Consider the following 68945-nt stretch of genomic DNA (forward strand, 5'->3'; position numbering starts at 1 on the left):
AAGTATGAATTTGCAGAGCTGCTAGGAAAAACATGTAATAATTAAGAACAGCTACTATTGGAGGATAGCAAATATTGCTTGTATATATTTTGTAAAAAAAAGGCTGTGGGGGTGATCTGGGGCATTACAGCCGTGTGAACCTTACGTCTGTGCCAGGCAAATTGGTTGAGATTATAATTAACAATAGAATAATAAAACACCTGCAAACTCATGATCTGATAGGGGCTAACCAGCATGGATTCTGCAAAGGGAAATCATGTCTCCCTGGTCTCTTAGAATTCTTTGAACATGTCAGTAAAACAGTGGCTACAGAAGAGCCAACTGACATCATGTATTTAGACTTTCCAAAGGCCTTGACAAGGTCCTGCACAAGAAGCTCCTGAAGAAGCTAAGTCACCTTGAGGGGTGAGAGGTGAAGTGTTGTCATGGAGTAAAAACTGATTACAGGACGGAAAGCAAAGAGTTGGAATAAGTGGTCAGTTTTCATCCTGTCTAACGATTAACCGCAGGGGTCTCAAGGGTCTGTATGAGGTCCTGTGATATTTAATATACTTATTAATGATCTAGAAAGGGCCCTGGGTGAACAGGGAGGAAGCAAAATCTGCAGATGACACAATGTTGTTTGGGATAGTTGGGACTGGGAGGAACCTCAGAGAGACCTAAACACGCCATGCGAAGGAGCAACATGATGGCAAATGAAATTCAGTGTCAAAGAGTGCAAAGTAACACACTTCGGGGGAGAAATTTAACTGCTTGTCCATCATGCTGGGTTCTGAATTAACTGTATCGGCTCAGGAAAGGGACCTGGGTGCCACTCTGGACAACTCAGTGATGACCTCTGCTCAATGTGCACCAGTGGTCAAAAAAGCAAACAAGATGCTAGAATGCATACGGAATGGGATGGAGAATGATACGAGGAATGTTATAATGCCTTGATATAAAGTAGTGGTGCTGCTTCATCTGGATACTGTGTGCAGCATTGGTGACCCCATCGCCAGAGGATACTGTAGAATTAGAGGTGGCTCCGAGAAGAATGACAAGAATGATCAAGGGCCTGGAAAATCTCTCGCAGGAGAGATTGAAAAGATTGGGATCATTGGGATTGTCACTTAGAAAGGAGGGAACTAAGAGAAGACATAAAAGTCTATTCTCCCTAACCCTTAACACAAAAACAAAGGGAGAGTCAGGGACACTGAAAGGTGGAAATCTGAGACCAATACAAGGAAATACTTTCAGATAATCAGACTATGGGAACTCTTTGCTACAGGAGCTTGTTGAGGCCAAGAACGTATCAAGATTCATGGAGGGTTCATACATATTTATGGATCACAAGAACACCCAGAGCTATAGCTAATGCTAAAAAAGCTTATTGGAAGGGATATGAAACCATATGCCTCAGGGTGTATGCAAAGCTCTAACTACTGGGGACTAGGATGAGACCTTCATTGGGTCAGATTATCCCACAAGTTCCTACTGTGGCATGGCCTGCCCCTTCCACTGAAGTATCTGGTGCTGACCAGTGTCAGAGACAGTGTCAGATGAACCACTGAGCAAAGCCAGTCTGGTCATTCCAATGTTTCTATAACAGTCTCACATAAAATCCTAGCACTAAGAGGAACTCTGCTTCCTCACATCACTTTTGCATTTCCTCAAGTCCAACCTAAAAAAAATCAGTGTCTGTTTGAAAGCGACTTGCAAAACTGTGTAGGGCACTTTACCTGGACATCTCAGCCGGGTACCTTTAACAAATCTCTGCAAACTGGAATACCGCTCGGTGGAGAAACAATCACATTTTTGGTAAAGCTGATGGTTGAACAGTAAAATGACTGATTTGCCCATATTTATGTTGCATTGTGCTGGCTATGGTCTTTGGGATGTGTTATTTGGGGGCAACTGCTATGACTCATCAAAACCCTAATATCTCTTGTCTCTCTGGTCTTCAATTTGAGGGTTTCAAAGTGTTTTACGTGTATGAAGCTTCCAAATTCCTTGGGAGGGAGGGAAGGAATACGCAGGGAGGGATGTCTTCCCTTGCTCACTGAAATAATAAAATAATTGGCTGAGCAAAGCAAGTCCATACACTCAACTTGATGGTATTTCTCGGTCTGTCTGTAACACAATAACTTCAGTAATTGTCTATATACTAAAGAACCACTTGTCAGCAGCCATTAACACCTTCCAGCATAACAGCACCCCCGGCTCAGCTCTGCCTAGCTTCCCAGTGCAGTTTCATATGTTGACACTCTGAATGATTTGTCTCCCGAACAGAAAGAAAAGAAAGAGGAATTATCGAATCATAGGACTGGAAGGGACCTCGAGAAGTCATCAAGTTCAGCCCTCTGCACTGAGCCAAGGACCGAGTAAACCTAGAGCGTCCCTGACTGGTGCCTGTCCAGTCTACTCTTAAAAACCTCCATCGATGCGGATTCTACAGCTTCCTTTGGATGCCTATTCCAGAGCTTACCTATCCATATACTTAGAGAAATGTTCCTAATATCTAACCTACATCTCCCTTGTAGCAGATTAAGCCCATTGCTTCTTATCCTATATTCAGTGGACATGAAGAACGATTGATCACTGTCCTCTTTATAACAGTCCTTAACATATTTGAAGACTGTTCTCAGGTCCCCACCCAGTCTTCTCCTCTCAAGACTAAACATGCCCATTTGTTTTAACCTTTCCACACAGGTCAGGTTTGCTAAACCTTTTTTTTTTTTTTTGCTCTCCTCTGGATTCTCTGCAATTGGTCCACATTTTTCCTAAAGCGTGGTGACCAGAATTGGACACAGCACTCCATCTGAGACCTCACCAGTGCTGAGTAGAGCATGTAGAGTAGATCATGCTGAATTCTAATCCTGCCCTCCAAAGTGCTTGCAACCCCTCCCCGCTTGGCATCAGCCACAGATTTTAAAAGCCTACTCTCCACTCCATTGTCTAAGTCATTAATGAAAATATCAAATAGTGCTGGCCTGAGGACTGAGTTTTGCAGGACCCCTCTAGATGCACCCTTCCAGTTCGACAGCGAACCATTGACAACTACTCATTGAGTATGTTCCTTCAACCAGGTGTGTGCCTACCTCATAGTAATTCCATCTAGACCACATTTCCCTAGTTTGCTTATGACACCATCATGTGGGACTGTGTCAAAAGCCTTCCTTTTGTGTAATAGGCAAAGGAGGGGATAATGGAGGGGCACAGAAAGCTCCTGGCATGGTAGGGAGAATGGGGCAATGGTAAGGCGGGAAGAGGGATATAGGGGACACACAGAGGCCTAGGCAAGGGAGAAAATGGGGGACCCTAGAATGGAGGCAGGGAGGCAAACAGAACTCCTGGCATGAAGCAGGGAGGAAGTGTTACAGTGCGTTCCTGAAACGGGGGGGATGGGATGGGGGAAATGACAGGGGTGTTTAATGACCACAAGTGGTCAGGGTCTCTTGAGTTGATGTCTCATGAGAGGGAGAAAGAGAGAGAGAGAGAGAATAGAAGTAAAAAGAGAGAGAGAGAGAGGCAGAAAAAAGAGAGAGAGAAAAACTGAAACAGAGACAAAAGGATGGACAGAGTGTGTAACTTTTCCTTCTCTGCTGCCATTTCATTTCCCCTCCTGAAAGGCCAGAAACTAACAATCTACACAGGAAAGCAAAAAATAAAAATGAAATCCACAGAAGGGGGTAGATTTCTAAGAAGCTGCTTCACACAGATAACCAGATGCAAACAATGTGCTCGACAGGCCCATTTCACCCCAAATGCACACAGAAGCCAAAGGGTTTCAAGTGGGGGTTTTTATTGCAGGATATTTTCTTCTAATCCTAATATCCTAGAATCCTAATAAAACATAACAAACTCAAATATGCAATATCGCTGGCTGCAGGATCCACTGTGCCAGCGACTGAATGCAAGAGCAGGGTGTAGATGGGACGCAGAGAGGAAAATGGGCAGCGGGGAGTTAAATGCCTGGTGGGCAAAGGGGAGCCAGGTCTCTGCCAATCTCTCCACCTGCTAAAAGCCATGCATACCCCACAAAGGAAGGAGAAAAGCTGAGAGAGAGACAGAGAGCCGAGGTGTGAGAGAAAAAGAACAAGGCAGTGAGAGAGAAATAAGTGAAAGTAAAGCAGGTTATAAACACTGGATTGCTTCATCTCCAAAAGGGAAACTCGGAAACCTCTGCACCCACCTCCCACTTCCCTGCACCCAGGTGATTCCCATCTCCTCTTTGTCATATGGCTTCCACCCTGTCAGCAGTGGCATAGTCCCCATGTTGTGTCCCTGTGACCTCCATGTCCTCTGAACAAGTTGCATAGTTCCCATCCCCCTGCTAGTAGCGCAGTCTTGTTTTCCCATTGAAGTGCTTGTCATTCCGATTGGCCCTTGTGTCTTCTCTTCCGTTAGCATTCTGTCTGCAGGCTTTTCCCTTCCTGGCCTTCATCCTTCCCCTCATTGCCTGGTGTGGGGGCGGTGACCACCCGCTCCAGTGCTGGGAAGGCCGGGGAGAATATCTGAAAGGGAAAAAGAAGAGATGTCTTGGAAATGGAACTAGCATGGGTTCCATCCTGCCCCAACATGATGCTTACATCTGGCCCCTGGGTATAACCAGCTGTAGAGAAGAAGCCAGGAATCATGCTCCATAGTCCTTTCTGGTGGAAAACGTTGGCTGGATATTATGCTGTATGGCGTTGAGTTATGCCTTTAATGTGGCTCCTTTCATAGATGTTAAGGCCAGAAAGAACCATTATGATGATATGGTCTAACCTCCTGTGTAACCCGCCTCTCAGAGAACCCAGCCAGGAGTTTCTGCATCAAGCCCATAACTGCTGGTTGAGTTAGAGCATATGTTTTAGAAAGCAAACTAGCCTTGACTCCAAGTGACAAAGCGTCCACCACAACCCTTGGTAAATTGTTCCAATGGTTAATTGCCCTGGCTGCTAAAAGGTTGCACCTTTTTTCTAATCTGTATTTGTCTAGATTCAGCTTCTGGACACTGGATCTCGCTCTGCCTTTTTCTGCTAGATTAAAGAGCTGTCAACTATCAGAAATCTCTTCCCTGTGTAAATACTTGTCACCTGTGATTAATTCACCTCTTAATCATCTCTTGAATAAACTGAATGGACTGTGCTTCTTGAGCCTCTCATGGTGAGACAGTCTTTCCAGGCCTCTAATCATTCAAAATACACTGAGGAGCCCTATCCAGTGGATACGTAGCACTAATAGTACTGGCCGGTTGACTGCTTAGTGTCACCTCAGTTGAAGTACTCTGGGGTGCTGTTCTTCAAGGGTACCACGGGTTCTCACCCATGAGGTTTGTGACCCCAAGATGGGTAATGAACAGGAGAGAGGGGCTTGCCTTGCCTATATTGCTAAATGGGCAGGATGTCCCAGCTACATCCCAGCTAGACAGGAGTGGTCCCCATTTAGAAAAAGAGGTCCTGGTATTGAAGAGGTTGAGAACCAGTAATGTAGATGAAAAACAGAAACCTCTGAGAGAATAAATGGGTCCTTTAGACCACCAGGGAGAGAAGGGATCAATTAAAGGAGGAATTTGCCATTTAAGTAGCTTGCCGAGAAGCAGTGTGATATCTTTGCATGAGTCTTTGCCGCTGAGGCTGTTAAGGAGATACCTTACAGAGACCTGCTCTTTAATGGTAATAAAACTGAGACACTGCCAGAGGCCGAGGTCTCAAAAGAGAAGACCCTGGAATAAACTGATAAATGAAAGAGCAACAAATCACCAGGAGTGGATGGGACCTGGGTCTGAGGCTGCTAACAAGAATATGCAACCTCATTAAAATCAGCAACTGTACCAGAGGATGGCAAATGTTGTACACTGATCCTGATAATTACAGACCAGGGAGTCTTACCTCATCCCCAGAAAAACTGTAGCAAGAAAATTACCTTAGACCAGAAAAATTGGTTGAAACAAAATTAGAGCACTATAAAACCCTTAGAAGAACACGATCGGATAGCTACAAACTACAGCCTGCAGAGGAAAATCATGCTATCTAATCTATTAGAATTCTCTGAATGTGTCAGCAAAATTGTGAATAAAGAATGAACCAGTTGCCAGGATTTTTTTTTGGGGGGGGGACGGGGGGACAGAGGTTCAGAAGACTTTGACAAAGTCCCTCCTGAGAGGCTGTTAAGGAATTAAGTGGCATGGAGCGAAAGGTTCATTTTTATCATGGATCAGAAGCAGGCTAACAGAGAGAGAAAGTAGAAATAAATGGTACATTTTCATCATGGCCAAAGGTTAATAGTGGGGTGCCTCCAGGGTCTGTACAGGTGTTTCATATGTTTACATGAATACAATTTTTAAAGTGCCTAGGCGAGTTAGGCAAAGAGCTGGTCAGAAAACGAAGGCATCCCCCACAGGAAATTTTGACTTTTTGGTGGAAAATGAACGCCTCAGTATTTTTGGTCAAACACCAAAACTTTCCACTGCTACTGCACTGACTCATGGGACTTGTAATTTGGATGCCTCATGCCTACATTCTCCTCTATGGGCCAGGCACCCTGGTCAGACTACACCTCCACTCTTCTTGAGCCATTATGGTGGATGATGGGAGTTCCACAGCCATGGTGCATCATGGAAGATGTAGTCTGGTTGCAGAACTTGGCTCATAGAGAGGAAGGGGGGGCATGAGGCACCCAAACTATAACTCCCATGAGGTACCATTTTGGCATTTCCAAATCCAAGTTTTGGGATTTGGATTTCTCAATGACAAGTTAAAATTTCTGAAAAAGAACTTTATGCAAAAAACTTAATTTAGTCAAAAACCCAGTTTTCAATTAACCCTGCTTCAGAGCCTGGAAGTCTCATTGTGAGAAGCGAATTGGCAATTTTTATGCGCTTAAGGCCCATTGACATGCAATAAGCCTCAGGTCAATAAGTAGCTACGTCACTTTCGAAAATAGGACTTAGGCTCCTAGGTCCCTCAGTGATTTTGAAAATGTACCTAGTCTGGAAAAGAGGATGAGCAGTGAAGTAGCAAAATATGCATTTAACACAAAATTATTGACATTAAACAAGCAAGGAGCTGTGATGGATTCTCCACCACTGGCAATTTTTAAATCAAGATTGGATGTTTCTTCTAAAAGATCTGCTCTAGTCCAAACAGGAATTAGATTGAGGAAGTCCTCTGGCCTGTGTCATACACAAGGTCAGAGGAGATGTCACGATGGAACGGTCAGGCTTTACAATCTATGAATCAAAGCTCGGTGAATGGAGATTGCACTAGCAGATGAAGCTCAATGTAGACAAATACAAGGTAATGCACACTGAGAGGAATCATCTGAACTCCGCAGACAAATTACTGAGTTCTAAATGAACCATCACCACTTAGGGAAAAAGACCGAGACATTATTGTATAATTGACAATCTCTTTTCAGCATGTAGCAGTAGTTAAAAAGCCAACAAAATGTGAGGATGCACAGGAACGGGAGGGAGAATAATACTGGAGCTATTCCTATGTCGCTATGTAAATCAGTGGGATGACCTCATCTGGAATATTGTGTTCTTCTCTGGTCACCATCTCTATAAAAAGTCACAGTAAAACAGAGGGGATTCAGATATGAGTGATGACAATGAGAAGAGGCCTTGAAAGACTTCCATATGAAAAGAGACTGAGTTTGTTTTGTTTAAAAGTGAGAGAAATAGGAAGGAATATGCTAAAGGTGAACAAAACCATGACTGGGTGAGACAGTCTGGAGGAATAGGTGAGCATTTATCATAACTCCGAACAAGGAGATGATCAGTGAAACTGAAAGGCTGCAAATTCAAATCCAATAAAAGGAAACACTTTTGACACATTGCATAATGGGACTCTGGAACTCACTGCCTCAGGATAATGTGGAGGCCAAAAGCATAGCAGGATTCAAAATGGTATCGGACATTTCTATACACCGGGACAATTTACCACGGGTCATGGTGGATTCTCCATCACTGACGGTTTTTAAATCAAGATGGGATGTTTTTCTAAAAGATCTGCTCTAGGACTTATTTGGGGGAAGTTCTCTGGCCTGTCTTACTCAGGAAGTCAGACTAGATGATCGCAATGGTCCCTTCTGGCCTTGCAATCTTTGAATCTATATGGAAACGGAGAACGACCGCAATTACATTAGATCAGATTATGAAAAGGAAAAAGTATGCCCACAACATTTGGAAGGGATATAAACCCGTATCCTTCAAGGCATAAGAGGACCGCCAACTGACAGGAGTTAAGAGGAAACTTCCCCAGTGGGCAAATTATTCTATAATTGTCACTAGAGGGTTTTTTGATCCTTCCTCTGAGACATCTGGCACTTGCCCACTGTCAGAGACAGGAGGACACAGGGCTAGAAGGACCACTAGCGGGGCTGATCTAGCCGGCAATGCCTATAGTCCCAGTACACACTGCACAGGACCAGCACAGAGCTGGCCGGCTACCCAACATAGCCTCTTTGCCCTGCACACACAGCCCCAACCCCAAGCAGGGCTGGCAAGCTGAGGTGGGCTCAGTCTCAGCCCTTTCCTCTGGTTCTTCCCGCTCAGCTCTCCCATTCATTCTCCTGTTGTCACGCTGCTCAGCCAGTCTGGATCCTGGGAGATGCCCAAAGGAGGAATGTACAATGGCCTGGGAGAGATAAGACAGATGGGCAGAGACGGGGCCAGGGACTGACTCACCCTTCGGTTCCGCAGGACCAAAGCCAGGATGGAGGCCAGGAGCAGGAGTAAGAGGACGAGGATAAGTCCGAAGGAGATCTTCCCATCCAGGATGGGACGCGGGCCAGAGAGCTGGGCACCTGTGAGGGAAAGTCCCGTTAGAGAGGAGGCTGAAAGGGGGGTGATTGGAATGGGAAAGGGGTGGGATTGCACTGAGGGGGCTGATACGGGAAAGGGAATGGGCGATTGGTCTGGGAGGGTGGGGGAGAAGAAGGGGGGTGCGACTAGGTCGGGACGTGGATGGGGAAAGTGTCGGATGGTCAAGCAGAGCAGACGTCGTGGGGCACAGGAAGTGGGGCGGAGTGGAGGGAATGAGGCGCAGGGGAGACGGTACCTGTAATATACAGCTCATACTCCACAGCTCCCAGCCTCCCTTCTGAGCCATGGACGCTGCACTCCCAGGTGCCCGTATCCTCCTGCGACACGCGGCTCAGCTCCAGGGTGGAGCCCTGGTTGTGGCTCGGGACCCCTGGGCTCCTGCCAGTGGCCTCAGAGGAGCTCCCATTGCCGTGGCCTGAGCTCAGCTGCCTCCACTGAAAGCGCTCGTGGCCCCTGGGGTGGGAGAGACTGCAGATGAGCAGCAGACGTGAGCCTTCGGCCACCGGCCCGTTGATACTTGGGGTGACTGTGAAGGAGGGAAACAGAAATGCCTTGAACAAAGAAAGCAGAGCCTCTTCCTGCCTCACCCCTTCACCGCCTTCCTCCGTCATGTCCCTCCCTTTCATTCTTCCTCTTACGCACTCCTTCTCTCATTGACTCCCTTCCTGCTCCCCTCTCTCTCTCTTTCATTGTCCTACTTTAAGGCAGATTTCTTAATGAAAAATAATGGAACCACCATGAGAAACCCCCCTTTGGCAGAGCGCCCTGTGGAAAGAGAGACTCCACACCTGTGCGGCTGAATGCCTGAGCTGAGACACAGCGTCTCTCCCCGTGGGCAGACTGGACAGGCTGAGAGCAGCCCACACTCACTACACGAGCGTGCAAAGAGATTTTCTCCGAGCCAGTTAAAGCCACTGGAGTGGGAGAGTCTCCTTGGAACCCTCTGTGCTTCCCTTGCTCACCTGTCATCACTGCCAAGGTCACATCCCTAGTGATGGTTGTGCCATGGACAGAGACAGCACAGCGGTATTGCCCTGCATCACTTGGCCCCACCTCAGGGAGATGCAGGGTGAATCTTCCAGCGCTCCCATTCCTGGAGACGCCCCGTTTTTCCAGATCTCCTCCTGCAAGACGGCTCCAGTGGGCTGACACCCCCAGAATGCCAGAGGCACTGGGGTCTCGGTTCAGGATGCAGGGAAGCGTGGCAGCAGATCCTGCCACAGCATAGACAAATGGAGAAGCTGGGCCAGCAAAACCTGGAGAAAACAAAGCGTGTAGGGCAACGTTGGGGTATGAAGCCACAGAACTGCAGAAGCAGAGGAGGTTACCACCCCCCGGGGGACAGCGGGGAGCCGGGAGGGAAGGGAAGCAGAGAGATACAAGGAGGCTATTCATGACAGGGTAAGAGTGGGAGAGGAGGGGGCTATTGGCATAGGCCAGAGGTCTCTGGGAGCTGAGAAGGGTGAGAGAGAGGCCAGACGTACCTAGAATTTGAAGGTTGGCTGTGGCAGAAACTTTCTCATCATCCGAGTATGTGAGTTCACAGCGCCAGGGCCCCGAATCGCTCACCGTTGGCCTGGAGATAGAAAGAGCCCCGTGGTGGGAACGGAACCTGCCAGCGATGGGGACGAGGCTGTCGTTGTGAAACCAGCGCGTCCCCACAAGCGTAGCCGGATGACTGGAGTTGCAGTTTAGCCAGAAAGGCTCAGTTTCCACCGGGAGGCCAGGGGGATTGAGGGTCACTGTGGAGAAGAAGGGAAGAGAGAAGTTAACATCACAGGGGAGCCCTAAAACCATTCCCAGCCCCTCTCTGCAGGGCCAGTCCATCTGTCCCAGGACTCCCAGTTCCCCCTGTGCTTATCCCCTAGAGATTTCCCCCCCTGGAGCTCTCAGCCCGTGAGATAAAGACGGGGGAGCTGCCTAATCTCAGAAGGTTGCTTCTCATTTTCTAACCCGCTGTTCCAGTCCTGGGCTCCCCACCCAAGACGTTCAGTCCGAACCGACAGTACCCGGCTGTTCCAGGAGTCCCTGTGGGACTCCAACTTCTCGTACCTGTCACCACGCCCAGCTCCAACTGGCAGCGCCAGGTCTCCTCGCCATATCGCACCAGTGCCTCGTAATGCCCTGCGTCGGCACTCAGCAGCGGCTCAATCCAGAGGGAGAAGTCCCCACGGCGGAAGCCACTCTCCCTGACTGAGGCTCGGGGCATCATAGATCGGGCCCTCTTCAGGAGACCACTATACTCCATCTCCAGCACCGTGTGGGTCTCTTTGTGGGAGCTGGGGATACAGGCAGAGGGAATGAGTTAGTGCTAGGCGGGGGAAGAATGGGGAGAGGAGCGGAGGAGGAGAGGGGGAGGAAAGGCAGCTAGAGGGAGAAAGCGTCCGGCAGGGCAGAGGGTATGGGGATCAAAGATTGGGGAAGAAAGAGAGAAGGAATCAGAAAGGGTCCCCCACTCCAGAGGGCTCAGCACCCCCCTTCAAAGCCTGCATTACCTTTCTTTGCGCCGCTCCCAGCGGACGGCTGTCTTCTCATACAGCTGCTTCCTGCTGCTCTGCATCTCCTGAGGACTCAGGTGACAGGGGAGCACAGCCAGGTCCCCCACTTTGGCCCACACCCTCTGCTGCCCCGCTGCTCCAGGGGGAATACTGCTGGCTGCAACAAGACAGAGAACTGAGCAGTGGGGGTAGGGAAATTCTCTTCCTGTCCGGAGAGGCCAAAGAGAGTGGAGGAGGGCGGAGGAGGAATATGGGCGTGAGGGAAACGCTGAAAGGTCAGGGAGGAACATAGCAAGATCTGCCAGGCTTTGAATTGCTAAACTCCTGTGGACCAAGCAAACCCCAAATGCCCCCAGTGCCCCCTTCACCACCAAATACACTCAGCCCCCCTTACCATTGGTTGCCAGCAGTGCGAGGGCGAGAGACAGTGGCATGAATGCCAATGTCATGGTGGCATCAAGAAGACAAAAGGGGATGGGTCTCCACGCTCGGTTCACCGCCAGAATGGGTCCAAAGCTTCCAGGGCTGAGTGAAAATAAGGCATGGACTGGGCAGAGGAGGGGTAGGTGAGCGGGTCGGGGTCAGGCAGGCTCTCTCGTTCACTTGCTCGCTCGCTCGCTCTCTTGCTGCCTCTGATGAGTCTTTCCCCAGCTGCCCTTATAATGAAGGTGGGCAGCTAATTTCCTCGCAGCTCTGAGAAGATGCGTCACAGCCAAGAAACCAACATCAGAGTGAGGCATGTGCAGAAAGCGATGGAGATAGAGGCAGAAGTCAGAGACTGTGTTCTAAGCATCTTTTAGTGGAAATTCTCTCTCTGGGTCTCTGTTGTTTTCTTCACAGTTTCACTTCTACCCAGACAACGGAAAATTGATAGAAGACACTTCCCAGCAAGTGCCCTTCATGTTTTTCTTTCATCTCTTACCTTTTTTGGTTTGATCTTTCCGCCTCTCACTCTTTATCTCAATTAATGGTTTTAGTCTTTTCAAAATGTCTTATTCCTTTTTCCATTTTTTCTTTTACTTTCTCAAATGTATGCTTTCTTTTTCTGTTTTTCCAGTTCACAGGGGACACTAAATAAGGAGGTGCTGCAAACAACAGGAAGGAAAGGCAAATAACCCAAAGGGACTAAGAGAGATTGGAGATGGAGCCTGGAAACAAAGTGGCTTCAGCCAGGACAAATGTGACTAGTAGATGCAAAACCTAGGAACACACTGGAAGAGAGATGGTCAGGAGGAACTGAGGGAGGAGGCTGCATGTTGGCTGCAGAAAAAGTTACTGTGCTTTAAGTTCTGCATGGCAAGAATTACACCCCTGAGCCAGGATGGAATGATCCCTCTCTAGTTCAGCGTGGGGGAGACCCCACTTCAGATCTTGTGATGGTGGGAGCTTCTCCCAGCTCCCATTCAGGCACTGGGAAGTTGAGGGAGAACAGAACTGAATTTTGCATAGTGCGATTCATAGGTTCCCATCCCTGTGTCACACACGGGGTCCCCCTGTCACTTCAAAGCAGCTCACACTTTCCAGCGCCCACTGGTTTTGGCTCTTTCGGACTTAATCACTCATTTGCCTTCTTGGTGACTTCTGTGTCCCCTTCTGTGCACGTGTCCCGCTAGCGAGAGTGGGTGGGGCCTCTCCCCGGGGTGGGGGAGCACAGGCTGACTCCGGGGCAGAATTTCTCCTCTGTTAGAGAATCTCTTTCTCTCTCTCTGGTTTTCCTCATCTGCGTGATAAAGAGGGAGGGGCAGGGAAACCCAGAGAAGGGGGGAACAGAGAGAGAGAAGGAGAGGAGAGGTTGGAGAATAAATTACAGTTAACGCAGAGGGCGTTTTTCCTCCTGTTCAGCAAAAACAGCCCCTGGTGTCCGGTCTAAGCAGAGGGTATAGACTTTCCATTCCACTGAGTCAGCATCAAAGGGATGGCATGAGTGCGTGGGTGAAGGAGAAACGGAGCGAGAGAATGAAAGACAGGGGGGTCTGCGGTCTAGCGAGGAGACACTGGGGGCTTCACTCTCAGGCCCCATCTGTCCCACCCCTCTCCCTGGCCCCGCTCCAGAGATACACAGTTGGCTCTGCTCTTCATCTCCCTCCATTCGCCCCCCACTCTCCCAATCTCCTAATCTCACTCCCCCTGCACCATCTCCACTCAATCCTTAATATTGGCCCAGGTGCTAACTCTACCCTCACAGCTTTGGAAGTGTTGTCTTCAAATGAGAAAGGTCATCTCCTGCCTCTTAGAAAGGGATACAGCTAAATTCTGGCCTATCTGCAACTCCCTGGGAAAGTAACCAAGGCTCAGGGTTGGCAAGCCGAGAGGCTGGGCTGAGGACAATGGCAGGGCCTCTCACGCACAAGGGGATGGTGATGGTCGAGGGGTTATTGTGGTGTGAATGTGTTCTGAAATGATGGCTTTGAAGGCACTATTTTACTCAGCGCGAAGTTCTATCTTTAGACGTGACAGCTCTGACGTTGCTCTGTAACAACCCATTTTAAATGCTGACTCCATTGAACGGTATCTTCATCATTTCCCAGCACACAACCGCACAGACACCAATAACAATGCATGGCGTGAGGTCAGCACTGAGGTGTGGTGGTGGAGATGGATGTATGGCTAGGCGTGGACAGCAGGGTGCTGAAAGTGAAGACTGAGGGTCATTGGCTGAGCTGGGGAAGGCGCTGGGAGCTAGGATTAGAATACAAGAGGGTCTGAAGTTTAGAAGCTCAGCTCATTAGGTATTGATACATTTGGCTTGGGCATTAACTACCTTTGATCAGCTTTTACCAACTGTTCCAGTGTGTTCCCTTTATTGCCTTTTGGGTTTGGTTTTGTTTCTTTTTAATTACAGAGCGCATGTGCTCAAGTTCAGTTCCTAGCATGCTGCTCTCATTATATAACAGCACCACAATCAAGTCTAGCCCTTTGCAAAATGGCTTTTGGAAGGGTTGCCCCTTTCTTTCTACCTTGCTGTGGGAGGCGATGCCCTGTATTGTAAAATCTTCAGCCCTTTTCCTGAGGAGTTGTCAGCAACCTTCTTCCTTAGGCTTTAAAGGGGATTTCTGACCCAAACTAGACAGGTCTAATTCAAATCAAACAAAAGAACTTTGATTAATGCAGTCTTACAGTTTACAGTTAAAAATCAGGAAAAATGTGTCTTTAAATCCTTTTTAAAAAAAATATAAACTGGAAAATTAAATGCAGAAAACATTGGAAAATTTAAAAAACCCAAAAACTATGCTATCCTTTCTAGATTCTTAAGGCCAGAAAGCACCATTAGATCATCTAGTTTGACCTCCTGTGTATCACAGGGTATAGAATTTAACCCAGCTTCTCCTGTATTGAGCTCAACAACATCCCTCTGAGATATTGCAGGAAGATGATTCTTAACGGAAACTCATGCAGGGTTTGGAGGAGTATGCACAAGGCCACGCAGTGAGTCTATCGCAGAGCTGGCAATACAAATGAGGAGTTCCTGATTTCCCATCTTCTCTCCTCCAGATCATGACTCTTTTAGGAATCAAAGCCCCCCCAATTCAGCACTTATGCAGGTATGTAAATTTAAGCACATGCTTAAATCCCTTGAAACACATACTTCAGAGTTTTGCTGAATCAAGACCAACATTTTAAAAAAATAGAGACATCTGTAAAAATCAGGTCTTTTAAATAAAAAGGTCTGTTAACGCAACATTAAGGTTGCACAGTTCAAGGGTTAAAAAAGTCTTAGAAACATAAAAGCAAAAGGGCTAGATTTTGCTCCCATTTACGCAACCTTGTTGAAGTCAGTAGGCTTGCCGAAGTGGAACACAGCAGAATTTGTGCTTGAAGTTCTTACAGCAGTACTGACTGCTGTACATTGCACATCCTGTGTGGGGGGTGGTTATTTGTTTTATTTCCCTAGCACGGGGTGGTCCTAGAAGCACCATAGTTAAAGCTGAGCAGAGGTTTTTGTTTGGAACTGCTTTGTCAAAGGGCTCTAAAATCCATATGCAGACTCAGATTGACCTGAAAATTGCCTTGGCAATTGAAGGCCCCAGTTCAAGTTAGCAGTGTAAATTTGAGATCAGTTGGTAAGGGAGCGATCAAGATCCAGACCTCCTGCCCTCTGCAAACATGACCTAATTTGCCCAAAGCTAGAGAAAAAATTATGGAAAACCTTATCACTGACAGCTCCTGAGCTCAGCTAGTGTCCAGTACCAAGTAACTTCAAAACTAAATTAAAAAACTATCAGTCCTTCGTTCTGGTTCCCTAAAGAGATGTGCATGACTGGTCCGAGTTACAGTGGCTTCCCACTGACATTGGGCCCAATTCTCATTTACACTACGGCCGCTGTGTACGTCTCTAGCGATTCAAAGGTCTACCTACTCCCTTAAGGCCCTTGCACAACGCCAGGGAAGTACACAGTGGACATAGTGCAAATGAGAATTGGGTCTGGAGAGGCAAAATTGCAAAGTGTTGGAAAGGTCACAGGAAGAGTCAGATTGGTCTAAACATTAGCACGCTACAATGGAGGGCAATATAGAGTTTTTGCTGCAAATTAGGGACATTTGGTGAAGAGGTTCCCAAACTATAGCTCCAACCAATTACCCATTTTGAGACCGGGGAGTGCTCAGAGGAGGGCCAGGCTTGCTGTATGTCACGAGCACACAGTAGTGAGACTGGAAGGAGCTGAGAATGGACAGGCTCATTGCATGCCAAAGATACACATTGCTAAGGCAGGGAGTAGAAAGGAGTCAGGCTCTATGTATGCCACAGGCACACAGGACTGAGGCACGGGAAGCTGAGAATGAGGATAGGTAGGCTCTGTGCGTGCTGCAAACACAATGCTGAGACTGGGAGCAGAGAACGGGCAAGTCTGGTGCAGCAGTGCTGAAACCGGTGGGGGGGGTGGGAGTAGGGGTGGGAAGGAGGGAGAACAACATCCATTAAGATGAATGGGGCATTTCACACCTCTGCAAACTTCCTGTGATCCAACAGGCGCGTGCACACACAGTCGGACTGGCCTGAACATTGTTATGCCAGTTCAGGGTGCAGCGTAGAGTCTGTGCTGCAAATTTTGGGTCATTTGGTGGAGGAGCTGCCGACACAGCCTCCCAAAGGACCCGTTTATCAAGTGATGGCTGAGTGCACAGCACAGATGCAGTGCTGAGATTGGGGTGAGAACAAAGAGAACAACTCATGGAGATGACTGGGACAATTCACGTCCCTGCAAGCCTCCCAAAGTGTGCGGCTCTCACTGCATACCTGCTAGGGATTTGAGGGAGGCAGAGAGTTCGAGTTAGGGCTAAGAGATCCCTTTTTCCCCCAGCACCTGGGCAGAAGGAAAGCCTGAACTCCTTCCCCACCAGGGGCGTGTGCAGAAATTGAAATTTGACCTCTTTTGGAGGGGCATGGTTTGTGTCCCTCCCACGACCCCCCCTCCCAGCATGCATGCTTGCTTTTCTCCCCTCCTTCCCCCTGCTTGCTTTTCCATCCTCCAGCTCCTGACAATAATTAGGGTGGCGGACCTTGCCCTTGCTTGCCCCCTCTTGTGCATGGCCCTGTTCCCCACTCACTTCTCCCTGATCTGAGGAAAGGGCTCTGGGATTCCCCTCTATCCGCACCTGGGTACAAGGTTGTGCAGAGCCCTTTCCACACACACTGGGCCCTGCTCTGAGGTAGGGAATCTAAACTCCTTACTGATACTGCCACCAGCGCTCCTCCCGGCCTGTTGGCTATCACTTCCCTCCTCTCAGGGTGCATCTATAGTAGAGCTGGAGGTGTAATTTCCAGCCAAGCAGACATACCCACGCTAGCTCTGCTCAAGCTAGCACACTAAAAATAGCAGTGGTGGTGCCAGCCGTGGGATGCGCTAACTGCCCCAGTACTTATCTATGGTCTTGGCTGGGATCATTCTCAGGGTGACTAGCCCTTCCCACTGCCTGTGCTGCTGCAGCAATAGTGCTATTTTTAGCACGCCAGCTCAGTCAGAGCTAGCGTGGGTATGTCTACCTGAGGTGGAAATTATACCTTCCCGCTCCAGTATAGACATACCTTAGTGACCCCTCCAGCCCTACTGGGGCATGGAAGGGTGGCAAGAGGGAACTGGTAGTTGAGGGGCAGCAGCGTGCCAAGGAAGCCACATCATGCCCCCACCCAGGGGCCTCAATCATGCTTCTTCACTACCATCCATTTTCTAAAAAAAAAAAAAAAAAAATCATTCATGTGTGCTAACAAAACAGCATTAAAGAAGTAAGGCTGCTTAGCCTCAGATCCTGGCAGAGCATGAAAGTTGACTGCCACAGAGAGAATTCTCTGGGAACCAGGGCAAAATACTCAACCAGGCTTTCCTAGTTTTCTAATGCTTGTGTTTTGTGTGTTACGCTTCACACCCCCACTACCCTGCGGAGATGGCTTAAGATGCTGGGAATATAACAGAACTTTATCACTCCCTTAACATCACCTGCTGTTTTGTCAGTGCTCCCGACTCCAGATCTGCACGCCTATTCATACGCTCCCATGCACTGCCAGTGCGCTCCATGCAACACCTGAAAGCACTGGCCAGGGGTGACAGACATCCATCTGGACAGTAAATCTGTGGAGTAAGTAACGCAATCTCCCTGAGGGACTCCTGAGAGCAGGGATCAGAGGATTTAAAATACTTAAAGACTTTAGTTTCCCCAAAATTCTTCTTCACTTTCCCTGCCCTCCTCCAAGTGCCTAGCGAGGTGTATGGCACTGAGATCTGCCTGAAGGACTCCTCAGGGTGGCAATCAAAGCAGGGGCAGAGTTAAAGCTAAGTCTAAAAAGTATGACTTTAATGGTGGGTTGCCTAGTTTTAGAAGGTGTGTGTGAATTCTTTTCTCAGTTCTCAGAGGTTTCAATTTCCAGCTACCAACTTCCATACTCTGGAAGGGTACAAGGGACTGCTAAGCCACCTTAATTCCCATTTAGCAAAGTTTTTTGTTAGTGGGTTTTTGAGTGGGGGGGGTTTCTCTTTTCTTTTCTTTTCTTTCTTAGGACATGAAAGATTGAAGAGCCATTCCTCATGTCCTACCTTAAGGATATAAGAAACTTAAGGACTTTGCACAACTGCTGACAAAGTGATAACGCCACATACATCCCATTCATCTCTCTAGAAGTTCAGACACAGCAAAACTATGTGTCTGTGCTTGCCTAATACAACATTTTGTTAATTTCCAATCTGTTTCTCGGATGCATTTGACTGTATTAAAACATAAGGTCATACATCTAGGAACAAAGAACACAGGGCACATCTGCAGCATGGGGAACTGTATCCCAGAAAACAGCAACTCTGGAAAAGATTTGGGATCATGGTGAATTCCCATCTGGACAGGAGCTCCCAATGCGATGCTGTAGCTAAGAGTGCAAACATGATCCTTGTATGCATAGATGGGATTATCAAGCAGGGAGATATTACTTCTATATACAGCATTGGTGAGACCACTATTGGAATAGTGTCTGAGAGGTCTGCAATACATTGCAGTGGGAGCACAAAGAGGTCTGCAAATCACCTGACAGTCATTCAAGAAATTTCAAGGATATTGAAATCCTCACAAGGATATCATTTGAGAAAGGCACTTTTTTTTAAAAAAACAAACAAGAAACTAGCTACCCGGTGAGCCCACTGAGCATGCTGTTGCAGACTTACTGAAAGTTAAGGACTTGTCCATAATCAAAGCTGCATCAGTTTAACTAAAGGTTTGATTTTAAACCAGTTTAGCCAAACCAGTGTCAACCCCTGAGTGGATGCTTTTTCAATTTAAACCTCGTTTATATTGACTTAGCTTAACTGCATTCCTTATGGCAAAAACCAATGGTATTGAGTAAATTCACTGAGTGGGTTAACAGTATGGTCACAGAAATAAAATCAAACCACCAAGAATTAGTATAGATCTAAGAGATAGGAATTGTCCTTCATATGGGAGAAACATAAGAACAGTTGGGGAGGATGGGCCTAATTATCCTCTCACTTATGCCAATTTTCCACAGGTGTAACTCCATTGACTTCAGTGGAGTTGTCCTTCTTTATATTGAAATGAGAAGAGAATCCAGCATAGCTAGACTTCAAAATTCAAGAGCATTTTCAGTTTTGGATGCAAGCCAAATGTTTTGGAAGATCTGACCCAATAAAGTGAAAAACCCTGCACCCTCAATTCCCCTTGTGGAAGCTATATGATTAAGCAACTTCTCTTCATGATTTTCTCAGCATTTGAAGATCACAACACCGATCTTTGAAGATCTGCATGAGAAGGAAGAGACTGTTGATGACCTCCTGATTTGGGGCAAAAATAACCAACAACACAAGTGAATGAATATGTTTTACGGTGAGCCAAAAAAACACCAAATCCTTCAATTGAACAGGAACAATTGCCAGACCAGACTGAACAAGATTAGTCATGTAGGACAACCATTCAGTTATGAAGGAGTTCAACAGGCCTGAGAAAGATGGAAGCAATAGTACAAATGGAAAGAATCCAAAACAAGAAGTCCTAACGCAGATTCATGGACTCGTTAACACACCTAAACAAATTCATCTTTAATGTGTTACAATTAAGTGTTCCACTTAGCATGCTAGTTGAGGATGATGACCACAGAATGACACTGGGATTATTGGCAAGAGGAAAGTTTTGGGAAATTAGTAACAGGTGTCACAGAAGCAGCAGTGCTAAAATATTTTGAGATTAATAAAGAGCCTAAAATCTCACTCAATGTAAATTGACATGCATAGGGGCCTGCTGATCAGCCAGTACCGGGTGTTTTCAAAGTACTAAGTCACCACAGCCCCACGCTCCGGTTCAGACGAAATGTTGGGAATTGTTTGGGTTTGTGGGTGGTTTCACTGATCTGTTTATGGGCAGAAATTGTTCAAGGTAAAAACAGGCCATGAAAAGTTGGAAGCCACATTACAGCAACCACTGAATCACAGCCTGGACTTCAGGACGGGAGTGTGGAATTGTGAACGAGGGGCGGGCGAGGCTCATGACCATGTCAAACCTGCCTGTGAGCGGCCTCAGGAAGAGGAGACTGAAGTAAACAGGATTCATTTACCAGCTGCTTCTGAAAGAAAACTTGACAAACTCAAGTCAGAAAACACAAAGCGACCCCAGCTTACAGCAGCTGAGAAAGTCGTTCTAGCTGGATGGTCAAGAGGAGCAGCCTGGGACCCCCAAGCAGACTGGGATCATCGAGAGGAAATTGTTGTTGATGGGATCCTGAACAAAGGACATTGTGTTACAACACAGCATGAGATCAGAGGTGCTGATCATAATCCACGGCCTCCAGCTGGGTACTAAGATTGCAGAAGAGAGCTGGAGGTGGCCTCGTCTAGCTGAACTCAAATTCTGCCACAAAGGTAATAACATTTAAATACAGTACCACCATCAGTACAGGAAGCCAAATGCAAAGGGACAGCTGACACCACGAGATACATGATCACCCTTGGTCTAAGGTAGAATCAGATCTACTAAAACTAAATGGGAACCTCTTATTAGTGAGCAAATACTCAGCTTTTTAAAAGACTGAGCTGTTGCAGATCACTCTGAGTAGCAAGATAATACCATTGTGAAGCACTGAGCTCACCATGGGATTCGACACGCAAGTAGCAGAGAATTCGAGTGGCTCATTTCTGCTCCCCGCGTTAACGTGTCAGTTCAGCTTCTCATGCCACGCCCTTATGTGCACTCAAAGACAGTCATTTAGCAGAAGTGTTGTTACAAATAGCAAAGAACTTGAGAATCAAACTAAAAAGGGTCCTGGCAGATTCATGGGATCCCCGTTTATCACAACTATCCCTATCACAACTCACCTCATAGGCTTCCGTAGAGTTACCCGTTCAGAGACCCATGAACACAAACCTTAGTGCCACCAACTAATGGACTTCTTCAGCCAGAGACCATTGACCCTGAGTGGTTACAAAAGAGCCACGCACCAAGAAACTGCAAGAGAAGAAAAACTGACAAGAATGCTAGAGTCACTCCATTGCAAGAGGGAGAGAATGTGAATTCCAAACAGGAAGGGGATGGAAACCTTGTCAACAACTACGCCACTCACAGAGAGGTTGTGTCATAGCCTCTCCTGACGGCCAGTCCTACAGGAGGAACAGAAGACATATAGACAAAACCAAGGAGCTTCCATTGGCTCTCTGTATCTAGAGGACACCCAGAATTCTACTGAGTGTATGTGTGCTGAGAAAATTAAGTCTATGACAATGAAAACACCAGGAACGGAAAACACAAAGATGCCAAGTTGCAGATCCATTTCTGTAGCTGAACAGCTAGAAGGAACTGTTTTGAGAACAAAAGTGGCTGAGCCAGTGGAAAATCAATGAGGTTCCGACAGGTGTTAATATTACTCGGTGGCTGTTGTTTTTGGTTGGTATATGGTTTTATTTCCATTTGATTTTAAAAACAAAACAAAAAGGAAAGATGTAACAGTAGCCACCTGAGTCTGTGGCTAGTGATCCCTAGCACTTGGCAGGATTATTGGCTTACATGGACAACAGTACAAACAACTGATCAAAAGCAGTAAAAGGTTCTCATGAAAACTTTGACAAGAAATGTTCCCCTTTTTTTTCCCATTGTAATTCAAAAGCTAAATGAAAATGATCAAAAGTTAGAAATAAGTACAATTTTGACTAGCGCTGTACTCACATCATGTGACTGGGCCAGGAGTTAAAGATCAGTCTCTTTCCAGCACTCCTATGCAGCCCTTTATGCCTGATTGCTCAATTGGGGTTAAATGTAGCGAGACCCTGTGTGATGAGAATGATTTGCACATGGTGCCTTGGTCAGTATAGAAACTACAAAACATCCCAGAATCTGAATCCAGCAGCCTCAGCAGAGACTTCTGGTCATTCTGGGCATTGTTCGGAATCTGGGCATTGTTGCCTCTGGTGCAGAGACCTGTGCTTTCAGAACACCACCAGGAAAATAGGCCTGTCACGTTTTCTGCCATTCCTGGTGTGTCAGTGGAGCAGTACAAGGGAGGGAGAAGTAGGCACAACAGATTGCTCTTCAAAAGTCTCCAGGTTAATGCCAAAGGGCACCACCCATGGCTCTTCCCTGCAGCAACTGCTGCTCAGGTTAACCCCTGTGCTACTTTTCTTCAACAAACTAACCTGTTTGTTGGTTCAAAATCTGGAATTGGGATTTGTAGGCACCACCTGACAAACGCACACTTTGATATCTTTTAAATGCATTTATTTACAGTGCTAGTTGAAAACAATATATATATTTATATCTATCACCTTTGTGATGGTTTATGCCATAGAAAATGCCGTGACTGGATCGGCTTTAATTTACAAAAACAGCAACAAGGTAATCTGGAAGGGGGATGGAAATCAAAATTTGGTCCCTAATTATTTCTTTTTCTTCTTTTATTTTTTTTTTAAAAAAGTCCCAAAATGAGAAAAAATGCAACACAGATTAATTTATACATAAAAACCACCTTTATCTTCTGGGGAAAAAATCATGGGGCCAGCTTGCCTGTCATGTAAACTTTTTTAAAAAAATGTTAAACTAAATTTCTGCCTGTGTGTGCTTTAATAAAAAAATTATTTGCATGTAACATTCCTTTTCTTTCTCTCTCTCAGGGATCAGACAGAAAGCAGTTAAGGGGAGGCTTAGGATAGGGAAGTATCATCATGAGATCTCTGCCCTCAACCTTCTGTACCCCAGAGAAAATGTTGGAGGGCAGGTCTCAGCAGAGACAGGTGAGGATCCTGATCAAATTAGTGGAGAGAGGGGGCAAGTGAAAAGGGATTAGAGGTGCTTTGGATGAGTCTGGAAATTGGGATATGTCAGGTTGCTTGATGGGAGAAGGAGGGGTCATCATTTTGAGGACTATTGGGATTATTTGGGAGTGGGGTGCAGGAATAGTCAGCAGTGGACAGTGGTTGGGGGAGTGGGTAGCCTCAGATTTGGAAGCAATGTAGGAAGGCTAGACTTTAGGGTGGAAGGGAAACTCTCCAAGACCCATGCCCTCTTCCCTGTCTGAGTGCATTTCTAATCCTTCCTCATCTGAGATTGGGTGAAGCCACAGGCTACATGGACAGTGCAAGCACAGGCTGGAATGGAGGGAGGACAGACGGATGGAGCAGAAGAGGATGGGAACAGAGAACTCAAGCTGAAGACCCATTTTCTGTCTTCTGTCTCTTTGGATCAGCTTCATCCTATACATGATTAGGGAGAGGAGAGAGAGCGTGATTAGCACAATCAGACCCCCCTAAATGTTACATAGGATTCAGCCCAACATGAGATCCTACGCGCTGAAGCACAGTCTCTGCATTTGATTCAAATATTGGTGCATGGTCCCCCCCAAAATTCTGTTGGTTTGTCCCACCAGGAAACCCCTCTTCTGTACAGACCCCACCGGTGTGCTGGCACTTAGATACACCAGTGATGGGCATGGTATAAGAACAGATCAGTCCACATGGGATCAACATTATTATTTCCAGCACATAAACTGCACGTGGATCCACATTGCCTTGGTCAGACTCCTGAAATCCACTCTCAAAACTGGATCCCCATGACCTCATTACAAATCTCAGTTTCACACTGGACCAGGTTTCCTACAGAAATAACTGATGTAGGTGAGATCCAGGGTCCCACATAATCTCAAACACCCCACATGTAATGAGCAAGGGGGAGGATCTGGATCAATGGTACACAGCATTCACAGGGATTCCTGATCCCTTCACTACATGAGATGTATGTATCCTATAGTCATACAGGATCCATGGTGATGATGTTACTGCTCAGAGACAGAACCCACGTGGATTTCACCAACCCCCAGACAGGCAGGACAGCCCCCTTTTGCCCCTTCGCTCCCAATGCCATCACGCACCTCCTCTTCTTCCTCTGCAGATCGTTTTGCTGCATGTCCATCCTGCTCCTGCCCATTCTCATCTCCATCTAGATGCAAGCAAAACAGCAAGTCACATGTTAATACAGGCAATGCTCAAGGGAACCTGCCCTTGTGGGGATGCCCAGAGCGGGGATTCAGTCTCCCTGGTAATGCAATTCTGGCTGCCCCCACACATTGGCTGCTCCCACCTTCCTCCGCTTCTCCGGCCTCTTCATCATCCACGTCTTCGGGATTCTCCTCCTCTTCCTCTGCACCATTCTCCTCATCCTGAGTAGGACAAACCCAAGGAAGAAATCAGCTTTGGCCTACCCCTTCCATGCCACCCACCGCTCTTGCTGTCTGAAACTAGCCCTGCCATCCCATCCAGCCTGTGCTCCCAAAGTCACCCACCTTCCCAACCTTATTTCCCCACACAACCCACCTCCCCACAATCCACCCTCTTTAACCACCCCTCACCAGCCCCCTAGCCTGCAGCCCCAGACTGCCTGCCTCTTCTTCCACCCTCAGCTACCCTCAGATCCCCCTTGGGACTCTGCTCCCCATGTCACCCACATCACCTTCTAGTCTGTGCTCTTCATGCTGCCTGCCTCCCCTACTGCCTGAGACCCACCCCAACCCTGCTTAGTCTGTGCCTCCTGCACATCACCTGCCATCCAAGTCCCACCCCTTCCTCACTGGACTGGGCCCATCCCCAGCCATCTGCTTCTTCAAGCTCCTCACCCACCCCACGCTCCCCATGCCACCCAGCTCCCCAGTCTTCCCTCCCAGCCCACGCACCCCACATCACCCGCCTCCCCAATCCTCTCTGATCACTTTACTCAATGCCACCCGCCTTCCCTTACCATGGACCATGGACCCCGTGGCACTTGCCTCCGCAGTCCAGCCCTCTCACCCTGGAGCATGCTTTCCAATCCCACCTCCTCCAGCCTGCACTTTCTATTGCCAGCTACCTTCTCATTGCACCATGGGCACACTCCCCATGCTGTCTGCCTCCCAGATGGCCCACTCCCCTCTGACTTGTGCTCCCCATCCTTCTCACCTTCACAATTCCTTCCCCGAACTCACATTCTGCCACCTGCCTCTCTGATAGGCTGCATTCATCCATCTCACCTCCCAGATTCCTTCCCTCTGTCCCCACCTGCACTCCCCAGGCCAGCTGGTTCTCTCACTGCCAAAAGTCCTCCCAACCCCCCTCCAAACATATGTCCTGAGTGGTGAATGTATTTGGCCTCACCTCTATTACCTCCTTCTTCTTTTCTTTGCAGACAGTCTTCTCCTCCAGTTTTTCCTTCTTTTCTTTCAGGTCCTAGATATGGGACGAGAAAAATAATTCTGAGACTTTAGCATCGGAGAGCGTGCCAAACTGGGATTGTTTAGTGTACAGTGAGGAGGGGTAAGAGAGGACATGATAAAATGATGAATGGAACAGAAAAGGTAATTACACAAAGGGACAGTCAAATGCCATGGAAAGGCAGCGAAGTTAAACATTATAAAAGGGAACATTTTTCACACATATCACTGATAACCAAGAGTTTAGCAAATTTCAAAATGGGATTACACATTTCTGTGGAAAGTGAGAAAATCCAGAGTGATAGTAGAGACGAGAAACATTTTTAAAGTAAGGGATATAAATCCTCCTGCTCAAGGCATAAACCAGCCATTAACTGAGGCGGGTTAGAAAGAGGCTTCTCCTGTGCGCAGTTTATTGTATAATTGTCCACTAGGGGCTTTCCTGAGTCTTCCTCTGAGGCAGCTGGTGCAGGTCACCCTCGGAGACAAGATACAGGATTAGATGGGCCAGATCCAGTATGACAACACCTATGTCATCCCAGTGTCTGTCATTGCCAGAATAACGATCCCACTCCCCAACCCCAGGAACAACACCTCACTCCAATTCCAAATTCACAGAAGTCCCCTTCTCACAGGAGACAATGGGACTATATTAATCCTATTTAATATTAGATTGGGAGGTGGTGTGGAGAGCGTCCCTCCTCCCCGTGATCAGACAGGAAAAGCTCTCTAAGTTCCCAGATCACCCACCCTGAACCAAGAGCTGGAACACTCCCTCCAGACCATAACCTAGGGTGCCTTGTTCCCAGTGTCCTGAGCAGTAGGATTCTAGGCTCGTCAGCTGGTAAAACAACTCCCCAGACGCACAGACCCCTCAGAGGCAGGGGTGCTGGAACCCTGTGTATAGTGGGGGTGCTGAGAGCCATTGAACCAAACTGTAAACCCTGTATAGAATGGAAACCACTTCCAGCCACCCCCACACCCATGCTCAGCACTGCGAAACGGTTTCTAAGATCCAGCCAGAAGGAGTTGAGATTTAAAGATCTCAGTCTTCCGGCCATGAGTAATGGGAGACTGACCATCTGCTGCGAGTACCTGAGGGGCGTGAACCCCGGAGGGGGAATGCTGAGGGGGAGAACTATTGGGAAAGGACTGAGCCTGAGCCAAGGAAAAGGAGTTCAGTGACCATCCCCCAATGCTAAGGGATCTAGGAACAGAGGGAGCCATCTCCATCACTCAGGACACCAGGAACTACAGCCCTGAATGGGATTATTCACATGGCTAAATACCTTGCTGACTTGGTGCCTGGGTGCCCTGGGAATGGAGTGAAGGGAAAATCCTTCCCGCCGTGGTGTAGGAGGCGATGTGGGCTTTCCCAGCTCTGGTTTCTACTTTTTAATATATTTTCGTGTTATTCTATATCCTGAAAAGAAGCCACCGGAGAGAAGACTGTGTCCCCTGCACTAGTAACCTTTACCTCCCTGTCCCCAGCTGTCCCTGGGGATTTCGGGGGCAGGCAGAGGAACGCAGTATTTAGCCTGCTCGGCTAGTGAAAAAAACATTGGGCAAGCCTCAGTGCCGTAAAGCAAATGTTATTGAGGGTCTTTCCCATTTACCCTCATCAGCCCTATTCTGGCAGACGCAGATTACTTTCAGTGTAAGTTTGCAAGGAAGGGGGGCAGCTGAATGTGCTCCCCGTCCCCTACCACACAGCGGTGGAAAGGCTGGTAAAAGACTCCCAAGCCCCTGCCCCATTCGGCACTTGTCTTTGTCCCAGTTGGTAATGAGAGTTTATAGTTGCCCACGGACCAGTAAGTCACAGTGATCCCATCTGTTCCCGACACCCCGCCTGACTCCTCTCTCCCTCCCTCCTTTCCTCACCTAACTCCGTTCACCGTTAGTGAGCCAGGTCCCCAGACACAAACAGTGCAAAGCACACCCCGCTCTCAAGCAGCAGCCTCAGCCCTTTCAAAGAGACCCGCGGGCTGCGGCCCTAGCTCTGCCTGGCGGGGCGGCCAGGACGACAGGCCCAGAGCGGCTGGGATGAATCGCTTGTGACGTTTCCCCCCGGGCCTCGGGGCCCCACGTAATGCAAATATCCGAACACCCAAACAAGCCTGGTCCCACCCACAGCACGCCCAGCACAAAGAGCCGCCCCCCCCGCACCCGCAGCACGCTCCGCATTCCCAGGGAGCACAGAAAGGACCCGGGCAAAGCCGGTTCGCGGCGCACAACGCTGGGCGCGGGGCACTGGAGACCCCCGGAGAGCCCCGCTCTGCGCTGGCAGCGCCGCGCACACCCAGCAATGCCTAGCCCCTCGCTGCTTCGTTCCTTTGCCCTGGTGAATGTGACAAAGCCCCCGGCCGCCCACCCCCGCCGGTGGGGTACATGGGACGTCTCCCGCCCGCCCCCCCCGGTCTGCAGCTACGACCCCGGGACACGCTGGCCCGGGCACAGGGCGTTCGACCCGCTCGCCAAAGGCGCAGCAAAAAAGCAAAAGGCTTGTGGGAAGGAAGGCGCCGGGGAGCCGCCCCGGGCGTGCAGGGCTGGCGGGCGGCGAAGGGACGGGAGACGGAGCGTTGCAAGAGCGAGCGGGGCGAGGGGGCGGGCGAGACAAAGCGGGGCCAGAGCGAGCCAGCCAGCCAGCGCCGCCCGGGAGCGCCCGGGGACTCCTGCCGCTCTCACGTGCGCAGCGCCCGCGGGCGCCCGGCCCGGCCCGCCGCCGCACGCCCACGGGCTCAGTCCGTTGCAGAGCGGGGGGCAGCGGAGAAAGCAGCGGGGGGGGGGACCCCGGAGCAAAGGGCAGCGAGGGGCTAGGCAGGGATGGGGTGCGGGCAGAGGGAGCTGCCCCGGCTTTCCCCGCTGTCGGTCGGTCAGTCGCACGCGGCCCGGCCGCCCGCACTTCACAGCCGCTCCGGATCGAGCAAGCGGGCAGGAGGGTCAGGCTGGGGGGGGGGGGGTGTGGGGGGCTCACCTTGGCACCCACTTCTGCCGGCGCCTCCTCCGCGCGTTTCTCCGACATGGTGCTGCAGCCGCGGGGCGGGGGGGTGGGTTGGGGGGCGGAGAGGAGTCACCCACCGAGAGACGCCCGGCACTGGAGCCCCCGGTGGAAACGGGCGAGCGGGGAGCCGGGGCAAGGCGCTCGAGGTCCCAGCAAGCCAAAGGCCGGCGGCTGCAGCTGGTGCCCGGGGGTGAGGGGCTAGGGGGGGGTCAAAGGGCCAGGGTCTCCGTCCCGTCCCGTCCCGCCGTGCTGGGGGATATGCCAGAGAAGGGGATTTATACACCACTCGGTGACGACGGAAGGAGGGACCTGCCTGGGGAAGGGAGGGGAGAGGACTGGGAGGGGAAAAGAGGGAGGCACGGGCTGCAGACACAGCCAGGTCGCTGGAAACCTTGGAACAAGACGCTCGCCGGGCGCTGGTCTTTGCCAAACTCTCCTTAACAACGAGGGATGGGCGGACCAGGGGCCCTGGGGGGCCCTGGGTTCAGTGCCAGGCGCTAGCATTCACCTGCTGTGCGACCTGGGGCCAGTCTCTGTGCCTGTGTTTTCCCTGGCCCTGTCTATCAGACTGGGAGCTCTTCGGGGCAGGGACCCTGTCTCGCTGTCTTTTACCGTATAACTAGGGCAAACAGGGCTCGGATATTGTCCGGGGCCTCTAGGTGCTGCGGCCAGACAAAGGGTAACAAACGGATACACTAATCTTCACCCTCCGGCCCAGAGGGGAAGCTGAGGCTGAGACAGGGAAAGGCCCACAAGTCAAAGAACAGAGCCAGAAGTCCTGGCTCCACTGGTGGATCCACCTCCGCCCAGAGCTAGAAGAGCGCCCCCAAGTCGTGGCACCCACTCTATCCCATTAGACCCAACTCCGTCGCAGCCCTGGGACTAGGGGCGGAGAAAGAGCAATAAAGGTGTGTTGGCGATGTGGTGTTTCCTCACGGCCCCAGCTGAAAATCCTCGCAATGATCAATGAAAAATGCCATTAGCAACCACCGGTCCAATGTGCCTCTCTCTGTCCCTACCTCGCCCCACCTCCCTTGCTCTTCTCCTCCCTCTTCCCTCACCCCCACCCCCAGCTCTATCTTCTGAGGACAGAAGGGACCATTTCGTCGTACCACCCCAGCTGGTGGGACTTCAGCTATTGGTCAATCAACGATCCAACTTGTGTGCAGGACTCCACAGCCTGCTGGACCAGCCCCAGCCACCCTGTGCCGCAAGCTGGAGGAGGGCTGCCGAGGAGTGCCGGGCAGGAAGAAGGGATGGGACGATGGCGCTTGTCGGACAGGAAAAGTTGGAATTCTGTTTCCCGCTCCATCTTTCCCGCCCTCCTGTCTCATTCTACCTCTGCCTCTCCAGCAGATGCCTTTTTTGTGCTGGTGGGCAGGCCTTAAAATCCCACTGGGCCCCAGCCATACGCCCAGCAGGAAACCAGGCCTGGCAAGAACTGAAATCCATGGATCCATGCCCCAAATCACCCACTCTCCCCCGGGCCCACCGCAGGGTTTGGGACTTGGCCCCAGAGCTCTGACTGCAAGAGAGCCCCCTCGGCTCCCGGCCATTCCCAGTAGGGGGCGCCATAGGGCACAGGGCAGGGCGCCGACGGTGGGGACAGCTCGGCCCAGCCAATCACTGGGGGCGGGTGGGCGCCCCGCTCCGCCAGGCGGCCAGCAGGAGGCGCTGTCGGGGCGCAGGGAGCGGCGCTGCGGGGGGATGGGGCGCTACGTGCCTGGCAGGGGGCTGTGTGGAGGAGGGGCGGGGCCGGGCAGAAATGGCGGGGCGCTGAAGGCGCTCGCGGCTCCTCCTGCCTGGAATTTTCCACTCCAGCAGGCAGCTCCGCGCGCGCTCCCCGCACGCCCCGCCCTCGCCTGGCCCCGTTCCCGCGCTCGCCAAGCGCCAACCCCGTCCCCGTTCGCTCACCCTCCCCCTCCCCCCGCCGCCGTCCCGACAGGGCGGAGCTGGGCCGGGGCCGGGTCCCTCCTGCGCAGGAACCAGGCAGGGCCAGGGGTGCTTTTCCCGCGCTCTGGGGATGTGGGGGAAGGGAGCAGAGCGTTCCCAACACCCCCATATAAGGAGGGACCGATGGGCCTGCGTCTGATTGGATCATTCAAATGAGCTCTTCGCCTGGCAACAGGCTTCTCATTGGCTGCTAGACACTATTCTCTGCAAGGGGGGGGGGAAGGCGTAAGGGAGACGGGAATGGGGAAGAGGCCACCAGATGGGGAGGGCAGTTACCGTGGCAACCAGGGAGGGGTTTGGGTTTCCTGCAAGGGGGGGGGGGTATGTGTGGGAGAGAACCTGAGGGGCATCAGGACGTCTGGGTTCTTTTCCTGTTTGTGGCTGGGGACTGGGGCTACAATGGGGGTGTGTAGAACAGGATTCCTGGGTTCGCGCCTACCTGCAGGCCGGGAGCAGGGTCTAATGGGCTAAAGCAGGGGGACGCCCGGGTTCAGTCTGTGACCTGGGCGAGCCCCTTCTCGCCTCTGCGCCTCAGTGTCCCTCTGCGTGGAAAGATGAAAACGGTCCCAGCCCACGGTGTAGCTGGGGTGTGAGGTCGAAGGCGATGTTTGTCAGGCACCTGGGCCATGGGTGTCTTTGGGTGACAGATGCCATCAAAAGAGAGAATTTGTGTTATTTCTTACTGCCCTACCAGTGTTAAAGTAGGGGCAGCTGGGGGAATGCAGCTCCCTCCTCTCCTTGGCTTGATAAAGAGTGCTCTCCCCCTTCCCTCCCGCCAGCTCTCCCTCCTTGGATGGAGTGCTAAGAACTCACCGTCCTATTTCAATTAATGTACCACTGCTTATAGTGCACTCAGAGGCCCCAGTCAGGACGGTGCAGACCCATTGTGCCAGGCACTGTACAGACATAAACTGAGACAGTTGCTGACAAAAGGAGTTCACAATCTCCATAATTATGCCCTTTTTCAGTGGGTAATGCCAGTTTCATGCCCCCAGTACTGAACCCAGTCAGACCAGGAGGAGATCCAGTATTTCTTTGCTACCATAGGTAGCAGCTCTGCACTGAATCTGATTCTAGCAGCGAGATTCAGGTCAATCATAATATTTCTGGTTCACTCAACGGCTGAATAAAAAGAACAGCTTGAGCTCAAAGCTAACAGCAGGCGTGAAACAGAATACAGCAAGTCTCTGGATAAAGTGTGTCACACTGACACCTGCCGTCTCCTAGAGAGTGTTACACTTGCTGGCTATCCTCCAACCTCGGGCCTAGATCAGAAATAGAAATGTCAGATCCCAAAAACTCGTCATTGTTGTCCATTCCTCGATAGGAGGATGATGTCTGCCAGAGGGAAAAATCACTGATGAAACTGAAGATAGCTGAGAAGTCCAATCTTTTCCACATATGGTGGTTGCTTGGAGAGATCACAACTACTGTCCAGGATGTTGTACACTTTCCTTCCTCCTCTGCCATTTCTCAGCCTCTTGAACAAGGCGATCCTCTTCAAAATGGGCTGAGGCTTGATGTATGCTGCGACGCCATGGCAGTCTATTGCAAGCCAGATCTTCCCAATTTGTGGGGTCAGTGCCTTCCTTCTTAAGATATACTTTCAGGGTGTCCTTGTAGCATTTACTCTGTGCCCCGGGAGTCTTTTTACTATAACTAAGTTGAGAAAAGAGGAATTGTTTCGGAAAACGAATATCAGCCATCTGGACACAATGGCCAGCCCAGCGAAGTTGTTGTTTCATAATCTTCACCTCAGCACTGGTGATGTTAGCTGCAGAGAGAACGCTGGCATTGGTATGATGATCTTCCCATCTGATACAGAGAATCTTCATAAGGCAGCGCTGCTGGTACCACTCCAGATGCTTAAGATGGCTTCGGTATATCACCCATGTCTTGCACCTCCTTCTCTCACAAATTGTGATTGATGGTGAGCCATTGGATACGCTGAGTATTTCCCTTACCTTGGTAGGCACCTCTCCCAAACAGCCAATCTTGATGTGGAGATCGAACATAGGATCCGTTGTGCAAGCGCATGCTTTGGAAAGTTGCTTCGTTGTGTCTTTATTGACCGAGCTGTGTGGATGGAAACTATGATCCTGGTCTGGAAGGCAGTAGTCATACCCACTCTTCCCAAGAATTATTTGCCTCCAGGATATCAGTTCCATTCTGGTCCCATCTTAGGGGTAGTGGTGTCAGGGCCTGAGATGCAGAATCTTTCACCTTGAGGGCCCTGGTTTCACTCTAATCTCAGGCAAGGAACTGGCTGTTTCAGGAGGGTCAAATTAGGAGATACAGAGCCTTTCACTTCTAGGGCTTTGGTTCTAACCCTCTCCAGTGAAATTTGCCCCCAGATGGTAGTTGTTTGGTGGCCCCTGAATGAAAGGAGTTGTTGGTTTCACAACCTTGTTCCTAATAAAATACATGTCCCTATTGCCACACTTGGCACAGCTTGCTGTTGTCATCAAGCAAGATGAATGATCCACAAACACTGCACTCTTCTTTCTCCAGCGGAAGGATGTTCATGCACGTTGCCAAACATGCAAAAACACATACACACACGCCCCAAACACATGCATACACCAACATAAACACACATATACAAATTCATGTACACTCACAAACATGCATACAATGCACATAGAATCATAGAGTTGGAAGGGACCTCAGGAGGTCATCTAGTCCAACCCCCTGCTCAAAGCAGGACTAACCTCAGCTAAATAATCCCAACGAGGGTTTTGTCAAGCGGCAGCTTTAAAACCTCTAAAGATGGAGATTCCACCACCTCCCTAGGTAACCCATTCCAGTGCTTCACCACCCTCCTAGTGAAAAACTTTTTCCTAATGTCCAACCTAGACCTCCCCCGCTGCAACTTGACACCGTTGCTCCTTGTTCTGTCATCTGCCACCACTGAGAACAGCCTAGCTCCATCCTCCCTGGAACCCCCTTTCAGGTAGTTAAAGGCTGCTATCAAATCCCCCCTCATTCTTCTCTTCTGCAGACTAAACAAGCCTAGTTCCCTCAGCCTCTCCTCATAAGTCTTGTGCTCCAGCCCCCTAATCATTTTTGTTGCCCTCCGCTGGACTCTCTCCAATTTCTCCACATCCTTTTTGTAGTGGGGGGCCCAAAACTGGACACAATACTCCAAATGCGGCCTCACCAATGCTGAATAGAGGGGAATAATCACTTCCCGCAATCTGCTGGCAATACTCCTACTAATGCAGCCCAATATTTTATTAGCCTTCTTGGCAACCAGGGCACACTGCTGACTCATATCCAGCTTCTTATCCACTGTTACCCCCAGGTCCTTTTCTGCAGAACTGCTGCCTAGCTCATCGGTCCCGTCTGTAGCTGTGCATGGGATTCTTCCTTCCTAAGTGGAGGACTCTGCACTTGTCCTTGTTGAACCTCATCAGATTTCTTTTGGCCCAATCCTCCAGTTTGTTTAGTTCTGTATCCTATCCCTACCTTCCAGGGTATCTACCACTCCCCCCATCTTAGTGTCATCTGCAAACTTGCTGAGGGTGCAATCTACCCCATCCTCCAGATCATTAATGAAGATGTTGAACAAAACCGGCCCCAGGACCGACCCCTGGGGCATTCCGCTTGTGACTGGCTGCCAGCTAGACATGGAGCCATTTATCACTACTCGTTGAGCCCTATGTTCTAGCCAGTTCTCTATCCATTTTATAGTCCATTCATCCAACCCATACTTCTTTAACTTGCTGATAAGTATACTGTAAGAGACCATATCAAAAGCTTTGCTAAAGTCAAGGTATATCACGTCCACCACTTTCCCCACATCCACAGAGCTAGTCACCTCTTCATAGAAAGCAATGAGGTTGGTCAGGCATGACTTTCCCTTGGTGAATCCATGTTGACTGTTCCTGATCACCTTCCTCTCTTCCAAGTGCCTTAAAATAGATTCCTGCTCCATGATTTTTCCAGGGATTGAGGTGAGGCTAACCAATCTGTAGTTCCCTAGATCCTCTTTCCTCCCTTTCTTGAAGATGGGCACTATATTTGCTTTTTTCCAGTCATCAGGGACCTCCCCCAATTGCCACGAGCTTTCAAAGATAATAGCCAATAGCTCTGAAATCACATCAGCCAGCTCCCTCAGCACCCTCGAGTACATTGCATCTGGCCCCATGGACTTGTGTATGTCCAATCTTTCTAAATAGTCTTGGACCTGTTCCTTCAGCACTGAGGGATGTTCACCTCCTTCCCATTCTGTGCCGCCCAGTGCAGTAGTCTGGGAGCTGACCTTGTCTGTGAAGACAGAGGCAAAAAAGGCATTGAGTATCTCAGTTTTCTCCACATCCTCTGTCACTAGGTTGCCTCCCCCATTCTGTAAGGGGCCCACACTTTCCCTAATCTTCCTCTTGTTGGTAACATACCTGTAGAAACCCTTCTTGTTCCCCTTCACGTCCCTTGCTAGTTGGAACTCCAATTGCGCTTTGGCCTTCCTGATTTCATTCCTGCATGTTCAAGCAGTATTTTTATAATCCTCCCTAGTCATCTGACCAAGCTTCCACTTCTTGTAAGCTTCTTTTTTGTGTTTAAATTCACCAGAGACTTCTTTGTTAAGCCAAGCTGGACGCCTACCATATTTGCTATTCTTTCTGCACATCGGGATGGTTTGCTCCTGTGCCCTCAATAAGGTCTCTTTAAAATACAGTCAGCTCCCCTGGATTCCTTTCCCCCTCATATTAGCCTCCCAGGGGATCCTGCCCATCAGCTCCCTGAGGGAGTCAAAGTCTGCTTTTTTGAAGTCCATGGTCCGTATCCTGCTGTTCTCCTTTCTTCCTTTTGTCAGGATCCTGAACTCGACCATCTCATGGTCACTGCTGCCTAGGTTGCCACCCACTTCTACTTCCCCTACCAAATCTTCCCTGTTTGTGAGCAGCAGGTCAAGAGAAGCATGTCCCCTAGTTGGTTGCTCCAGCACTTGCACCAGGAAGTTGTCTGCAACACTATCCAAAAACTTCCTGGATTGTTTGTGCTTTGCTGTAGTGCTCTTCCAGCAGATGTCAGGATGACTGAAGTCCCCCATGAGAATCAGGTCCTGTGAACTGGAAACTTTCCCTAGTTGACTGAAGAAAGCCTCATCTACCTCGTCCTCCTGGTCTGGTGGTCTATAACAGACACCCACCACAACATCACCTTTATTGTTCTTGCTTCTCAGCTTAATCCAGAGACTCTCAACTGGCTTATCTCCAGTTTCATACTGGAGCTCAGAGCAATCATAGTGCTCTCTTACATACAGTGCAACTCCTCCCCCCTTTCGCCCCTGCCTGTCCTTCCTGAACAGTTTATACCCATCCATGACAGTGCTCCAGTCGTGTGAGTTACTCCACCAAGTCTCAGTTATTCCAATCATGTCACATGCACACACATTCATAGATTTCAAAGATAGAAGAGACCATTGTGATCATCTAGTCTGACCTCCTGTATAAAGAACTTCCCTAAAGTAATTCCTAGAGCATATCTTTTCAAAAAATATCCAATCTTCACTTTAAAATTGTCAATAATGGAGAATACTCCAAGATCCTTGGTAAATTGTTCCAACGGTTAATTAATCTCACTGTTAAAAATGTGTGCCTTATTTCCTGTCTTCCAGAAGTGTTGCATTCCACATGGGAGAATTCTATATTAGACCTCACCTTGACAGATAAAGAGGAGCTGATCACAGAACTAAAAATTAATGGTAACTTGGGTACAAGTGATCATGACTTGATGACTTTTATAATATGCAAACAGATTGAAGCCCAGACCAGTGACATAGATTCTTGATGCTTTAAAAGGGTAAATTTCACAAAGTTGAAAACAACTATGAGCCAGATCAGCTGGGAGGAAGAATTTAATCAGAAAAATATTAATTATAAATGGGAATTCTGTAAGAACACTTTACTAGATGCCCAAAAAGCCACATTCCCACAGTCAAGGAAGAAGGCCACATTGGTTAAAAAACTAACCTGGTTTAGAGAAATGAAGGTAGCTATAAAAGTAATATAAAACAATTAGAAGAATGGGGAAATTGATAGTAATGAATATAAATCAGATGCTAGGAACTGTAGAAAACTGATAAAGGAAGCAAAGGGACAAATGGAGAACTCTATGACCAGCAAATTCAGAATAAAAAGGAGTTTTTAAAGTATATTAAGAACAAAAAGAATCCTAACAATGGTACTGGTCCATTACTAGATGGAAATGGTAGAATTATCAATAGTAATGGAGAAAAGGCAGATGTGATCAATAAATATTTCTGTTCTGCATTTAGGAAAAAACAGATTATGCAGTCATATGATATGATAACACTCTTTCCATTTCATTAGTATCTCAGGAGGATGTTAATCAATAGCTACTAAAATCTGGCATTTTGAAATCAGCAGTTCCAGAGCGACTTGCATTCAAGAGTTTTAAGAGAGCTGGCTGAGACACTAACTGAATCATTAATGTTGATTTTCAATAAGTCTTGGAACACTGGGAAAGTTGCAGAAGACTGGAAGAAAGCTAATGTTGTGCCAAATATTTTTAAAAGGTAAATTGAATGACCTGGGTAATTATAGCCCTATTAGTTCAACATTGACCCCAGACACGATAATGGAGCAGTATATGGGACTCAATTAATAAAGAATTAAAACAGGATTATATAATTAGTGTCAATCAATATGGGTTTATGGAAAATAGACCTTGTCAAACTAACCTGATATATTTTTTGATGAGATTACAAATTTGGTAGATAAAAGTAATAGCATTAATGTAGTATAATTAGATTTCTGTAGGGCATTTGACTTGGTACCGCATGACACTTTAATTAAAAAACTAGAATGCTATGAAATTAGCATAACACCTTAAATGAAGACCCACAGGATCAGTTCTTGGCTCTCCACTATTTAATATTTTTATTAATGACCTAGAAGCAAACATAAAATCATCACTAATAAAGTTTACAAATGGCACAAAAATTGGGGGAAATGGTAAATAATGAAGAGGACAGGTCACTCAAACAGTGATCTGGATCACTTTATAAACTGGGTGCAGGCAAACAATGTGTGTTTTAACATGGCTAAATCATAGGGCTGGAAGGGACCTCGAGAGATCATTTAGTCCAGTCCCCTACACTTATGGCAGCAGGACTAAGTATTGTCTAGACCATCCCTATCAGGCATCTGTCCAACCTGCTCTTAAAATCTCCAATTATGGAGATTCCACAACCTTCCTAGGCAATTTATTCCAGAGTTTAACTACCCTGACAGTTAGGAAGTTTTTCCTAATGTCCAACCTAAACCGCCCTTGCTGCAATTTAAGCCCACTGCTTCTTGTCCTATCCTCAGAGGTTAAGGAGAACACATTTTTCCCTTCTCCTTGTAACAACCTTTTATGTACTTGAAAACTGTTGTCATGTCACCCCTCAGTCTTCTCTTCTCCAGACTATACAAACCCAGTTTTTTCAATCTTCCCTCATAGGTCATGTTTTCTAGACCTTTAATAATTTTTGTTGCTGTTCTCTGGTCTTTTTCTAATTTGTCCACATTTTTCCAGAAACACGGTGCCCAGAACTGGATACAGTACTCCATGTAAATGTGTACCTTTAGGAACAAACAATATAGGCCATATTTACACAATGCAGGACTCTATCCTGGGAAGCGGTGACTCTGGGAAGATTTGGGAGTCGTAGTGGTTAATCAGCTGAACATGAGGTTCTAGTGTGATGCTATGGCCAAAAGAGCTAATGTAGTGGTTGGATGCATAAATGGGAATCTCAAGTAGGAAAAGAGAGGTTATTTTACCTCTGTGTTTGACACTGTTGTGACTGCTGCTGCAATAGGGTGTCCACTTCTGGTGTCCACGATTCAAAAAAGAATGTTGATAAATTGGAGAGGTTTCAGAGAAGAGCTGTGAGAATGATGAAAGGATTAGAAAACCTGCCTTCTAGTGATAGACTCAAGGAGTTTAATTTATTTAGCTTAACAAAGAGAGGGTTAAGGGGTGATTTGTTTACAGTCTAGAAGTATCTACATGGGGAACAAATATTTAATAATGGGCTCTTCAGTCTAGCAGAGAAAGCTATAACATGATCCAGTGACTGGAAGTTGAAGCTAGGCAAATTCAGACAGGAAATAAATAAAGCGTCAATTTTTAACAATGAGTGTAATTAACCATTGGAACAGTTTACCAAGGGTTGTGGTGGATTCTTCATCACTGACAATTTTAAAATCAAGATTGGATATTTTTTTAAGAGATGCTTTAGGTATTACTTTGGGGAAATTCTATGGCCTGTATTATACAGGAGATCAGACTAGATGATTACAATGGTCCCTTCTGACCTTGTAATCTATGAAAAATCCACAGTGCTGTGAACAGATATTACTCCCTTCCCCATAGGAATGTGTTGCCTGCGAACTCCATTCTCCTCTTTAGGTTGGCTTTGCAAACTCAATAAAATATTTTCCCTCCTTTTTAGGGTCTTATGTCATAGGCACACAAGCAAAACTGAGGTTATATGAGTTAGCTCTCTATAGGAATAAAATATGGGGTGTGTACATGCATGTAGGGTGTAGGGGGGTATGTGGATTTTCTCTTTGTTGAATATGTGTGTGCGTTTTTGTATGTGTGCATGTACTTGAGCTGTGTACTTATCTGTGGTTTTATGAGTATTTTTGTGTGTGTTCATGGTGTGCATGTGTTGAGTGAATGTTGCATAAGTGTATTTTTTGTGTGCACATTAAATTGACTTGTTTTATGTGTTGGTATGTGTGTGAGTGGTCTATTTGCATGCATTTATGTTTGTATATATGTATATGCATGTACTTGGATGTAAGCAAGTGTATTTATTGCATGTGTGGAGGCTCTTCATGTGTTTTGTGTGTGCATGTTTTGAGTTGTGAACATTTGTCACATATTTCATGTATGCACACATCTATATCGTGTAGATATATGCACATGTATGCATATGTATCATGAGTATGGTAGTGGACATACACATTTGTACATTTCTTTTTGATTCCCCTGCTGGCCTTGATGTCTTTCCCTCCTGAGGTGACTTGATGTGTTTGTTCCTGATGTTTTGCAAACTTTGACTAACTCTTATGAATTGTTTTCTGAAAACACAATGTTGAGTATTTTAAAACATTTGTTTTTAAGACATTTATCTTGCTCAGAAATAGCTCAACTCAAAATTAGATCAATAAAAACCTTCCAGACTGTGCATGAAACAAGCAGGAGAGTTTAATATTTGCATAATTTTTCATATATTTGCATAAACACACACACAAACCATTAGAAGCAGCTGATGTCCCATTTTAAAGTGAGATTGTAGCAACCCCCCAATGTGAGCGGAGAATATATGGGGGTCAAGAGCATTTGAGAGACACTGTTAATCAGGGCTTAATTTGTGCCAGGGCTTGTCAGGGCCCCGCTAGGCTTGGCAGTTCATAGCCCTGCCACCTCTGGACTTGCTGCATCAGTTATGAATGTAAAAAAAAATCATTTAAGCCCCAGCACATAATTGCTTGAGTCCCAGTACCTCTTTCATTACAAATTAAGCCCTGTTGTTCATCCATCCATCCATCTGTAATAACAGTTCAGGGCAGATTCCTGGTCTTGTTCCTATTTTCATGGAGGCTGCAGCCTGCTAGCATGAACATAGAGAAAGTGCTGACACAATCCACCATTGCACACAGCTTTGAATGGGGAAATGGTCTCTTTGGGTTTGGCACTGGGAAGTCAGAGTCAAACGATGCATTTCACCCCCAAGCTCCGTCTTTATTCTTCCGCCAAAGAGCTTGTTGTCTGAACCTCCCATTCCCCTAATGCCACGTACAACGACCAGATTTTCTAAAAGAAAAGGTCTGGAGATGTCTGAGTGTGTTGCATTCAGAGAACTGCAGGGAGAAAGGAATGAGAAGTGGGGGAGGAAGGGCAGGATTGCTGGGTGGCAGTCTGGGTTGATGCCAGGTATGGAGAACAGCAGGGTGGCAGGGTGGCAGACACAAATGGGAATCTCAGGTCAGGAGCAGAGAGGTTATTTTACCTCCGTCTTTGGCACTGCTGCAACCACCACTGCTGCAATCCTGTGTCCCGGGCTGGTTTCCACAATTCATTTTGAATCACAAAGGAGGCTAGATGTGTGGCAGAGAAAGCAGATGTGAGAAAAGGGCCTGTGTGACTTGCAGGCGGGAATGGACGGGTGAGAGGCGGGGGGAAAGGATCGGGCTTTGTGCAGCCGCCTCCTCCAGGGTCAGAGGAAGACGCCAGTGTCAGTCCTTGGGGCTCCGGGCTCGCTGGGCAGCGGGGGCTTCGAAGGCGGCAAGCAGGCGGCAGAGCAGCGAGGGGCGGGAAGGCCTGGGTCAGAGGGGCACCTGGCCTAGCACAGCAGAGCCGGCTGGGTCCCCGAGGAGTCACCTCAGCAGGGAGCGAGCCGGGCCGGGCGGAGATGGAGACGGGCGGCGGCGACACACCCCGCCCCGCCTCGCCTCAGCGCGGCCCCTCCGATGGGCGGCGAGCGCGAAGGAGCCCCCCGCGGCCGGCCCCGCCTGTGTTACCGAGCCGAGCCCGGCCCGGCCGCCCCGCCCCGCGCAGGCAGGCAGGCAGGCGGCTCCTCCCCGCTCAGCTGACGGGAGCGGAGTGAAGCCCGGCCGCCGGCTGCCATTTCCTGAGCCGCCTCACACCAACAAAAGGAGGCGGGAGCCCGCCGGCCGCTCAGGGTATCACGCCCCACCTCAGCCCTTCTATTGTTACAGCCCCTCCCCCCACCCCCGCGGCCGGGGTCCCGGGGCCCCCCATCCCCGGGATGGTGATTATCACCCCTCCCCCCACGACCCTGTCGGAGCCGCCCCGCGCCCGGCTTCCCCCCCCCCTCAGCCTCCCTCAGCCCGGGCCGCGCTGCGCTCTGCGGGCGCGGGGAGGCGCTGGCGGGCCGGGCCGGGCCGAGCTCGCTCAGTCACTTCCTGGGCCAGGCCCCGCTGCGGCGAGCTCGCGGCGCGCTCCCGGCTCCCCTGTCCTTCCCCCCCCCGGCGCACCCTCCGCCAAGGCCGCGCGGGGAGCGAGCGAGCCAGCCCCGCTGGTGGCGGCGGCGGCGGCGCGGGCGGCAGGCGGGCGCCGGGGCTAGATGGGAGCGGAGGCCTGAGCGGGCGCGGCGCTGCCTGGTGGCCCTGAGAGCGGAAGGCCGGCGGGACCGAGCGGCGGACAGCCCGCCAGGCAGGGGCGCGGGAGCGCGAGGTGGGCGGGCGGCCCGGCCCCGGCATGCGGGGGGAACGGGGGGGGGGCTGTCGGCCGGGCGGCGGGGGGAAGGGGAGCCGGGGCTGCGCTGAGGTAACGGGTGAGGCCGCGGGCCGGGAACGGGGCCGGCCTGGTGCCTCTGCCCCGACGGGACTCCCGGCGCGGACGGCCCCGCGCTGACAATGGCTGCTCCGCCCGTGCCTGCTGCGGGGTGAGGTGAGGCGAGGCGGGGCGCACAGACAGACGGACGCTGACACGGGGCCGGGCGGGGGGGGGAGGGGAGGCGGCCGCTGGAGGCCCACTGGCGGGCGGGGTGATGCGGGGGGACCGGCTCGGATTGGTCCGGCTGCCCTGCCACAGGCGGCCGGGGCCGGGGCTCGCTCGGGGCCGGCTGGGCGCGGGGCCTGCTGCGTTTCCCTGTGGAAAGAGGGGGGGGGGTCTGGTGTGTGCCCCCTGCCTGGGCGATGTTCACTCCGGCTCCCTCTCTGCAGAGCCCTCCCCGGATCTGAAGGAAGCATGTTCCGGTTCATGAGGGATGGAGAGCCAGAGGACCCCATGTTCACGATGTGCGTATGACCCCAACACTGATCTGGGGGGGCGGGAGTGGGTGCGGGGAGGCGGGGTGTCAGGACTCCTGGGGGGTATTTCCCGCTCTGAGAGGGGCCTGGGGTCAGGGTTAGATCCGGGGACTGGGAATCTGGACTGGGACGCTGCCTCCTAAGGTCTCCTCTCCTTGGTGACCCCCTGGCAGGGACCCATTCGCCATTCACCGCCAGCACATGAACCGCATGCTTTCTGGAGGCTTTGGATACAGCCCGTTTCTCAGCATCACGGATGGGACCATGCCTGGAGCCCGTCAGGCCAGCCGCAGGATGCAGGTACAGGGGGGCTAAGTACAGTTGTGGAATCTCTTTGCCCTCTGACTTCCCCCATGGTTAGGATGGGCAGTTCTCTTCTTCGCACGAAGACGGGGAAGGAAAAGTAGATCTCTAGACTAGGGGGTGTCATATCCCTTTACTTCACATGCTTTCCTCTAACCTACCGCATTCCAGGGCATCAGTGTCTGGGGTTGATAGAGGACGTGTGTTGTTTTGCAGAGCCTAAATTAATAGCACCAGAAGAGGTTTGAAAGTGTCACTTCTCCCGCCCCCCTCCTGCACCTTGTGGGCAGTGTGGGGGACATTCAGGAGTTTGGGGGGTAATGTCTGTGCAACCCCTTGGCCACCTGGTGAGCCTGGGTGGTCTTCTGTTTCTTTCTTTCTTCCTGTTCAAGGGAGAGTCCTGGGTTTGGACAGTGAGGATCCCTCCTAATTTGTTTGTGTTTCTCTGTTGCCCTCTGCAGGCAGGAGCCATCTCACCCTTTGGAATGTTGGGAATGGTAAGGCCTCACTCAGTTCCTCTGTGCAGCTTTGGGGCCTTCCCAAAGTGTAACATCCAGATTTATAGCTCCCCAAGCGGTCACTTTATCCCCAAGTTCTTCATGTGATCCACACACTCAGCAGTGCTACAGTGCAGCCACATCTAGGTGAGAGTGTCCGCAAACAAGTACTGTGAAGATGGAGGGGGAAAGGAACATCGACACCGGGGCAAACCCCAGTTCACAGGAAAAGACCTTTATAGGGTGTGGGCCAGTGGGTATGGCACACAGTGGATAAGAGACCTGGGTTCGACTCTTGGCTTTCACTGACCTTCTGTGTGACTTTGGTGAGGTCACTTTACCTCTCTGTGCCCATGTGTCTCCTCCTAGCCTTTGTCTGTTTGGAGCGGAGTCTCTCTTATTAAATGGTCGCACAGTGGAACCCTGAGCTCACTTGGGGCCTCAAGGTGATACTGTAATACAACTAATAAACAATAGACATGGAATAGTTGATTACCAGGAAGAGCAGACAGAACCATGGCTCTTTCAGATACCACCCTGAAGCCCACATACCAAGCAACCTGCATGGAGTTCAGAGAGAGAGGGAGCAGGGCTGAGACTTGGATTCCAAGGGCAGGTGATAAATCTGAGTTGGGGACTATAACAACTCAGGAAGAAGACCCAGGCACTTTTAAGGATGCTTAATTAAAACCTTTGCTCAATGGGCAGTGGCTGTCAAAAAAGCTCACAAAACATTAGGATACCCAGAAATAGGATGGAAAATAATACTGAAGCTATTCCAATGTTGTTACATAAATCAGTGGGATGCCCTCACCTGGAACACTCTGTTCTTCTCTGGTCATCCTCTCTTTGAAAGGACATAGCAGAAATAGAGGGAGTTTAGACATGGGTGGCAAAAATCATTAGAAACCTAGAGACTTCAATATAAAGAGAGATTGAAGAGATGAATAAAAATAATAAATACGATAAGATAAATAAGAGCACCTTTCTTCTACTACAAGAATGAAAGACTGTTCGGTTAAATTGAAAGGCAGCACATCTGAAGCAGACAAAAGACACATTTCTTTTGTGTATTGCATGATTAACTTGTGGTGTTCTCGGCCCTAGGATATCAAGAATAAAAAAATGACTAGACATTTTTATAGAAAATGAGAACATCCATATTTACGTTAGATGAAGAAAAGCAATAGAAGAGATAAGTCTCCCACTGACTGACTGGCATAAATGAGGAAGTAGCTTCTCCTAGGGACAAGCTGTTTCACAATTGTCCACTAAGGGGTTTCTTTTACCTTCAGTTGTAGTGTCTGGTCCTGGCCACCATCAGAGATGGGATATTGGGCTGATCTATCTTCCTGTGAGCCCAAAGTTGGGGGACTCAGGCCAAGAGTGGGAGAGCGCATCCCATCCCAAGATTCTGGGAGCTGATGAGCTTTAAAATGAGATCTTGGAGACAAAGGGTTGACGTTAGGGGTGAGCAGGGTGCAGTTCCAAGGCTTGGCCTTCTGATAGGGTGAGTGGTAGGGAACTCTAGTTTATTCCTCTAGGGGAGCAGCTTCCATGTGTCTTACTGACTGCCTTCACTCTTCTCCTCTCCCTCTGTCCTCTTCTTACCTGGCTCTCTGTTCCTTCCCTCCCCCAGGCAGGTGGCTTCATGGACATGTTCGGGATGATGAATGATATGATTGGAAACGTGGTAAGAACCTTCCTCAACACTGTTTGCATTGCTAGGCATGCACTGACATCACCTCTGCCATCCTGGATAATCAATTGCCACCCAGTGTCTTCTGTTTTCCACTTCCTTCACAAAGGCTACTGCTGCCCCTGTGACGTTGTCCATTTCCAAGCTGTAAAGATGGCATTACCTATAAATAGGGAGCAACATGGGCATGAGGGAGCAAACACTCCTTGCAGAGAAGATGGAGCAGTGGGAAGAGTGTGCATGGGATGTCCCCCTCCCTTATGAGGCAGGGAGGTAATAGAAAGAAAAGAGGTAGACATGAAAGGGAGTAGGATGGCCTTTTTTTATCAAACGTAAACCAAGATGAATACTGCGGGGAGGGGTTCATGGAGACTGCTTTTCCCCTAGTGGACATAGGAGCAGCTGACTTTTCTCTCTCTCCTTCCTTATCTTCCTTTGCCAGGAGCACATGACAAGTGGTGCCAATTGCCAAACGTTTTCGTCGTCAACTGTCATCTCCTATTCCAACTTGGGCGATGCTCCCAAAGTCTATCACGAAACCTCGGAGACACGCTCTGCACCTGGCGGGGTGAGAAGGAAGCTGCTGCTTCTGCACCCGGTGATGGGTGGGGCACCACAAGCAGCTGGTTTTGCTGGGGATGGATCTGCCTCATTTGGTTGGTTGGCGCTTGACTGCCTGGAGCATTTTATTATTATTTATATTACCATAAAGCTTAGGAGTCCTAGTCACGGACCAGGACTTTATTGTGCTAGGTGTGGTACAAACACAGAACAGGAGATGGTCCCTGCCACAAAAAGCTTACAATTTAAGTATAACACAAGAGAGAGATGCATATTGGATGAGGGAGGTGTATAAGTAGACGAAGACATAGAAGGCTGTGGTCTCTGCACACCAGTAGCCTAACTATTGGCAAGTGTTTTATAGGCATCATGGCAGAGGAGAGTTTTGAGGAGGCATTTGAAGGTGGATAATGTAGTTTTGCAGATGTTTGTGAGGAGCACTCCCAAGTATGAGGGCAACATGGGAGAAAACACAAAGGTGCTTGTTTGAAAATTTAACGAGTGATGGAGGTTGGCATCATGAGGCGACTGAAGATGAGCATTGACAGCTTGGTGGTGAATGAGAGATCAAAAGCATGTGAAAAGCATTCAAGATGAAGACAAGCAGCTTTTGTTTGATGCATTAGTGCAAGGGGCGAGTCAAAGCTCTGGGAAAATTGTTAGTGAGTGGCCAGTGGGGTTATGCCCAGAGCTGCATGAAGGATTTGTTTTCCCTTGTTGCTGATTTCTCACTTTGGAAGTGGTGGAGAGAAACCAGTGATTCTGTTGGAGGGCTGGGGAGGGGAACAGTATTGCATGGAGGAAATGGGGGATGCTGAATAGGGATGGGAGGGTAAAGTGAGAGGCTGACAGCGCAATACACTCTGCATCCAGATTCGTGAGACGAGACGGACTGTGCGAGACTCAAACAGTGGCCTGGAGCAGATGTCAATCGGGCACCACATCCGGGAGAGAGCTCACATCATGCAGCGCTCACGGAACCATCGCACGGGTGACCAGGAGGAGAGGCAGGACTACATCAACCTGGATGAGAGTGAGTGCTGCTTGCTCCCTGGGGCTCCCAAATCCCGGACTGCCTTCCCATTGAGCCCGCTGTTCTCTTTCCCCACATAGGTGATGCAGCTGCGTTTGATGATGAGTGGAGGCGAGAGACGTCCCGGTTCCGGCCACAGCGAGGACTGGGTTATCGGCGTCACGAGAACAGTGGCCGCCGGTCCGAGGGGACACATCTCGCTATCCAGGGCCCTGAGGATTCCCCATCCAGACAGGCCCGCCGGTACGACTGGTGAATCCGGAGCAGACTTTGGGGGGGGTGCAGCATGGTCACCCCCAAATCCACCTACTTTCTCTTGTAAGTCTGACTGTCCTCTCCACTCCTCCCATTGTGTGGCTGCCTCACTCAATTTGAACCTCACTTTCGGTACTCCCAACATGGGGTGCAGGGCCTCAATGTGAGCCACTTTGGGAATGTCAGTTGGAGAAGGGTCACTTGAGGTGCTGTGAGTGGGGCATGGGGAGTCATTCCATCCTGGTTTGGGGCTGATAGTGTGGGATATCAAAACATGATTCCCCTCATTGTTCTGTCTACCTTGTGGACACGCTTTGGGGAGTCTGTGCCACCTGCATCCTGGATTGTGTGGGAATTGCTGTCTTTCCTCGCCATCAGGCAAACAAAGATGTGGGTTTAAATGTATGAGGAAATGGGGAAGCAGCATCTGGGGAGCCAAGGAGATAGTGTTAAAAAATGTCACTAAATTGAACTTGGAGCCTACAGGAACAGTCTATTTACAGATGAAACCAAACTCATAAGATCAGCTCACGTCTAGATTCAGTAGAGAACTGCTGGGTTTTGCCTTCCTCCCAGCATTCTGAATTGGGTTTACTGGGATTTGATTTAGTACAGAGGATTTATTCATTTATCTGATCAGTTGCTCTTGCTGAATTTTAAATTGCAGTGCTTGGTTTTACCTTCTGTACCAGCCCTTTATTTATACCTCTGTAACTTGCATTCTCTCTCTCTCTCTCCTCCCTCTCTCCACCTCCTCTCAGGTACAGACAGTGAAACTGATGACAAAGCACTGCTTGGAACCTTCTCAAATTTAATATTAACCCCCACCCTCTAAGAATTGAATAAAGTGACTAACCCTCCATACTGCTCTCCTCGCCCAGTGCGGGTGCAACAGGGCGGTTTGGGGACCTCATTGGTGTACGAAGGACACATTTATTATCCTGTCTCAATTTCCCCCTCCAGCTCTTCCTCCTCCTTTTCCAGTCACCCTTGGCTCAGTTCCCTTTGCCATTATTTGTGAGCACAAGGGCCATCACCCTCTCCTTCCTGTCCCTTCCAGCTCTCCTCCTGTGCCTGGTTGGGCTGGTTCTGGAGTGGTATTTGGTCCCCTCTGAAATGATCATGTAGAAGAATTTCTTGCCCCATTGTTAGTCCCCATCACTGGGACAAAAGCACCTGCTTCCTCTCCTGCTCCCTTGTATGGTGAGGTGGAAGGATGTGTGCTTGGGGGGGAAGAGAGGGGAGGAAGGAACAAGAACTGAACCAGCCTGTATCCCCTTTGCCCATGTAACCCCTTTGCAGTCAACTCTCCCCTTTTTTAATTTGATTTGTGAAACTTGTAACTAGGTGTTTACTGAATAAAGGAACAAAAACTGTAAGGAAAATGGAGTTGGGTCATTTCTGCCTTCTCTTTCCTAAAGGAGCTGAATTGCCTACTGCAGAACTGTTGCCCTAACAACCCTTTCCCCTCAACCTAGCACCTCTACTTCTGGGGCGGTCCCTCCCTTTGTGAATCAATCTGACAAGGACCGTGTTTTTTCACACGTACCCCGCCTTCTTACTAACTTGGGAAACAATGATTTATAAGATGGAAATTGTTTAAAAAAAAAACCCCCAAAACAGCAAGAAACCTCTAATTTGCTTTAAATACTATTGTTTCACTCTGCACACACAAGTGAATGAGATTGGCTGGTTGCACTTTCAGGTCTTCTGTGCTCACATGAAAAACCTGCTGGAATCTTGCACAATGCAGGGGAATATTTCAGTTTTTCTCTGTATCTGAGGCTGAAGCTGTTTGAGGTTCTTGCTAGTCTAATTATCTCCCTGGCCTTAATACAGGCGGATGAGGTGAAATTAAAAGGCAGCACATCTACCACAGACCAACGAAATAATACTTCACTTAGCATCTAACTTGTTGCAGCAGGATCTTGTTGGTACAAAGCGTTTAGGAAGAACCCCTCCCTTGTTGCACAAATATCAGCTCTGGGCAGTGGCAGGGCCTCAGCAAACCTTATTAATTGGAGCAGCCACGGGATCAGGTGAAAGTTCACCAGGCTCCTGGAGTCCCTGTACACTGAGTTTCTCAATACACATCAGCTGTGGAAATGTCTCATTCAGAACCAGGGAAGATCACTGCACTGTTTGGCAAACCCACTACTGTGTTCTTGAACAGCTGCAGAAAGGGGCAGTTTGCAGGAGACGCCTCTTCTGTGCATCACCTGTGCCGTGGAAATAAGGTGCAGAAGAGGGTCCCTTAGGAGTAGGGTGTTGACACTACCCCACCTTACACGTGAGTCTGATGCATCCTTGTCTCTATAAGGGAGCTCCACTCTCCACATTCTGCTCTGGCCTAGTAGCTGGTTCTGATGGGGGCCAGAGTCTGGTTCCCCTAAAGTGGGGCTCAATTGGGCCTCCACCTTTGGGGTGTAACAGGAAGTGTTGGAAGAGTCCAGGAGAGTGAAAGAGGGAGGTGCAGCTGTGACCATGAGGCAGGAGCCGAAGGGGGGTGAGACAAGAGCCTCCCAGGGAGGGACTGGGAGTTTAGAGCTGATGAAAGCAGGGCAGGTCCTGGAGGCAGCAAGGAGGGAGGAGCTACCTAAAGGAAGGTTGGGGAGGGGGGTTGCAATGGAGTATTGGGAGAGCAAGAAAGCCACCTGGGGCTGCCAGATTTTGGGAGGGGAGGCCAATTCAGTGGTGGCTCTGGCCCCAGTGGTGCGTTCCAGCCTGTGGAGGATCTGAGACTTCAAGTCCTAAGTCAGCAAAGAACCAGCTGAGCTCCGGAAAATGCTGGCAGCATTGAGGCAGTGGTGGTAACTAGCAGCAAATTCCTGGCCATCCGCAGAGAAGAGGGGAGACTGAGGGAGTCAAGCTCTGAGGATAATAAGGCTCCTTTGCTCTCCGCATCCCCCTTTCCCATCCTTCCACCTAGCTGCTGAAAACTTGATATTTTCCTCCTGGTCAAGGATGTTGACGCCTCAGGCTGAAAGGGAATGGAAGGAAGGACAGTAACAGGAGGACAGCTTTCTGCTGCGTTGCTCTCCTGCTTTACGCTGGAGTGACTCGTTTCAGCAGAGTTCAGGCATAAAACTGGAGTAACACAGTAAGGAGTTGGGCCTGTGTGTGTGTGTGTCTGTCATGTTTTATCTAGATTCAACTTGAGTGCCTAGCCACCCACCACCCCAATTATGGGACAATTATCTACTCCCCTCCCTTCCTCCCTTCCCCCCCCCTCCCCCCCGCCCCCCACTATGAGGTGAGAGGGACTGGAGCCTGTTAAAGGAGTTACCTGGTTTCTTGAGCCTCTCTAGCTGGATCTCTGCCTTCTCTAGGCATGACAAAGCTCTGGCAGTCTCAGGGAAAGGAACAAAATGGGAAGCTGAGGGGTCAGCTAGGAAAATGCCCTATGCTGTAGGAACAGAAGAAGTCAGAGAGGGGATTTTACTTATTTTTGAACCAGTGAACAAATTTCAAGCAGTACATTTTGAGTTTCTGTCTCTTGGTAGTTTTGAAGTCCCCCCCACCGCTTTGTCCCCCTAATGATCCACTGAAGTCATGTCAGTATGAGATTGTGTTTTGTAAGAGAGGGGGAGCATGGCAACTTTTCAGATCCCCCAACCCCAGTGGCTGATTCTTCACCTCTTGCTCTGGGCTCTGCTGAAGGAGCCTTCTCAGCTGCTCCAGGCTGGCACTGATCCAGGCTCAGTGGGTTTCTCAGTCGGGCTTGATGGACTAAGGGAAAATGAAAAGAACATGAAACGTTCTGGAGAGACAGAGAGAGGCCTTAGCTCCATGGGAAAGCTGCACCAGGTTAATTTAAGTCAGGTTTGAAAGGAGTTTAGGTAGACTGGTGCAAACCTCTGGGTGAATGCTCTTAGTTGTGGTTTGAATAGCTTACTGCAGTTTAGCTTAAACTGATTCCTAAGGAATTTAAGTTAAAACACAGTACGTCTGGTTTAAGATGAAATAATATTCATGTGGGGGGTTCATGTGACACTGGCTGGGTTAGGGGTGACCATTTATAATAGTATTTAATACCAATATGACAAAATTGCAATGATTTTTACAAGATATGCCATGTCAGGTACTCTTGGAAAAGTTATAATTTGCTATGTGTATGTATCGTTTTGGTACTGTAAATTAAGGATGTGTAATATATCTGTATCCAAAAACTTGTGCGGTGCTACTGGGTTACACTCCCAAGGCAGTTTAGTGTTAGAATTGATGTCCAGTAATGTTAATTACAATAAAAAAAGGAATTCTTACATGTCATGAACAAATAAAATCCTAGTCTATAGGGATGGTAAAATCCATCATGATGCAGAAAAGTCAAGTGTTTTTCTGGAAAGAAGCAGGATGATGTATTCATATCTCACAGTGATAATGGAACACTCTTTGTCAGTAATTAGGGAGGATGTTAAATAGCAACTGATAAATGTTTTTATATCAGCAGGCCAGGGTAACTTGCACCCAAGAGTATTCAAAGCACTGTCCAAGGAGCTCTTTGAACCATTATTGTTGATTTTTCACTCATCTTGGAACACTAGGAAAATTCCAGAGAACTGGAAGAAATGAATGTGGCCATATTTATAAAGGATAAATAAGAGGACCCAGGTAACTATGAGCCATGCCAACACTGATCCCAGAGAAAATCAGGGAAAGACTGACATGGAATGTAATCAGTAAAGGATGGCAACGGTCATCAACATGGTTTTGTGGAAAATAGGTCTTGTCAAACAAGCCTGAGATTGATTTTTGATGAGATCACAAGTTTGGTTGACAACATATTAAGAGATGTCAGTATCCCACAAACCTAGTGGGAAGTGGCCAGGCTGAATTTGTGATCCACGCTTTCTCAAAAACACTTTTCTGAAAGTAGCAAAAAACAAACCAACCCTCAGTCCTCTTATCAAAGCACTCTTGTTCCCAAGTCACCATGTTCGTAAGAATATAAGAACGGACATATTGGATCAATGGCCCATCTAGCCTAGTATCCTGTCTTCCGATAGTGGCCAATGCCAGGTGCTTCAGAGGGAATGAACAGAACAGGTGATCATCAAGTGATACATCTCGTCAGCCATTCCCAGCCTCTGGCAAACAGCAATCCTGGCTAATAGCCATTGATGGACTTATCCTTCATGAACTTATCTAGTTCTTTTTTGAACCCCGTTGTAGTGTTGGCCTTCACAACATCCTCTGGCAAGGAGTTCCACAGGTTCACTATGCGTTGTGTGAAGAAATAATTCCTTTTGTTCTTTTTAAACCTGCTGCCTATTAATTTCATTTGATGACCCCTAAATAACACCTCCTTATTTACTTTCTCCACACCAGTTATGATTTTACAGCCCTCTATCATATCTCCCGTTAGTCATCTCTTTTCCAAGCTGAAAAGTCCCAGTCTTATTAATCTCTCCTCATATGGAAACTCTTCTATCCCCCTAATCATTTCAATTGCTCTTCTCTGTATCTTTCCCAATTCCAATATATCTTTTTTGAGATGGAGCAACCAGATCTGCACACAGTATTCAAGATGTGGGTGTACCATGGATTTATAAAGAGTCAATATGATATTTTCTGTCTTATTATCTATCCCTTTCCTAATGATTCCCAACTTTCTGTAATGTTGGGAATGTTCCACTCACCTCAGATGCAAACCTTATCTAGATTAAAAGTTTGCACTGATTTAACTAAAATTGATCTAGTGAAACCGGAGCAAACTGCTCATGTAAACACACTTGAATTGGTTTCAATCTTGTTTATATAGATTTAGCTTAATTTGATCATTGGTTTTTAAATCAATCCAGTTAAGCCAGTATGATTTTCTAGCAGATAAAACCTCTGTCTGTACAAAATGTAGGAGAAATTGGCATTAGAAAAGAGATTTTGGAGGAAGTCATAGGAGAGTCAAAACCAGGTGGATAATGGAAAGCAAATTGGATCCCTGATGACAGGGTCAGCTGAGGTGACATCTTCAAAGACACTTTACAGACACTAATTAATGAACCTTACAACCTTGCAGCAGGGAGGGAACTGGCATGATCCCCAAAATGAGGCTCTGAGACAGGAAATGATTTCGAAGGTTGCCCAGCAAATCAGTAGCTGAGCTGAAAACAGAACCCAGGAAGCCTGACTCCCTGACCCATCCCCACAAGCACACTGGCCAGCCAGCCCACACAAATGCTCCAACCACTAGATTACCCTCTGCCAGAGCCAGTCGCAACAATAAAGACAGAGAAATAATCCAAGGGAATCTAGAGAGGTTAGAAATATAAGCAGAAATAAAAAGGAGATTGATCTAGTCCAGACAGGGAAAATAATGCAAACCTCAGATATACAATAGGAGGGAGATGCCTAGGATGACAGGGTGAGGACAGCAAATCTAGACATTTGCAGTGGGCTAGTGCAGAAAGCATATGGGAAAGTGGGAGCTCAGGCACCCCAAGCATGGAATAATCCTGCCCTGGATCCAGGGTGGTTTGCTGCCTTCCCATCTCTGGGACACTCCCCTTCGACAGGCAGTTTCACCCAGGCTGGGGTGATTACTGGGCAGCCAATCACCCCCCTCACCCAGGTAAAGACAAAGCATCAGCCCCAGCCTGCCCTGCAGGGAACTGCCCCTGGGCCAGCCAGGGGAGGGGCTGCTGTTTCCATCTGCCCCTTATGATTTGGGCGGGGGAGGGTCAGGGCGGTGTGCAGCCCCCCTGCCGCTCCTCATGCCAAGTCCATGGTGCTATGCTTCGCCCGAGGCACGGCCAAAGGGACACTGGGGCAGCGCCCGGGAGCTCCTCACCCGCAGGCCAGGCCCACCATGCAGCCTGCTGGAGCGAGGGGGGGCTGGAAAAATCAAATTTGGGGTTAATGTTCAGTGGGTTTGGCCACTTCCCCCAGGGGTGCTGGAACAGTGTGTATGGGGGGGGGGGGGTGTTGAGATCCCTGGAACCAAACTAAACCCTGTATATGATGGACACCACTTCAATCCAAGGGGTGTAGTAGCACCCCTAATTCCAGCCCCTATGACTCCCCCTGTGCCCTGGGCACTGAGCCCACCCACCCCTGCCCCCCGACACTCTGCCTTAGGGGCCGCTGCGCCTCAGAGTTGGGCAGGCAGCATGCCTTGGCAGGAGGGGGCGCCCCGCCCCGCAGGGGGCAGGAGAAGGGGTTTGGGGCCAGTCCTCCCTGCAACCCCAGCCCTCTGGATCCAGCACACAGAGTGTTGCCGCCTCTGAGGAGCCACAGCAGCCCCCGGGGACCCCAAGTTCATCAGACTGGCCAGCCTGCAGAGCCTCCTGCGCACCCGCTCATTTCCCGGGCAGCTATCTCAAATGAGCCTGGGCGAACCTGGACAGGTGCTACACACCCCCCCCCCCCCCCCCCCCCCACACCTCACCTCTCCCCCTGGCCCCATGGATCTAGTACACATGACCCCCCACACCCAGCCCCCTACTCCTCACCTCTCCCCCCAGCCCCATGGATCTAGTACACATGACCCCCCACACCCAGCCCCCTACTCCTCACCTCTCCCCCCAGCCCCATGGATCTAGTACACATGACCCCCCACACCCAGCCCCCTACTCCTCACTGCTGCCCCCAGCCCCATGGATCTAGTACACATGACCCCCCACACCCAGCCCCCTACTCCTCACAGCTGCCCCCAGCCCCATAGTTCTAGTACACAAGGCCTCCACACACTCCCAGTCGTCACACAATCCCCAAACCCACTCCCCAACAGACAGCCTGTTACAAACCCGGTACCCCAGCTACCACAAATCAAACCCTCCCCCCACCACTACCTTCCCTTCCTCTCTATCCAGTCAAACCTCTCAGATTACTAATCCCCAAAAGGTGAGGCTTGGGGCACCCTTTTGGGGATATTGGGGGAAAATAATGCCAGACCTTACCCTAAAAATGTGAAAGGAAACGGGAGGGACAGACCAAATGTGTAAGGAGAGATCAGCCCATCCCCATCTCCCCCTATACCGTCTTCACTACAAAGGAGTAGGAGTTCCAGTGGGGCAGAGGCATCTGTGATTTCAGGATATCAATAGGGGGATCTTCTTCTCTGCGCCCTGGTTCAGACCCTGACATCCTGCCCAGCAGCTGTGCTGACACAAAGAAGCCCATTGCCAGGCTCACACCTGCCCATCAAAGGGTGTTTCCCCAAGTAGGTGTGGCAAAGCAGAGGGCCCTGTGCTTCCGTGGTACCTCTTTCAGGGGAGGGCGAAGCAGTTGCAGTTGCTGATCTAAATTCAGTTGCAAACTGGACTCTCCAGATCCTCATTCTCCACACATTCCTGCCACCCCAAATTCTTCAGCTGGAAGGACAGGGTGGCAGGAAGAGCCCCATACACAATTCCATTTTTTGGATGGTAGGGATAGGCAGGGTAGAGAGCTCGCCTGTTCCCTCACCATTAGAGAGGAGATGGCCTTATGGGGTGATGGCAGGAGGGAGAAAATCCACTCCCCAAACTGAAGCAGGGGACTAGTTGCAAAGCAGAGGCAGAGGGAGGTATGATCCTTTTGGGTCAAATACAACCCAACCAGTTTTATCAAGTCTGATGCAGAGAAACACGCCCCGCCACCCCAAGCTCCCTTAGCCACTGAAATCCAAGACAAACTTGGTTTTATCTTTTTGAGGGACACCTTGAAACACACCAGCACCATCTACTCTTGAACAGGATCCCCACTTGTGTGGTTTGGGGGGAACCGTTCTCTGGTAACTCCGCAAAACCACATGAGAATCCACCATGAGAAAATCAAAGCAAATGGATGGCTTTTCCTGAAGCGTACCCTGGCTTGTCAACCTGTTTGTCTCTCTTGTCTTGATCTCCCTGAATCCCCCACTCCCAACTTTTCCTAACAGTTCCTACCCCATCTTGATTCAGCCCCTGCTGCTGCCTTTCCTGTCCCTGTGAAACTAGAGAAGGATTTCACAGCCCTTGGCCAATGGCTCCTTGTGTCCCATCTCTGAGGAAGTGTGGGGCTGTAACTGGCAGCAGAAGCCAAGGCAAGGATGCATTGCTGGAGAGATCTCTCAGGACTTCATGATGGGGGGCATCTGGCAGCCTTTCACCACAATCCCAGTGCTTCCCAATGGGCCTTTCAAATCAGAGGTGGAGGGAGCCGCATTCAGCTGGCAAAGCGAGGAGAAAAAACAACCCCCCTGGAGGAAGTAGCATCCCCAAACATGGGGAGGGTGGGCTAGTGAACTGGGGGATTCCAAGGCTCCAACATCTGGAGTAAGACCATCCCACACTGGGCGTGACTGACAACTTCAAGATGCTGGGTGCTTGAATGCTGGGTATGAATGCCGTGGGCCTAGTACTGGGCTTCTATCCTAACCTTTCTCTCTCGTGTAACCCCAGATGTGAAGGTCCTGTCTATAATAGACAACATGGGGTTACAGTAATAAGCCAGTGTTGAAGAAGCTTTGAACTTCTAATGCTGGTACAGCTCTTCTATTCACAGAGGTAGGATTAGAACCTGGGCGTCCTGTCTCCCAGTCCCTTTCAGGAGCTTCCCCCCAGCCTCTTCCAGAGCTGACAGCAGAATCCAGGGAACTAGGAGTAGTCTCCCAGTTCCTGATAACCTATCCAGGGCCTCTTTTTTGAATCTGTCTTTCAATGGGCAAGAACAGGGTTAAAAAAACAAAGAAGTTTAAAATTAAAACTTCTAGTAGTGCTCAGCATTTATCTAGCTCTTGCCATCTTTAAAGTGATTTGCCAACATTAACTAATTAATTAATTTTCACATCTTCCCTGACTGTAAAATTCAAAGTCACAGTGATTGAGCAGGAAAATAAAAAGCCTGTAGTTTGGGTGAAGGATAGAGGAAAACCTATGATCTTGTCTGTTAATTACAGCCAGGCGATAAAGTTCCCAGAAACATTTTTCATTCTGTACTGAACAGTTTTCATTCCTTTTTCGTTTTAAGTAATATAAGGAGTCTAAGATAATTTTTTCTTCCCATTGCTTTTTGGGAAACTATGTTTTTTAAATAGGGTCTTAAAATGTGTTCCCTCTGAAAATAAATAAAATGGAAAAAAGTTTTGAGAGGTTGTAATCTTCCCCTAAAAAACCCTCTGTGCCCTAAAATCTTCTCAAGCTCACAGTGCAACCATCCCTGGGGAGGAGTGGATCAGAACAACAATGGGACAGGGCCAAGGAGACCAGGGCCATCACTGACACTTAGGTCTGGTCTAAACTTAAAATTTAGATAGACAGACCAGTGGCACTCAGAGATGTGAAAAATTCACACTCCTGAATGCTGTAGCTATGCCAATCTAACCCCAGTGTAGACACAGCTAGGTCAATGGAAGAAAGCTTTCATCAACCTAGCAACTGCTGCTCAAGGAAGTGGTGTTCCTACAGCAAAGGAAAAACCCCTTCCATAGTTGTAGGCTGTGTCTGTGCTATGGGGTTATGTTGGCATAGCTGTGACACTGTGGTTATGCCCATAGTGTGGACATGGCCTTTGCAAAATAGGATGGTTGATGCCAAGGTGGAGCAGACAGGAATTTCAAATTGAGCATCTTACTCTAAAGAACAGCAAAGAGAGTACTACCGGCATGGTGCTCAGTTTATGAATTTGAGCAGCTAGAAGGGACATCCAGGCCAGGTGAAAAACATGTTGCTGGATACAGGATCATCTGATCAAAGTGTAGACGCACTTAACCCAGAAAGAACAATTCATAGCCCTCTAGAAAAAGGGGGCAGGGAAGGACTCAGTGCTGGGAGTGGGGAACAAAGGGTAACCCTAAGAAAGGAGATGGATTTTTTGCATATATACAGTCCTGGGATTGGAAGACAGTTCCACAAAGGGCCTACCAATATGCAGGATCCCTTATCTCAACAGACCCTGAGGTACGAGAATCCCAGAGACCCAGGCAGAAGGGAACACTGGAAGGAAAGAAAAGCCAGTGACTGCATGTAAAGGTTCAAGGAGTTAAATGACACAGTGAGTATTAAACAAACCAACCCCAAAACCAGACTGTCTGAGCAGAGGGTGTGGTATAATAAAGATATTTGTAAGCACCCATCTGTGATAAAAAATTTGGTATTAATGTTAAACTTTGATAAAAAATTTGATACTCATGTTAAACCTTGTGATAAGATACATTATACACACAAAGGGGAAGGAGAACCTGGTAGCAGACACCCAGGCCAGGAAAGAGGAGCTTGTACATACTGCCTTCGAGTTAGTCAGGGACTAACCCTCTTGCAGTAAACTAAGGGGGGAAGTGTGATGCACTGTACCTCAAAGCAGCACCCTGTAATCCCCATATTCATCATTCATATATGGTTGTGACATTTCATACAAAGCATGCCATGTGAGATATCACATGAAAGGTCATGATCTGCTAAAACCCATTGTTCAATCAAAATATGTGTATCGTTAGTGTGTATCGTTGTTAGTGAAATATGCTGTAAATTGAGAGTCATTTCTACAAGGGTGGTGATCCCTGCCCAGGAAGATGTTAAGCAACTATTATCCACCAGGGGAGTTGTAATGGTAATCAGAGGATTTACAATTCAATGGTAGTTGCACTAGCACCACACAATGGGGATTGCTCAAGTCTAGGACTCAGTTGCACAAGACCACAACAGGAGGATTACTCAACCTGGTGACTCAGCAAAGCCCATCAGGACATGTCTGGGCTAGTGTCTTTCAGGCACATGGACTGAAGATATAAAATAGGGAACAGTAGCATCATGTTTTGGCCTTTCTCCTTCCCCACCTATGCTGGAAGCAACAAGAACACTGGAAGACAAATACTTCAACAGGAGACTGCACTCTGTTTTTCTCACACTGACACTAGCATTAAAGGATTGGCCAAGACAGCCAAGATTGTAAGTCCCCCTCTATGACATAAGGCCATCGTGAATGTACAGAACTTTAAAAAGTCTCTGGGTACTGCTGCTACTTGGTCTCTGGAGTCTGCTGTCTGGGGCGGGTTGGGGTTGAGGCTGAAAAGGACATCTGTTAAAAGCAAGCTCTAGCAGGCCCAAATTTTAGTCCACTGCTGGCTGGTGATGCTTGAGAACTTTTCATAGAGGAGAAATTCAAGACAGTCAGTGAGATTTATGGGCAGGGCAAACTTCCCACGCCACCTGCCCCCACTCCCAGTAGCTTAATAGACCTTTCCCGTCATTGATTTGCTGAACGGTCACCAGGTGACAAAATATCTTCTTAGTATAGATAGTATAGATAGATGGCCTTCTACTACAGGCCTGAAAATTGTTCCCTCTTCTAAACTGGAATCTCCAGTAGATGAACATCTTCCAATGCCTCTACTGCCTGAAATAGTGTTAAGACCATCATTGGTAAAAGATCCCTGTCTGTGCCCACTAACACACCCCACACAGATGAAAAATGTTGGATTTCTTCTTTTATCAAATAAATATGTAATATTTTCCATTATCTTGGTGGGCTGGTGACCTCGGATGTAGCTTCTTTCTGAGCAGGCAGATGTGGAGAGACGGAACAGAGGTGTCCCAAGGAGATAAAAGTTGCTACTTTTGGCTTTGCTGTTACACGGGACGTTAAAAGGGCAAAACTCTTATTTTTCTGCCCCTGGACAAAAAAAAATACGATCTTCTACCTCTGCTGGAGTGAGGCGTGCAAGCAAGCTTCTTGGGGCAAGGATCCTGAAGCAGCAAGGGAAAAGAGAAAGGCTCTGGGATGACCTGCTGCAGGATGTGCAGAAGGACTTTGTGGCTGCAGGTCAGATCAGCACCTAGAAATGCAGATTCTGGAGCAGATGAGGATAGAGGAGGAGTACGTGGAGCATGACAGGGTGATGGGGGAGCAGCACCAACAGCAGCAGAAGGAACGGTTTGAGCAGCTGCTCAGCCTGATGGTCAACAGGCAGGAAAGCCCTGCCCCAGGCGCACTGGTGCAACTATAGCCAATGGACTCTCCTCCCTGCTACCATATCCGATAGCCAGTGCAGCCACAGGACAATTCTGGGTGGGCAATGAGGCAATCAATGCACTCCTGGAACGGACGTGTGCATGGGCAGATGTCCCCTCCTCACTCTACCCCCGTGCATCCAGGGGGAAGAAGAACAGGTGCAACGCCATTGCCCATGACGTTGCACTGATTAGCTCTATTGTTGGTTTTCTTTGTACTTTGCATTTTTCTCTACGTCGTGGCAGCTGGACTGTCTGTGTTTGTTTTTAAACAAGTATTTGGTTGCACAGTCCATCAGTGTGTGCGCTTCGGAAACAATAAAGAGGGAGGAAGTTTAAACCAAAGCTTTTAATAAAATCGCAAATTAACAGTAGATAAATTGGCATGTGTAGTACAGGCAAATCATATTACTCCACAGCATGACGTTTCCCCATGCAAAGGAAGGATATGGATGCACAGGGCATCTCTGACTTCCTTTGCTCTCCTGAACCCAGACCCAGTGATCAGAGGCATGCTTTCTGATGACCTGTACCGGGCCGGTAAATCAGCATTGCCTTTGACCCACTGCTGGAGAGAGTTCTGCCTTTTATCCTCACATCCGTTGTGCATTGCACAGCATGTCCCACTAAGAGGAGTAGCATTGGACACGCTGTCATCCAAATGGGTTTGTAGGCTGCACCATTTTGCTCCGTCAGCCAAATGCACAGTTCACCATCATCCAGCAACTGCTCAGTGTGTACTGAAACCTCTGTCTGCCAGGTGTTCTCACATCAGGATATGGCTTCCTGAAGCAGGGCAGTGGAGGATGGGCTGCATGCCCTGAAATAACAGTGGGCACAGATACTGCAATTGGTATCTGTGTTATTAGGAGGAAATAAAGCCCCTTATTGTCCTGACAGGTAAATGCCAGATCTCCAGAGTACCCTGGCATCATGCATCCTGTTAGTGCCTCCCACACTGGTCTTCACCAACCTCCTTCTGTGGTCAACCAAAGCTTGTGTAATGGCAATAGCATCCTTCCCAGCTGATATACTGATGTGCACCTTGCGGGGGGCAGAGAACAGGCACGAGTGCCATCAGTGGTCCCCGCACAGTTCAGGAACCCCATCTGCTCAAAGCCAGCTGTTATTTCAAAGACATTAGCAATCTTCACCGCCTGTGGGCAAGCTACCAGCAGAAACTGCCTCACGAACCACCACCACCACAGCACCAGCAGCTGACTTGCCAGCACAAAACTGGCTAGTCATCAACCTGTAGCAGTCTGAGGCGGCCAGCTTCCAGATGGCAACAACAACCCATTTATGGACTAGTATGGCCCCTTCAGCTGCACGCCCTGGCACTGAGGGTGAACACCATGAGATGTCTTTTCCCATGCGGGAGTTCTGGAGCCAATGCTGGTCATCCCAGGTTTGCATGCCAAGGTGATCGCATCACGCTGTGCTTGTGGTCCTGCTCCAGAACTGCCAGTCAGCAGATGGGGATTCCACATCCCAGCGGTATAGATGCTCTTACCCAGGTCTGGCTAATCGGGGTTCCTGGGCCTATCTAAACTTTGTGTATAACCTTGATGGCTTAAGAGCCTATGTAGTAATGACCCATACCTTTCACCTGCTGACATGCCCTGACGTCACGGTGAGGAACATCGCAACGCAAGCCATGCACGACGTCATAAAGAAGCGAATTGGCAGAACCCTCCAGCCAAGACATCCCCACGTACCTAAGTGGTTCGCTGGATGTCAGATTTGGATGGGACAGGGGTGACATCGCTTCACTCTGGACCCGTGCTCGCAATGCTGCATGACGCCCTGGGGAAATGCATTGGCTGCTGCTGGAAGTGGTGCAAGGACCCCCAGCTCCTGACGCTCCTAGTGCCACAGAGCAGGACCGACGACACCACCCCCAGCCCGGTAGCCAGAGGCATGCTGGAAAGGTCTCTGGAGGCCGCCATCCACACGCTATATGTGGAAAACCTAAAGTGGAAGCCGGACTATGGCAAGGCCTTCGAGCTGACCAACAAGTGGGACGCGAGCAACCACTTCCTCCCCGGGGGCAGCTTCACCCGGTTCGCCGACTGGAGGTTCATCCACCGGGCCCGGCTCAACTGCGTCCCGCTGAGCGGAGCCATCCACCACGGGATCCGGGACAGGCGTTGCAGGAGGTGCGGTTACAGCAACGAGACCCTGCCCCATGTCCTGTGCAGCTGCAGGCCCCACTCCAGAGCCTGGCAGCTGAGACACAACGCCATCCCGCCGCGCTGGGGGAAGGTCACAGTGAATTCCACTGTCCCCGGAACCGACAGCCAGCTGCGGCCAGACGTCGTCGTCAACGAGGAGCAGAAAAAGATCGTCATGGTAGACGTCACGGTCCCCTTTGAAAACGAGTCCCTGGCCTATCGCGAAGCCTGAGCTTGTAAGGAGGTGAAATACGCCCCCTGGCCGACACCCTGAGAGTGAAGGGCTATGAGGTGGTGACGGAGGCTCTGATTGTCGGAGCGCTGGGCGCTTGGGACCCCTGCAATGAGCGTGTGCTGTGAGCCTGTGGAATTGGTTGGCTCATGCAGCGCCTCATGGTGTCAGACACCATCAGATGGTCCAGGAACATCTACACGGAGCACATCACTGGACACCAGCAGTACCAAGAAGAACGGGCTGGAGCGCCATCGTGAATTGGCGACGAGGGGAATTGAAAGCCTTTCTCTGATAGATCTTATGTACTGAAGGATTATCTATACCATAATTCTCACTCAATGAGGGTCAACCCGCTTTCATTACCGTATCTACTTCCTACAAACCACTCTTAAACGTAACTTTTATATGAAACTACCCTCTTACCCGACTGCTTGTATTTTAAACCATCAAACCTATAACCCTCCGTCTGGGATACCACAGATTATGCTTTCCTTGTACTCTCCACATTCCAACTAAACTCTGTACCCGCTGATAATCTGTACATTATGCCCAGATGTCCAGAAACTCTCTTGTTTAAACTCTGTACCTGATCATTTCTTTAAACATGATCTTCAATACCATTTTTAAATCTGTCCTTAAACCTGGGTATCACCTCAGGATCATGAGTTCAAGTGCTTTCCTTGGCAGAATTCTGAGAATAGTTGCTGTGCACATTCTTATTCTCAGACTGAGGGGCTGTGTTTGGATGTTTTTAACCCCGTAAAGGCAGTCGTATTATTGTTATTGGTGAACTATTTTTAAGGTTAAGCAGAGCTTTTTGTTTAAGAGCTGAAATTTCAAAGTTCTCTATAAAATCTATACACATATTCAGATCATTCTGAAAATTGCTATGCCTTTTCAGGGTCAGGTGCAGAGTTAGCGATGCAAATTGGAGGTCATTTGGTCTAGGGAGGGTCCTGAAATTCAGCCCTCCAAAATGGAGCTGCTTTTAATAATCAAACTGCTCTGAAACCCACATGCACAAGGAAATTGTCTTGAAAGCATGTGCACCACACCAGGGGTGAGGCAAACTGATGCATGTGTAATGTCATTTGGTCAAGGTTTCTTATATATCCCCACATTGAGCAGCTTTTCAAATTTCCATATTCTTTTCCAACTCTTGCACAGAGCAAGGCAAAAGTGTGGCTCTGATCCTCATGAAATTTGTATCACTGGACTGCCGGGAGTGCAGCTATTCAGTGGTACCACGCACAAGTTTAGAAACCCAGTCTTTAAATATATTTTTACACTACAAATGATTTAGCACCTCTGCCCAGTTCTACAGACAGCTCCCAAACTCCTTTATGCATGACACACACTAAGGGCCTGGCTACTCAGGGAAATTCACTGGCATAACGATTCTGGAATCCATGTGGATACTCTCTTCTGAAAGAATTAGTTATTTTTGGAAGTGGAGTAGTTATTCCAGAATAAAATCACTTTTACTCCAGAATAGAGTATCCAGACAGGGGACTTATTCTGGGATAGCTAATTTATACTGTAAGAGCTACAGTGGAATAGCTATTTCAGAAAAGCTATGCCAGAGAGTTTCCCCCATGTAGACAAGGCCTCAGTAATGCACTTGGTTGGTGGCTTAGGGGAGCAAACATTGTCCCTTGAGCCTAGGGACCAGGAATTCAAATGTTCTTCTTGGGAGATTTCAGAGCTCTGCACACGAGGGCTCTCATACCGCCTCACGTTTGGCATCGGAGGCCACAGAGGAGTTCTGGAAATGTGATCTGGGTGTGCACAAGTCTGAGGAAGTTTGGCACCCACAAGGTTACCCATCATGCCACGTACTTGTCTGCCAGGTTCCTTCCTGCAACAGGTCGTTGCACAGTATTGTGACTGGCATATAAAGCCTGCTGCGGTGGTGCGGGGCCGGGCTGACATGGAAACAACGAATTGCTCCATTTAGAATGACACAGGAGAGGCTAGTGCATGATACCCAGGAAGGACAAATCAGTTCTGTGTTGGGACAGACTCACTGAGCTGCGGGGCACCACTGGGCCTGACAGACTAGGTCTGTGCAAGGAATTGAGTATGAGCATGCTCAGTGCATGCCACAAGCATCCACCCCTTGAGATGAATGGGGCAGTTCACCCCTGGGCGAGGTTATCCTGGGTGTGAGCAGCCACGCTGCAAAGCCTTTCTGGTGCTGCCACATGCTGACTGGGGCTGCACCCACCTGCCTGTGTCTAGGGGCAGAAGATCTCCTGATTCTGTGTGCTGAGATGCTCTGAGTCTCTCTTAGTGAACTGGAGGAGAACGTGTTTGTCCTTAGGGGGAATTGTGGGAGAACATTGTCAGCATTATGATTTAAGTAAGTTACCCTGTGTGTCCTCACTGCACCATGGGGGGGAGGTCCAGCCCCAATTAATCAGTCTGGACACTACCTCACACCCCAGCTGGCTCCAGCAGCTTAGGCTTAAAGCCCCTCCAACTGTGTGTGAAAGGTTTTTGTGTATGTTAGTAAGGGACTAAAGGGGAAGGGCCCAGGTTAACGTGTCGTGTCTTTCTAACAGAGTACAGTGGAGCACTACTACGGCAGTTAAGGTTACAAGTCACCTCACCCTTTGAGAGAGGACTTTTCTCAGTGCTCGGCCCTTCACACGTTCAATGAGACGAGCTTGAATTTTGTTGTACCTCTTGGGGACGCAGCGGCCGGCCAGCTGTCCTCATTTAGTCATCTCAGCACCGGCTTCCCGTCATACAGCCCCCCTAAAAATCATGCGTTTACAAAATCAGCTGGTTCTCGTAACGTTCTGTGTGTGTACAACTGCAGCTCAGCTGTATCTCTAATCCTTCCTCACACCACAACGCCCGCCTGGGTGCAGTCTCCGCTGGTGCAGGCATGCTGTTGCCCCTTTGGAGAAGCAATAATGAAAAGGTTATTAATGATTAACTTGGGAACGTCAAGTTGTTTTGACCTAACTGGCATGCCCCAGACAGTGAAACGTGCCCGGGCAGCAAGATGTGAACAGCCAGAGGAGTGGTAGGTAGTTTGTTTTCACAGTAACTGGGTAGCACAAGGTGACGTGCTGCGGCTGTTGAATCTGAACCCCGTATTACGAGTTCAAGCTTTCAGAGCCTGTGTTCTGGGCCTGGCCCCTCTGCCTGTTCCCTGGCCCCCGCTTGTATTCTGCAGCGGCGCCTTTTGGAAATTTTGTTTTAAGAGCAATATTTTAATGTACACACAGATTCAGCTTTTACTTTGGAAGTATTGTCATCAACCAAAAGGAAGAAAGTGGGTAGGGTAAGATAATCATGATTCATGCTCTTCATCCATCTCCTGAACAATGGAACTGAGCGTGACCAAGGGAAGCAAGGTGGCGGGTCATATGGTCAAGGGGTTCCAGATACACAGACCCTGCTTCCATGAACTGTTCCTATTTTCAGATTCTTGTAGCTTCCTTCAGGGCAGAGCTAGGGAACATGAGGGGAGGCGGGTGATGGGGATGTGACAGAAGGGGCGGTAGGAGCAATACAAGAGGTGAAGAGGAGGGTGCAGGGTAGGGGCTCTGCCCTTTGCCATGTCAGAGCACAGCCCTAGTACAGGGCCAGCACCCGCCTATTAGTGAAAGGGATGAAAATCCCACACCTGAGAAAACTATGCTTTAGCCAAATAGAAGTGATTAGGCTCACTCCAGGGGTAACTGGGTAAAATGTAACGGCCTGTACGCTACAGCTCAGCGTAGATGATCTAATGGGCCCTTCCGGTCATGGAATCTATGAATCATCCAAACACAGTATTTTTGAAAATCCACTTTGATGATTGCAGATTTGATGAAGAACGGAGTTTCTAAAAATGTAGTTTTCCTAAGATCTCACCCAATAATGGACCATCTTCAGAAGGGACCTTTGCTCCCTGACAGCTCAGAAGTGCTGCCAAAGCAGAACCACGGGGGAAAGGGGACGCAGCTGAGCACCTTCCCCTTCAGTGACATGAGAAGGTACCAGCCATGCTCTCCTTCCCCCTGCTGCCTCCAGCAGTGGTGAAGAAAGCCCCAGGCTCACCCTTCCCCTTGGTGGTGGTGCTGCTGCTGCTTCTTCTAGGGGAAAAGGGATGTCCGTACCTCCCCGTCTCTGTTCCCTCTTCAAAACATGCTCCCACTGACTCCATGTTGGGTCCAGCATCCTGTGCGTGGCTGCCCAATCTATGACGGAGCTGGGAGGACCAGGCAGTGATGTGAGATAGGAGATGATGCTGGGGCAGTGAAGAGATTAACATGCACCCAGTATCTTCTACAGCTGGATTAATCATCACCAGGGAGCCAGAGGCAGAGCTGAGTTGTGGTACACAGGATGCTGACAAATTAAACAACAAACCAAAACACAAGGAAATTCACTGCCCCACAACTTCACTAGCGGCGAGTGAAGATTGCTTGTTTGTGCCTCACATCCTGCCAGACCACGGAGTTCAGCTACACCCAAACCTCTGAAAACCAGGACACACAATTGTAACTGCGCTGTCTTTGTTGGTGGGCCGGGGCATCCTTCACCACACATCCTAGCACTCTGCCCTTACAGAAAGCTACCGCCACTTTTAGAACAGAGCACAACCTTGTAGGAAAAAGTCTAACACCTTCTGTCTGCTAAGGCAAAGACCCAGTTTACGGCAAGCACAACAGGAACTACCTATGCCCGGCTGAGCGTCAAACACTGAGCCCACTCCACACAAACCACCCAAGACTTGCTAAATGTTACCAACCCTTCGCCTTTGCCCCAAGGACTCCTGAGACATGGCCTTCGTGTCCTCCTCCCTAGGGGCTGGACACCGGTCATGCAGACCATCAGACTGCCGACAATCCCCACGGCAAGAAGGTCCCTGAACACGTCTCCCCCCAGCCTAGCGCGCTCCATGCTGAAAGGACATCTCCTTGTATCAGTGACAGCTCTGCCAGTGTGCTCCAGCTAATCCCTCCACGCTTTAACACAGCTACACCGAACGGAGCGAAGGCAGCTGCTGCACATACAGCTCAATGCTGCAGTTCTGGCCACAGGAACACAACACAAATAATGGCACCTTCTCATGGTCCTTCATGTCTGTTTCTTATGAGACAGGCACACCTCTCCTTAACCCTGACCTCTTCATTGCCTAGTTTTCACAGGTATGCTGTAGCTGTAGCTGGACTTGACATTCTGGGAGGGCATGAGGCAGCCCCGGGTAACTTCAACTGGGCGTGAAAAGGGTTGGGGCAGTTAACATGGCATAGCTCAGCCCGAAGTTATGGGCTTGGTGCAGGAACCACCTGCAGAAATCCTATTGCCGGTGTTAGGCAGGTCAGAATAAATCATCAGTCTGTTAAACCCTGCCGTGTCCAAGGTCAGTCCATGGGATTCACGCAGTCCATGGGATTCTCTTCCCCTCCTCAATTACATCTGCAGAAACAGGAGCAGTGCTGATTTTACAGCCATGGCTGAGTGACTGCACCGCCCTCTCGCCTGTGGCGGAGAGATACGGGCCGCTCCGACACCCCACCCCCACCAAAGAGCCCCCAAAGCATTTGAAAGTCCCTCTTTCTCGTGAGCTGGACAGAAAACAAATTCCAGCCGGGTCCCTTACCCCCTCTCTGCCAATAGGAGGTCCTCTCCTCTCCTCTCCCATTGGCTGACTTGGGCCTTCAGGAATCTGCATCAAAACTTCCCCCCACAGAGTGAGACAACACCTCAGGAGGGAAAGTTTATATAGATATGTTCACAGCTCTATTTATTTTATTTTATATATATTTATATATATATATTTATATTTATTTTTTAAACAATCCCCCACAAAAACCACCCCCGCCACCCAGCAAAACAACGAACAAAATCAAGATGGCAGCTGCATTCTGGAGCAAAATTGTCCCAGGATCCCACAGAGCCAAAATGGCTGCCGAGCACCAGAGCAAGTTCCTTCCAGGATATTCTGGCGCTAAGGTGATGGAAACGGAGTTAGTCCTATGGCTCTTTAAATTTACCTGTCAAAGGACAGGGAAAGAGACGTGGTGGGGGGAAAAATGCTGACATGTGGAACAGAAGAGCTGAGGTGATAAGAGATGGCAGCAGAGGACTGCGCGAGATTGCTAGGAGGTGGAGGGGAGAAAGAGAAAGAAAGAGAGGGGAAAAAAAGAGGCCTAGAACATGGGAAAGAACGAACATGCAGGAGAACTAGTTGGACAGACAATGCTGGGGATGAGCAGAGAAGTGTCACACTCAGGACACCAGCTTTTTAACCCTGCTTTCTCCCTCTCACCCTCCGAGGAGTTCAGAGATCCAGCTAGTTTGATTTAGACCAGATCTTTGCGCTGCCCCGGAGCCTGCAGAGAAGGAAAGAAAATCTCAGAACGGAGCAAGGGCCCCACAAACTCACCCCCACCTCCTTGCCCACGTGCACAGGAGAAGAAGTGGCTGTGATTCGCAGCTGGGGATGGGTGCCAGCACAAAGGAGACTCATTGCTCAAATAAAAAAAAAAAAAAAGTCTCAGATTCCCTGGGGGCCGGGGCTCTGCTGGCAGTTACTGGAGGAGTTACAGCCCTGAAACAAAGATCCCACAGACTCACCCCCCTGAATACATATGGGGAGGGGCCATGCCCAGCTGTGGCTGCTCCTCACCCTTTGGCCTTAGAAGCTTTCTTGCTGGCCTGGCGCTGGTTGGTGCCAGGAGCCGGCTCCCTGAGCTCGGTCAGATGCTGCTCTGGATCCTGGGAGGTGGCTGCTGCCGCTGCTGCTGTCGTCACTTTAATGGTCTTCTTCAGGTTTGCCACCTGCCAGGGTTGGAAAGCGAGAACAAAGGACGTTGGCAGGGAAAAAGCCGTGTTAAGTGTGCAATATGGGTCAGCAAAGAGAGGGAAATATGATCGCAGCCCTGGAGAGTTCTGGATGCACTACGACCTTCCGCAGGCATGACCTCCCTGAGGGCCCTGCGGTGGGAAAGAGGCCCGGCGTACAGTCTGTCTCCGACATGGAACGTCAGGGCTTTCATCTGTAGGGCCCGGGTTCCAGCCCAGCCCCAGCTCAGGGGAACTGGCTGCTCCGCATCAGCACACTCACCTCGCTTTCTATCTGCTG

At 49.2% G+C, this 68945-nt stretch overlaps 4 protein-coding genes and 1 long non-coding RNA gene across 10 annotated transcripts in view; 1 reads left to right on the forward strand and 4 right to left on the reverse strand.

The window, feature by feature from the left end:
• Positions 1-3771: 3771 nt before the first annotated feature.
• LAG3 (lymphocyte activating 3) lies at positions 3772-14383 on the reverse strand. The gene is made up of 9 exons (XM_067546345.1): positions 14247-14383; positions 11684-12374; positions 11287-11446; positions 10844-11070; positions 10276-10533; positions 9754-10047; positions 9027-9317; positions 8654-8772; positions 3772-4493 (listed from the first exon to the last, which is right to left on the reverse strand). Exons 2-9 carry the CDS (start codon positions 11736-11738, stop codon positions 4383-4385), a joined length of 1515 nt encoding a protein of 504 aa, XP_067402446.1. The 5' UTR covers positions 11739-12374; positions 14247-14383; the 3' UTR covers positions 3772-4382.
• A 6859-nt stretch (positions 14384-21242) lies between these two features.
• On the reverse strand, positions 21243-28698 carry PTMS (parathymosin). Of its 2 annotated transcripts, none has more exons than XM_067545908.1 (5): positions 28413-28698; positions 25392-25454; positions 24337-24415; positions 24128-24195; positions 21243-23453 (listed from the first exon to the last, which is right to left on the reverse strand). In XM_067545908.1, the coding sequence occupies exons 1-5, from the start codon at positions 28458-28460 to the stop codon at positions 23403-23405; spliced, it is 309 nt and encodes a 102-aa protein (XP_067402009.1). In that variant the 5' UTR covers positions 28461-28698; the 3' UTR covers positions 21243-23402. The 2 variants fall into 2 exon arrangements, with proteins under 2 accessions (XP_067402009.1, XP_067402008.1); XM_067545907.1 differs by having other exon boundaries at positions 25383-25454; positions 28413-28692.
• A 12303-nt stretch (positions 28699-41001) lies between these two features.
• MLF2 (myeloid leukemia factor 2) lies at positions 41002-47926 on the forward strand. Of its 5 annotated transcripts, none has more exons than XM_067545914.1 (9): positions 41002-41101; positions 42107-42181; positions 42367-42493; positions 42958-42993; positions 44633-44686; positions 45135-45260; positions 46127-46286; positions 46367-46604; positions 47303-47926. In XM_067545914.1, the coding sequence occupies exons 2-8, from the start codon at positions 42132-42134 to the stop codon at positions 46540-46542; spliced, it is 729 nt and encodes a 242-aa protein (XP_067402015.1). In that variant the 5' UTR covers positions 41002-41101; positions 42107-42131; the 3' UTR covers positions 46543-46604; positions 47303-47926. The 5 variants fall into 5 exon arrangements, with proteins under 5 accessions (XP_067402015.1, XP_067402014.1, XP_067402011.1 ...); XM_067545913.1 differs by lacking the exon at positions 41002-41101 and adding an exon at positions 41339-41594; XM_067545910.1 differs by lacking the exon at positions 41002-41101 and adding an exon at positions 41340-41615.
• A 1334-nt stretch (positions 47927-49260) lies between these two features.
• LOC137151631 (uncharacterized) lies at positions 49261-50025 on the reverse strand. Its single transcript, XR_010919324.1, has 2 exons — positions 49828-50025; positions 49261-49521 (listed from the first exon to the last, which is right to left on the reverse strand). It is a non-coding gene; the product is annotated as an uncharacterized lncRNA (long non-coding RNA).
• Positions 50026-67572: 17547 nt separating this feature from the next.
• Positions 67573-68945, reverse strand: part of COPS7A (COP9 signalosome subunit 7A) — a 4587-nt gene continuing 3214 nt past the window's right edge. The window contains exons 6-8 of the mRNA XM_067545915.1: positions 68928-68945; positions 68490-68641; positions 67573-68193 (exon numbers count right to left, since the gene is read on the reverse strand). The exon at positions 68928-68945 is cut by the window's right edge and continues 88 nt beyond it. Coding sequence (XP_067402016.1) covers positions 68154-68193; positions 68490-68641; positions 68928-68945 — 210 coding nt within the window. The 3' untranslated portion in view covers positions 67573-68153. The remainder of the gene's footprint in view (positions 68194-68489; positions 68642-68927) is intronic.

Source organism: Emydura macquarii, unplaced genomic scaffold (genome assembly GCF_026122565.2).
Source record: "Emydura macquarii macquarii isolate MOO-44397 ecotype Brisbane River unplaced genomic scaffold, CSIRO-AGI_Emac_v2 contig_1119, whole genome shotgun sequence".
Taxonomy (NCBI): Eukaryota; Metazoa; Chordata; order Testudines; family Chelidae; genus Emydura; species Emydura macquarii.

Bases quoted from the DNA above. Each gene is read 5' to 3' on its own strand.
- MLF2 (XM_067545909.1), top strand. From the start codon at position 41,798: ATGGCTGCTCCGCCCGTGCCTGCTGCGGG. The intron at 42,182-42,366 runs GTGCGTATGACC...ACCCCCTGGCAG, and splicing joins GAGGACCCCATGTTCACGAT to GGACCCATTCGCCATTCACC. The intron at 44,687-45,134 runs GTAAGAACCTTC...TTCCTTTGCCAG, and splicing joins ATGATATGATTGGAAACGTG to GAGCACATGACAAGTGGTGC.
- LAG3 (XM_067546345.1), bottom strand. From the start codon at position 11,738: ATGACATTGGCATTCATGCCACTGTCTCTCGCCCTCGCACTGCTGGCA. The intron at 11,447-11,683 runs GTAAGGGGGGCT...GTCTTGTTGCAG, and splicing joins CGCACTGCTGGCAACCAATG to CCAGCAGTATTCCCCCTGGA. The intron at 9,318-9,753 runs GTGAGCAAGGGA...CCTCCTTCACAG, and splicing joins GACCTTGGCAGTGATGACAG to TCACCCCAAGTATCAACGGG.
- PTMS (XM_067545907.1), bottom strand. From the start codon at position 28,460: ATGTCGGAGAAACGCGCGGAGGAGGCGCCGGCAGAAGTGGGTGCCAAG. The intron at 25,455-28,412 runs GTGAGCCCCCCA...TCCCATATCTAG, and splicing joins CGGCAGAAGTGGGTGCCAAG to GACCTGAAAGAAAAGAAGGA. The intron at 24,416-25,382 runs GTGAGGCCAAAT...TGTCCTACTCAG, and splicing joins AGAAGAAGGAGGTAATAGAG to GATGAGGAGAATGGTGCAGA.